General features: G+C 36.8%; 1 protein-coding gene and 2 pseudogenes across 1 annotated transcript; all 3 read left to right on the top strand.

Annotated features, from left to right (window-relative positions):
• Positions 1-2,767: 2,767 nt before the first annotated feature.
• On the top strand, positions 2,768-3,796 carry LOC143440950 (vomeronasal type-1 receptor 4-like; annotated as a pseudogene).
• A 26,104-nt stretch (positions 3,797-29,900) lies between these two features.
• Positions 29,901-30,916, top strand: LOC143440605 (vomeronasal type-1 receptor 4-like; annotated as a pseudogene).
• A 28,203-nt stretch (positions 30,917-59,119) lies between these two features.
• Positions 59,120-60,142, top strand: LOC143440952 (vomeronasal type-1 receptor 4-like). Its single transcript, XM_076927896.1, has one exon. The coding sequence runs from the start codon at positions 59,204-59,206 to the stop codon at positions 60,140-60,142; it is 939 nt and encodes a 312-aa protein (XP_076784011.1). The 5' UTR covers positions 59,120-59,203.
• The last annotated feature ends 11,947 nt before the right edge of the window (positions 60,143-72,089 follow it).

The raw sequence follows: 72,089 nt of genomic DNA, 5'->3' as shown, positions 1-72,089 counted from the left end.
CACACTTATGAATACTTGATCTTTAGCAAAGATGCCAAGAATATACAATGGAAAAAATAAGGCCTTTTCAATAAATGGTGCTGGTCTAACTGGCTTTCTGTATGTAGAAAAATGAAAATTAAACTATATTTGCACCTTGCAAAAAGCTCAAGTCCAAATGGACCAAGGTCCTCAAAATAAAACCAAATGCACTGAATAGAAGAGAAACTGAGAAAGAGCCTTGAACTCATTGGCACAGGGAAAATTTTCCTAAACAAAATTTTAAAGGCTCATGATCTAAGATTAAGAATTCATAAATGGGACTCCATGAGACTAGAAACATTTTGTAAGGCAAAGGTCATAGTCAATAAGACAAATCTGCAACCTACATATTGGGAAAAAAATCTTTACTAGCCCCACATCTGATAGAGGGCTAATATCCAAAATGTATAATGAACACAAGAAGCTAACCACCAAATAACCAAACAACCCTATCAAAAAATGGGGCATAGAACGAAACATAGAATTCACAGCAGAGCAATATCAAATAGCTGGAAAGCACCTAAAAAAAATGTTCAGAGTCCTGAGTGATCAGAGAAATGAAACCAAAATGACCCTGACATTCTACCTTACACCAACCAGAATGCCACACATCAAAAGCTCAGGTGAAAACACATGTTGGCAAGGATTTGGGGAAAGAGGAACACCCCTCGATTGCTGGTGGGGTTGAAAACTGATTTTCTATTCTACATATTGGTACCCACTGAGACAAAGAAGGTAAACTAAGGTTTATGTACAGAACATCTCAGACAACCATCAACTAAAATGGACACACATGGCTCTATTATACTCCTCACATGGGCCACCTTATCTCTAAAATTCTAAAGGTGAGATCCCGCAGCCCCTAGAAAACAGAGCAGATAACAATCTCACTTGACTTCAAAATATTCCCTTAAGAACTGATAGCAAGAGCTGTACATCTTCATTGAGAACTGGCAACAGGGGAGAGAAGTTCAGAGAATATTAACTGCCTGGTCAACCCTACATCTATTGCTATTAGAAGTGAAATGATAATTGCAAGTCTGAGGGGAGATGAGATCACAGAATCACAGATACATATCTCAGGTCCTAGTGTCTCCCTTCAGATGACTTTTTGAATTTTGTGGTTAGGGCACTGATATCAGCATTCCAGGAAGAGAAATGTTGCAGAAAGTGGAACAGACTGCAACCTGAGAGCAGAGAAGATTAAATATATGATTATTGGTAAGTAAACATAAGAGATATTAAGACATGTACTGAATCTGGATGAATAGCAAAGCTACATAGGATACAGAAAAACCCCTCAGGAAGGGAATCAGGTAGAAATGACTGCTGGGGTCCTACAAGCACTGCATTCCAGCTCTAACTTAGACCATTCCTCACTGTCAGTGCCATCTGTGCTGTCACACTTGTTAAGAATCTGGTGCTTATGGGGTCTTGTAATGTCTGACTGATAGAAATCAAAGTTTCCCTAAATGAAAGATTTAACTAGGAAACCTGACAAAGAATGGTCACTGAAATCAGTGACACTGCACATCATTGTGGTAAGTTTGTTAGTTTTAGTTTCCTTTGTGTTGTTACGCACAGTGGTGACTCTGAACAATGACAGATTAGATCATAAGCTCTGGCTGGATGATTCATTGACAGGGTATTTGTGACAGAGATTCCTTCATGATGCACTTGAGTATGTCCAGATTAATTCATGTAATATTTGCAAATAATTTTTATAAATGAAAATGGACTAAAACCTAAGTATTCCTGACAATAAATTGACAGCTTAATTAATAACCTGTGATTCCATGTAATATGCAGTGAACATTTTCAGGAATTCTATGTGTACATCTACTATTACTTCAGGTTTCTAGGTATGAGTGGAATCTGTTCTGGAAATCAATCAGTTCTACCAGGAATTGCATTTAATGATGGCCTCATGTGACCAAAACTTTTTCTCTGTCTCAGAGTGAAAATGAGATTAATGAATATAGGTTTCCTAACACTTTGAAAATAAAAACAAATGAATAAATTCTAGAATTTTTTCTGTGAATGTAGCAAGGGTCTTTTAAATTGAGGCATTTATGAATTTTATTTCTTTCTAACATCAACTACTAGAATTAAATATTTTTGAACATATTCAAAAACATTGTCATCAAATATAGGATTGCTTATCACTTGTATAGGAAATTGAACGAAGAAAATCTGGCCCCATAGATGAGTTCTATGGGATATTGTTTTCTCACTACTAAATTTCCCTCTGAACCTAAAGTATTTCAAGCATTAATGCCTACTGTAATATTAATCTTTTTCTACCTGTGTTAATGATTGAAGCTATCTCTTATTACAATGTGTGTGGGAATTACAGCCTGAATTTACAAAACTCAATTCTTATGTCCTTAATCATAGCATCACTTCACTTGGTGATACAAAGAAAATATGTGATCTTCCCTAAATAATATTTTGGTTACCCTACTACTATATTTTACATGGATTTGTGTTTATTTCCCAGAGTTAAATATATGCCATATGACTATTGGATAGTTGTTTTGATGGAGTCATGCTTTATTTCAAACATGAGCCACGCTTCTTTCAGATTAATTTTGTTCTTTTCCTGTTAATGGGACATTGTTAGTATTTTAAACATTTCACAAATATGAACCTAGAGAAATCCAGATGCTTTGTGGCCCCATTCAATCAGATTTTTGTGTAGAACTTATGCCAAAGTGGTAGATGACCTACATGTTGAATATGCCTTATGGATTCATTTAGGATATAGAATTGTGACTGAGTCTCCAGCTTCACCTTGCCATGAAGGATCCTAAGTTTGAGAGCAAGAACTGACAGCATGGAAACCAGTGAGTTGCTTATCGGAATGATTTTCTTCTCTCTGACTATAATTGGAATTCTAGGAAATTTCACTCTTTTCTACAACTGTATATATTTTTACCTAACAGGGTATAGGTTAAGGTCTACAGACTGGGTTCTGATGCACTTGATTGTAGCCAATATGTTAACTGTACTGTGTAAAGGAGTGCCCCAGACAATATCCTTATTTGGTTTTAAAGATTTTCTCAATGATATTGGATGCAAATTGTTTTTTTCTATGCACAGAGTAGGTAGGGGTGCTTGTATTGGCAGCACCTCATTTCTTAGTGTGTTTCAGGCCATCATCATCAGCCCCAAGAACTCCAGGTATTCAGAACTTAAAGTGAGAATACACAAGTGCATTCATTGCTCTGTGTACCTCAACTGGGTAATTCATTTATTTATAAGCAGTGTTAATCTTGTGTACATGAGGGCAAAATGTGGCAATGAAAGCACAACAAAACTGAAATCTTTTATATACTGCTACTCTGTCCGGCATGATCCAACCAGTGACATCCTTTATGCAACATTACTGTCCATTCCTGATATGCTTTTGCTGGGGCTAATGCTATGGGCCAGTGGCTCCATGGTTCTCACACTGTACAAGCACAATAAGATGATGCAATACATATCCAGGACCAGTGTTTCTTCTAGATCCTCCCCTGAGTCCAGAGCCACTAAAACCATCCTTCTCCTGGTCAGTACTTTTGTCTCCTTTTACACAATTTCTTCCCTTTGTCAATTCTGTGGAGCTCTCGTGTATAATCCCAGCTTGTATTTGGTGAATATGACTGCAGTGTGCTCTCTGCTTTTCCCTGCTATTTGTCCCTTTCTTCTCATGAGCCAAGACTCTTGTGCATCCAGTTACTTGAAAAGGAATAGACATTTCCCCAAAGCCTCTGACCAAGAACACAATTAAGAGCTTCTGGCCAGATTTGCATGGTTATTCAGTAATTCTGACAGAACTGTGAGCATAATTACAGTAATACCATGGCATTGTGGAGGCTTCTGCAGGTAAGTATGCTATCAATGTGCATGCAAATGAATGTGTTCACGGGCACATACACACACAGACAGACACACAAATGTAATTGTGTGTGTCATGTTGTATACAAGTGTAACTTAATTAAATTACAAAGACTAATGAAAAAACTAGGTAGATGTTAGGTTTCAAATCCATTATGCTCTTGGTGATGTGCTTTCTGGCTTTTTGAGTGACACACCCAGAAATAAGCAACATAACCATTACTGGAAATCTATGCTTATATTCTGTTTCCCTGCATTGTTGTATTCTGTCCTCTACCCCATTCTTTAAATGAAAAGTAAAATTACATGCTACATTTAGTGTTCCCCTTGTGAATATGTGACATTGTATCTTCCTTGCTTTGTTATACTCGTAGTTTAAGTGCAGACATACATCTATAACATTTCAATATCAAGTGGTCCATTTCTGGCTCAAATAAATTTTTCAACTTTGGATATAGATCTACATTCATTTTCAAATAGAATATAATGTAATGAGGCTCAAACAGGCCTTCTGAGTTCCCTCCTGTATCAAACAAAAACATGGGGAAAAATTTGACCTTAATGTGCAGATAAATTTAATCCATTTTATTTCACAAAGAGGATGTCATAATTCATATATGACTTTTACAATTTCTCATGCTTCATATAATTTATTTCTGTTTCTACAAATTGCTGATAGAATTCACCTATGTGAATATGAAGGCATCAACGTGGACACTGACCTCTTCAGAGCTAGGAAGATGGATCAGCAGTTAGGAATGTGCACTACTCTCACAGAGACAAGAGTTGAAGTCTAAACACCTCCACATATTAGCTAACCTCTGCCTATAACTCCAGATTCCTGGGTGCAATGTCCTCTTCTGGAATCCCAGGCACTAAGCACATGTGTATAAAAATTTAAAAACAATAAAAATAAGTCATAAGAACACTTTCCTTTCAGTAGATGGAGAGATGGCTCAGTGGTTAAGAGCACTGACTGCTCTTCCAGAGTTTCTGGGTTTAATTCCCAGCAACCATATGGTCGCTCACAAACATCTGTAATGGAATCTGATGCCCTATTCTGGTGTCTCTGAAGATAGCTACAGTGTACAATATTTCATATATACATATATATATACATACACATATATATAATAATATATACAGTGTATAATATATACATATATTACAGTTATAATATATACATGTATTATATATGTATACATATAAAATAAACAATTTTTTTAAAAAGAAGGGAACATCTCATAGAGGTATTTTAATTTGTTTTAAAAAAGAATACGTTATTTTCTTAATCAACATGCTCTATGATATGGAAACATTCTCAGTGTCTCCTCAGACACCATATATTGGAAGCTTGGTGCCATCTAGAGTGATATCTTGGAAGAAACATTACATGTTCCAGTTCCATCTAACTACTTGTCTTTCCATGTGAGTTCTCCTGAACCATGTTCCCATTAACTTTGATCATATCTGCTCTGCTGTCCTCACTGTATGTGTTCAGATTTATCAACATACTCCAACACCTTCAAAACTATAATATAAATTATTTTACTTTCTTTGAGAATGACCCAGGCTTTTTTGTTTTTTGTTGCAAAAATAATTGCATTTTTCCAGGAGAAAAAGGTTGATAAAATCAATATATGTATTTTTCAGTATAAGGCATCAGAGATGGGAAATGACATGTGGGTTTTCAAATATGTTCTAGAATTAGTTAAATAAACACTTTCTGTGTATAAATAAATATAAATACTTTTGCTTTGCACATAATTTAATAATTTCCACTGATGGTTCTGTTAATCCCTATTCAGTAAATATTCTTTTTTTTTAAATTTATCATTTATAGATTTTGTTTTGGTATGAATACATTCTTGTTATAATAGCTCTGCCTTGTTTTTCTACAGTTTATTCAAAACAACAAAGAGAGAGAGAATTAGGATTTCCTAAGGATAAAGCTCTTAATTGGTTTTATAGTGCCAAACTGTAAGCCTTAATTTGTTAACATACTGGCAACAAAAAATTGGCTTACTAGGTTTTACATTTTTATTTTTATGCAAATATGTGTGGAGAAATTGTAATAATAATGAAATGAGGTCATGAATTTGAGATGTGCTTAGTTGGTGGGACATTGAATAGGTTGAAGGAAGAAAGAAAGGAAATATAATTACATTTTAATTAAAAGAAAAATATCATTTTATACATAAAATTGATGGCAGAATAATTCTCACAGTCAGTACACTGAATCTGTCAGTAGCAGTTTAATCTTTTCCTTAACGGAAATTATACAGTCCAATATATTATAAAAGTGTAGTGTTGATCTTGGTATTGAAACTTGTCATTGGCTCTCTTAAACTGCCAGCTCTCACACTCTAAGATATGTTTCAAAGTTCCTCATATTTCTAATACTTATTTCCTCTCAATTACATCAATGACACAGCACATAACATTGAAGATAATTCATAGGATCAAATGTCTCGACTAGGAGAGCATCTTGATAAGAGTGTGCAGTCAAAAGCAGCACTGATCTGTCTTCCCCTATACATGAGCATTCCCAAAATCTGATGCAAAGATTCTGGTGGTGCAGAGTGCACTGAACACTTGGCAACTTTCATTAAAACTCTTTATTGCATTTCAATAATAATTCCAGACTGTAGTGCTTAACACAACCATGTCAGTCTATATTCCAATGAACATTTATGTCATATCAATACATTCATGTGTTTCTTAAGTATCCCATACCCATGTCATAAATGTAATGGTGATATGTATGAAATTTGTATATAATTGTAACAGGCCTAAATGCTACTTGATGTTTTAGTTGTGGATGTGTTAGCACAGACACAGAAAATCATGGCTACAAATTCTCCTACACATGTGTAAATGCCTTCCTCTATTCTCCCCAGATTTAAAGGACTAATATGACCTGTATCTTTATGATCATACAGTTATTTTACACTGACTTGTTCCTACTTGAGCAAGTCAAGTAGTATACTAAAGTCATTAAAAGCATTGAAACTTTTACAGAATCACACTAGGAAAAAATTTGAAAAAAACACTCATATCAGAATAATAATGGTAACAATAATAATAACAATAACAACAACAGTAATAATAATAATAATAATAATAATAATTAAAAACATCTCAGCAGTCTATTTACTGAAGTAAAGGTGTTTGCAGTTAAAAATAGAGAGGACCAAAGAAATAAGCTGTCTGCTCTAATACATGGTTCTGCATCCTTTTATTTACTCCCATGAATAGTGTTTGCTGGTTCATTGTGGACAGATTGGCAATCATCTGTGAAATTTTCTTAACTGTGTGTGTCATACTGTTAATGAGTTGTGAATCGAGATCATCCAACCAGGACTGTATCCTACCCTTAAGCAACCTGTAAATTGAAAGCTTCTGAACAACTCTTACTTCTATATCCATGAAACAATGGTTTATATAAGGAAGCTTTGTATCATTAATGGTTTTGCACACATACCTTTGGAAATGGGCACACACACATGATTATTTTGCATCATGTCATCTCTTGAACACTTTGTGACATATGCCAATTACAAAGGATAAGAAAAGGAAATATATATATGTACATATACACAAATTTTGTATTCCAAACCAATAGAAAGTGCAACAGCAATAAACTGATTTAATAGAAGCAACTTCATTCATAGTTTCTTGTAATTTGTATGTTATTAACTTGTTTTAATTTCAAATTCATTGCTTTACTTTTCTATTTATTGTTGCTGAACCCAAAAAACTCTACTCAAATCATGCTGGTACCAGCAGTCCTTGATACACACCCTAATGTTCTGGGTTCCTGAATGAAAGATACTAACACAGCCTTTATATTTTAATATGCTTTGAACAACTCAATGGCTGGGCCACTTCCTAACATCAACATGTCTGATGTACTTTCCAATAATTCCAATTTATCACGTACTAAAACCTATATTCCATCATGACTGCCCAGGACACAGACATGTAGCCCTCTTGTATTTATTTTCCTAACACCTACATGAAGGCTATGCTCTCTGCTAGACACCTCTCAGGCATGGCATCTATTCTCCTCCCTTTGCATAGCAGCTTTTCTCTTCCTGCTCTTCCTCAGTCCCTTGGTGAGAATTCTAAAGTCACACTTCTGTCTCCCTCCCCAACCATTGGCCAGCGGCAACTTTACATACCAATCAAAATCAACTGCGGACTGAGTCACTATTGTGTTTTGTCCTGTGGATTCTCCTACAATTTTTGTGATCAAATTAACATAATATAAGCAGCATTAGACCAAATCCACAATAATTTAGAGCCATATCTATATTCTCAAAATCAGTATCAAAGTGAATCTAGTCAGAGCATTTTAGGTAGGAACAGATACCAAGGATCATGTTTTGTAAAATAGTGGACACACCTAGAAACCTGACCAACTGATGGCAGCTTTGCCTCACTAGTTATTTTTATATTGTTTGTTTCTTATGTATTACTTGATTGCTGTAATTCCATAATTCAGCTCACCAAAAACATACATTGAATCAAAGAAGAAGAAGAGGAAGAGGAAGAGGAAGAGGAAGAGGAAGAGGAAGAGGAAGAAGAAGAAGAAGAAGAAGAAGAAGAAGAAGAAGAAGAAGAAGAAGAAGAAGAAGAAGAAGAAGAAGAAGAAGAAGAAAACATTGTCCTGACTTCACTGTGTACCTTTACATTTTCATCATTGCATGATGTTTTCCCTTTCTGAAACTGTGGTATGAACTGAAGACCTGTAACTGCAAAAGTACTTTTATGTACATGTCAGACAATACTGTCTCAAACAAATCTCACAAACTAGACACAAGTGTACACATGGACACTGTACAGGAAAATAATATTTTCTGCCTCAAGCATGACTTCTGCAAGTCTCATGTAACATATTTTCTTGCCCGTGCTGACTATATGAGCTCACCAAAACACATAATAATGCATAGTAATAGAAGAAAAGTTTTCAATTAAAAAGGTATTGGTTCTAGGAAAATTGAAACATTCATAAAACAGTTCCTTACAAACATGAGAAAATATGATCCCATCTGTGGCACATGTAGAAAGATTGAAAGTGTGAGAATCACAAAGGAAAAGATTTCAGAATCAGCAATAGGTGAATATCCCAAAGCTCACTGGAATGCAAGTCTACAACCCAAATATATTCTGATCTTGAGGTTGGGTATGGAGATTTCAGTGGGCTAGTGGGGATGAGAAAATGAAAGTCCTGGTCAACAGGCTTAAGTATAAGGAACAGAGAGTGCATCATCAGTGACAGAATCATGGAAAGCAGTATGAAAGTTACTCAGAAAATAGGGAGTCAACATATCTCAATATCCAGCTAACCTACTCTTGGGCATACATGCAAAGGATGCCCTAGCCCACCATAAGGCCACTTTCTCAACTTTGTACATTGCAACTTTAGTCTCTCTCTCTCTCTCTCTCTCTCTCTCTCTCTCTCTCTCTCTCTCTCTCTCTCTCTCTCTCTCTCTCTCTCTCTCCTCTCTCTGTCTTATAATTGACAAAAATTATATTGTAATCAACCCACTGCTGTTCGACCAGGACTGCAGAACAGACTTGTGAGCTGGACTATGACCCTGAAGGGATGTTGTCCATGATATTTATAGTATGAAAACAAAGTTGTCATTGGGATGTTTGGACTCAAACAATTATTTCTTTATAACAGAAGCTGTTCAGCTCTTGGGAAGTCCCTAGCTACCCTTGGGTCTGAGACCTTGAACTTAGGTTTGTTTTTTTTTTTCAATTAAATGAAGTGTGGAAACAAACTAGTAACACTTAGAAAGAGGTTATTTTGCTTATTTCCAGCAATCCCTCTGTTCTATGCCTAACATGGTAGCCCAATTACACCCAGATGCCATCAGAATGTTCGTTATAACATCTCCCAGCTTATAGACAGTAACTTCTCACTTGCTTTAGCCATTGCCTACCACCTATAAAATCTCAAAGGAAGTTTCTTACAAAAGTCTATCCTTATTGCCACCCAAAGAGTTAAATCTGTCTGAAACAGATTCTTCCAGCTTTTCATTGGTGTTGAAGAAGAAACACATTAACCAATTCATAGAAGCTTTATTAATTATAGCCTGAAACTGAACACTACTTAGATGTCCTTCAGTTGAAGAATAGATAAAGAAAATGTGGTATATTTACACAGTACCATATTACTCAGCTATTAAAAATAAAATCATGAAATTTTTAGGCAAATAAATGCAACTAGAAAAAAATCATTCCAAATGAAGTAACCAAGACTCTAAAAGATAAATACTGTGTGTACTCACTTGTAAATGAATGTCAGATGTTAAATAAATAGTAATTAAACTATAATTGACAGCCCACCGAGATCAGTTAAAGCAGAGGGTTCAAGATGGGCTCATGAACCTCCGTAGGAAGGGAAAATAAAATAAATTTTGCAAAGGGACTGAGAATGACTATGGAATTGAACAAGAACAAAGGGGGAAGAGATGAAAAGATAGAATGCTAAAAATGGCTACTAGAATGTGAAATCATGGGGGAATGGAAATCTAGAACAGTAGGAACATTCTAGCATATATGGTGTGATTCTAGAAAAGACTTCTAACAAATGGAGAATATGGACTCTCAAATGCCATCTTTTGTAGCCCTGAAAGGTTAATCTTTTTCTATTGCTGGAACTAGTTTGCATTCAGTTGAGATGTGGTTTGAAGGGATCCCATGGAGATCTGTAAACAACCCAGACTGATGACAATATAGAATATCAGTCTCTGAAAATTCACAGTAGGGAGCCATTGTCAAGAACAAAATCCACACAGCTAGTGGAATGTAGAGAGTTCAAACCGGTATGGGCATGAAACATACACTATATTGTTTTTTTCTTCTTGTCACAAAAAAGGTGTCTGCAGACAAACAGAAAAGGAGCCTAGACACCAGCCTTCCACCTGAAATCTACCATTATTGCAAGATATACTGCTGTAATGATGGTACAGAACTTCTGGGAGAGGCCAATTAGCTTTAAGTTTAACTTGAGACCCACACCATGAGAGATCACCTATTCCCTACAATGTCTCAATGTCCAGGAACAGTAGACTGGATATCTGAGAGACTTAGAGTAAATCTAAATATGAATAGCAAAAAAATCAATAACATAATTATTACTGATTTTCATGATACTTAAAGCAGATACCTTGAAAAGTTGTCATCAGAGAGACTTTCACTAGCAGCAGATTGGAGTGGATGCAAAGAGACTCACATAATGCCAGACAGTAGGCTGAGGAAGTCCAAATTGGAGGCCCCTATTGGGTTTCTTCCATCAGAGATTGGGTAACCCCTAGCATGTGGTAGTGAAAATACTGTAGAAATCAGAGGAGATGGAAGAAATATGGGGTTCATGGAACACTGAACCAAATAATAGGGCTTGGTTTGGCATACAGAGACTGAAGCACCAAGAATTGTCTTGCAACATTCTGCACCAAGTCCTCTTCATTTATGTTATGGCTGTTACCTTGGTAGGTTTGTGATACTCTTAACAGTGGTAGTGGGTGAGTCTCTGGCTTTTGCCTGCTCTTGGGACACTTTTGCTCCTACTGGGTTGTCTTGTCCAGCCTCAACAAGGGGGTCTTGTCTTTGTCTTGTTGTATTATTTTTTGTCTCTTTTGGAAATTTTCTTTTTGAGGTCTTATCTTTTCTGAAAAGGAAACAGAGAATTAGTGGATCTATGAGAGAGAACAGAGCTGGGAAGAGTACCAGTGGAGAATAGAGGGGTAAAAAAATGTGTTTGAAATGTACTGTATGTGAGAAGAATCCATTTTCAGCAAAAATGAAAATACAAATAAAAAAATTGTACAAATGGATATCTCATAAGACTTCTATCTAGAAATATGAATAATGATGGAGGGAGGGTCCAGAAGAGGTATCCTGGAAGGCAAGAAGCAAGAAGCCCAACATACAATACACACAGACACACAGACACAGACACACACACACACACACACACACACACACACACACATATATATATATATATATATAATATTACACAATTATAAATGAATTATATAATTATATAATACATTTATATATAAATATATTAAATAATTATAATTATATAATTATTACAGAGACTGAAGCACCAAGAATTTTCTTGCAACAGTCTGCACCAAGTTCTCTGCATTTATACTATAGCTGTTGCCTTGGTGGTTTTGTGATACTCCTAACAGTGGTAGTAAGGGAGTCTCTGACACTTTTGCCTGCTCTTGGGACTCTTTTGCTCCTATTGGAGCAAAATTATATAACATATTATATAATTAATAGTATTAACACACTGTATTAACATCAATGTTATTATATAATATATATCATCTAAAATTTTTAAGCATGATTTTTTTAGAAAACAAAATAAACCCACTAAAGTACAGATGGGGTGACTTAATTTGCCTTTTTTGCTGTAATAAATATAGCTGGCAAAGAACCTGTAGAGGTTTGGAAAATAAAATCAAGGGAGGAAGACAAGGTGAAAACCTAGACACAGAAATCAAAGAATTCATGGAAGATCTTCACTTACTGTCTTTCAGCACATGACTTCTCAGGTTGCTTTCTTATGAAAACCAATATTCCCTGCCCACACATGTTTGCGAACAACAGAGGACTGAACCTTTCCACATCAGTCTTTAATGTAAAATTTTAATATACAATGACTACAGGTGATCTGTTGGAGATATTTTATGAATGAGTTTGCCTCTACCCAAGTGATTAAAATTGCATAAAATTAGCCCAAAAGAAAGGCTATAGAAGTTGAGTGAAAGTAAACTGAATGACTCAAAAGAAAAGCAGAACATAAAGCCCAAGAATAGAGATACTTTTAAATGTCCCCTTGATGATAAATTAGGTAATAGTGGAATATATTGGATTCTCATATGAACGTATAGAAAAGTACAGCTACCTGAAAAATATGTGCATGCTTTTGCCATAAATACTAGCATTCTCTCAAATCTTATTTGTGACTTTTAAAGGTCGTGACACATAAAACAATGAAAGATTTAAATGTTATACAGGAAAACAATAAGTCCTATATGAGGGCTTCTTGTGAGTATGCAAGAAATCTCAATACACTAGTAGCTGAAGTGCATGGAACTTGGATTTTTTTCCATTCCATACCAACATGGAAAATAAAGAAATTTCAATAGCACACAAGGCATTAAAAGTGTTCTTATAAAGAACAGATGCAGAATATTTTGAAGCTGTCCTTTAATTCAGCTATGTATTCTATGATACATATGGGAATTCTAACTGTATAGCATAGAAGCTGTGATAACACATGAAATCTCCAAGAATTAAAGATTATAAGACTCCCACAAAAAAAGAAGTGCACAGTAATATGCAAGTAATGAAAATATTTATGTTCAGTAATGGCTCCAAGTCTCAGGAACCATTCAAGGACTGTGAAGAGAAACTTAACACATCCTACCCATTCATACTTTTTGCTAATTATCAGCTGCTTTGGGACATCTGAGAGGGATGGTTGCACCAAGGGATTTCTCCAGAGTGTAGATTTTTGAAGTTGACAATGCTGCTATCTTTGTGTCATTTCGGTAGCCATATGTAGCTCTTCATCTATAGTCTTGTAAATAGCTTCTTCTATTTACATCTCATGGAAATCATTTTTGTTTCATCAACATGGACTTCAGTGTTCTCCAACTATTATCTTTCATCAATTTCCTGAATGATGTAAATAGAACTTTGTTCACATTTCCTGCATAATCCCATCTCATGACATCTAGAATTGAAACACTATGTATCAAGGAAGGTATTGCCAATAATTTGTCATAAAAATTATACCATTTGATGCTGCATTTTTACATGTAGAACACAAATATTTTCATGATACAATTGAGAATATAATTTAAAATTCAGTGGCAGCCTGTTATAGAAGCCACAATTCCCACTCCAACTCCACTCATTGGAACCTTTGTTTCCTGTTGAGGACCCAAGATCTCCATAAAAATTTATGCCTATTTTTTTCAGACATAACGTCCTACTGGAAGTTTCTTGAAGTAGCCTCACCTAAACCTACACCATTACACCCCGGGGACTCCAACGCTTATTGCAGATGTTAGTCCCACTAGGTCTTTTCAATATCATAATTATCCTTTTCTCCCAGCTCACATCCATTTGTTTGTGCCACCAAGCAATGTGAAGAAGCCATCTCTACCAGAAACTCTTTAGCCACTACATTTGCCTAAGATATAAAAAAACAAAAATGCAATATCAACCATACAATGATAATACCAGAAATAATCTCCAAAAATATATCAAACCTCATAATTCCACATGCTAAAAAATACAAACATGAATATACAAGAAAATATGCTTCCACCAGATCATAGTAAAACCTGTTAGAGTTTGTGTTGAGAAATGCAATATGACTAGAGCACAAAAGGACATCAGCACATCAATCGTTGATAAGTTACAGGTCAGTAAAAAGCACATAATTAAATTTGTTAAGGAATACAGAGAAAACAAAAGAAAATCACTGAATGAAATAGTGAAGAGTTCAAGACAGGAAAGTTGAATTGCAGTTGTTATGTAAAGTGATCTTCTTGTGGAACTCCTAATGGTGACCTGTTTCTGAGTCTGTGGCCTTCCTTCCTCTTTGAGAACCTTTCTTCCTACTGAATTGCCTCTTCCAGTCTTAATAGGAGATGCAGTGCATAGTCTTACTGCAAATTCATATGATGTTGCTGGTTGATATTCATGGGAAGCCTCCACTTATCTGAAAAGAGATGAAGGACAAATAAGTGTGGGTTTTATGGAATAGGAGGAGAGGGAGTTGGAAACTGTGGTCAGTATGTAAAACAATGAAAATTTAAAAATAGAAAATGGAAGCTTAAAGTGAATTAAAACCAAAAAAAGATTATGATATCAAGAAATAAAACTCAGATATCAGGCTTACCAACACTGTACAAGTCATGAAAGAGAGTTTTGGGTTCATTAGAAGACAAGATGTAAGTAATTACTACCCTAGTCAATAAAAATTATGTCTAAAACATACAAATAACAAAGCATTCAGGAAATCTAGAACACTATGTAAAGACCAAATTTATAAAGAACACTTTAGAAGTAGAAGGAACCCAAATTAAAAAGCAGAAAATAAATTTGACAAAACCATAAAAATCACAATATTAAGAAGAAAGTTCTTCGCAACATAAACCAGGGGGATATTCTTTTCTTCAAGTGTGCACAACAGGTAGGTATATGAACAAATACTAACAATATATCAGAATGCCAGTTTGGAGATTAATGATAATCACTATAATAATGGATCACAATTTTGAATCTGTATGAGATTTTATTGGACATATTGTCTCAATTGACTTCTTTGAACAAAGTTTATATCTACTCAAACTTGGGAATAATTTGCAAACAGTTTCCAAAATGGTTACTGGACAACCAAATATCCTCATTTTGTCAATTTATCCATGAATAATTTCTTTTTCTTTTAGAGGTCCTTTTTAAGGAGAGGACCTTTTAAAGTGTTCTTAGTTAGATTTGCTGCAATAAAATACCATGAGCAAAAGAAACTTGGAAGCAAACCTATTTATTAAATCTTAGACCTCTCATATTAGTTTCAGTCAGGGAATTCAGAGCAGGAACTCAAGCTGGAATGGATCCTGGAGTCAGGATTGATGCAGAAGTCAACGCTCTCACTGGTGTTTTCATCATTTCTTATGCAGTAGTCCTTCTTATACACAAAAAGTCTCACTCCCCAGGAGTGGCATTGTCCAAAATATGAGTGTTCCAACTTACATTATCAATCAAAAATATTTGCTACAAACTTATCCACAGGCACATGCATCATGGGTAGTTTCTCAGATTGCCCTTTACAAAATGAACCTAGCATGTGTCAAATTAGCATAAAATTAATGAGCCCAATTGACACATGGACAATGTGACACATGGACATATCACTGTTAACCAAAATATTTCCTTTCTTGAACCTCCACAAGATCTCATATTAATATTAACGTTGATAAAACAATATCACACATTCCAGGTTTTTAATTTTCTTTGGCCTTTAAAAATGTATATATTTTGAAAGTTCAGTCCATTTAAAACATCCGAAGTTGCTTTCATGTTTCTAGTCTCTTTAAATCACCAACAGTCTCTAACTTATTCAGAAATCATTCTATAATAACCATAATTTCTCTCAAACTGTTATTTGTAGAATTCTATAGTGACATTAAAAGCTCAAAGACTTTCATCTATGCAAGCTATTAACATCTGGACAAAGTTGAATATTTTTGTACTTCAACAAGGGAAATTCCGTGGAAAAATCACAAACTTAACAGAGAAAATCCAAATTACAGGCAGCATAAGAAACTGGTGGTTCAACGCAAGAAATTCACACATGATCTGTACTTCTCCTATAAGAAACTGGTGGTTCAATGCAAGAAATTCACACATGATCTGTACTTCTCCTATAAGAAACTGGTGGTTCAATGCAAGAAATTCACACATGATCTGTACTTCTCCTAATGGCTAGATTATCTTTTTTGGCACTGTTTGCTACAGTAAACACAGATTATCTCCTGGGGACAGGCAGCCCCATTCTACAGTTGCTGCTGCTTTTGGTTGTAGACCCATCATACTGACATCTGCAAAATACTAAAGTTTCCTACTGCACCTTTACTTCATTTTCACCATTACCCTATTTTGGGCTTTCTTCAAGAACTATGACAGTGTTGCAAGTTGCCAACACTCAAATGATTCACATTGCACCTTAAAACTTTCTTCTTCAACTACAACTGGGCTGTACCTTAAGCAACAATCTCTCAGTCTTCTTTTAGGTATCTGAACCCTGCCAAACAGTGCCAAGTTTCACTTGCTCTCTATGAATCCCTTTATTAGTTCCAAACCTGTAACACCTAAGTGACTCTTGAACAATACAATGTTTGGCTGCCAGGAAGAAATGTGAGCTTTTCTCTGCTCTCCCTCAACCTCTAATGTGCTAACTAGTGTTGAAGAAGCAGTTCAAAATGTTTTCACCTCAGAGATGCTGCCGGCCTCTTCTTAGTCTTGCTTGCTTCTATAGCCCCAGCTAATGTGTATCATTTGTACTAGAAAAACAAGGATTTTTGCTCCACTGGTTCTGGTCTCTTCTTACCAAAGTTAATTCTGCGGATTCAGGTGACCAAACCTCATAGATTATTAACATATAACATTACTTTAATGGCCTTTGTAGACTACAAAGTAGTAGTAGACTACATTTCCTACCTTCTGAGACTTCAGAAGCCTTTTTATAATATCGGCACTGCTCTCTCATAAGTTCCCATGATATCTCAGTCACCTCTGTAGCACAAAATTTAAAAAGTCCTTTTGTAATTCTCTTCATGAAAGGGTTACAAAAAATATCACAGAAAATCTATAGTGACTGATACCAGTTTCTGCTTACATAGATTTTCTTAGCTTTGGTAAAACCATATGAACAAAATGAACTTAATGAAGATAGTTTTCTTGAAGTTCTTGTCATGCAGATCTTTCACTTGCTTCGTTAGATTCACTACAAGATATTTTATATTACTTGTGGCTATTGTGAAGGGTGTCATTTCCCTAACTTCTTTTTCAGCCTGTTTATCTTTTGGGTAGAGGAAGGCTACTGATTTGTTTGAGTTGATTTTATATCCAGCCTCTTTACTGAAGTTGTTTATCAAGTTTAGGAGTTTTCTGGTGGAAGTTTTAGGGTCACTTAAGTATACTATCATATCATTTGCAAATAGTGAAATTTTGACTTCTTCCTTTCCTATCTGTATCCCTTTGACTTACTTTTGTTGTCTAATTGCTCTGGCTAGGACTTCCAGTACTATATTGAATAGATAGGGTGAGAGTGGCAGCCTTGTCTAGTCCCTGATCTTGGTGGGATTGCTTCAAGGTTCTCTCCATTTAGTTTGATGTTGGTTACTGGCTTGCAGTATATTGCTTTTACTATGTTTAGATGTGGGCCTTGAATTCCTGATATTTCCAATATTTTTATTAGGAACAGATGTTGAATTTTGTCAAATGCTTTCTCGGCATCTAGTGAGATGATGATAGTTTTTGTTGTTGTTCTTGTTTTGTTTATTTACGTAGTGGATTACATTGATGAATTTTCGAATATTGAACCATCCCTGCATTCTTGGGATAAAGCCTACTTGATCATGATGGATGATTGTTTTGATGTGTTCTTGGATTCGATTTGCAAGAATTTTAATGAGTATTTTTGCATCAATATTCATAAGTGAGATTGGTTTATAGTTCTCTTTCTTTGCTGGGTCATTGTGGGGTTTAGGTATAAGCGTAATTGTAGCTTCATAGAATGAATTGGGTAGTGTTCTTTCTGTTTCTATTCTGTGGAATAGTTTGAAGAGAATTGGTATTAGGTCTTCCTTGAAGGTCTGATAGAATTCTGCACTAAAACTGTCCAGTCCCGGATTGTTTTTGGTAGGGAGGCTTTTAATGACTGCTTCTATTTCTTTAGGAGTTATGGGACTGTTTAGATGGTTTATCCCCTTCTCGTTTAACTTTAGTACCTGGTATCTCTCTAGAAAATTGTCCGTTTCATCCAGATTTTCCAATTTTGTTGAATATAGGCCTTTGTAGTAGGGACTGATTTTTTAATTTCCTCAGTTTCTGTTGTTATGTCTCCCTCTTCTGTTCTGATTTTATTAATTTGGATACTGTCTCTGTGCCCTTTGATTAGTCTGGCTAAGGGTTTATCTATCTTGTTGATTTTCTCAAAGAACCGGCTCTTGGTTTTGTTGATATTTTGTATAGTTCTTTCTATTTCTACCTAGTTGATTTCAGCTCTGAGTTTGATAATTTCTTCCTGTTTACTCCTGTTGGGAATATTAGCTTCTTTTTGTTCTAAAGCTTTCAGGTGTGCTGTAAAATGTTTAGTGTATGCTCTCTCCAGTTTTTTTTTTTTTTTTTTTTTTTTTTTTTTTTTTTTTTTTTTTTTTTTTGTAAGCACTTAGAGTTATGAGTTTTCTTCTTAGTACTGCTTTCATGAAGTCCCACAAGTTTTGGTATGATGTGTCCTCCTTCTTATTAAATTCTAAAAAGTCTTTAATTTCATTCTTTACTTCTTCCTTGACCAAGACTTCATTGAGTAGAGCATTGTTCACTTTCCATGTGTATGTGGGCTTTTTGATGTTTTTGTTGTTATTAAAGACCAGCCTTAGTCCATGGTGGTCTGATAGGGTACACGGGTTTATTTCAATCTTTCTTTATCTGTTGAGACCTGTTTTGTGACCAATTATAACATCTATTTTGGAGAAGGTACCATGAGGTGCTGAGAAAAAAGTATATTCTTTTGTTTTAGGATGAAATGTTCTATAGATATCAGTTAAATCCATTTGGTTCATAACTTCTGTTAGTTTCATTGTGTCTCCGTTTAGTTGTTGTTTCCATGATCTGTCCATTGCTGAGAGTGGGGTGTTGAAATTTCCCACTATTATTGTGTGAGATGCAATGTATGCTTTGGGCTTTAGTAAAGTTTCTTTTATGTATGTGGGTGCCTTTGCATTTGGGGCATAGATGTTCAGAATTGAGTGTTCTTCTTGGTACATTTTTCCTTTGATGAGTATGAAGTGTCCTTCCTTATCTTTTTTGATTACTTCTGGTTGAAAATCAATTTTATTTGATATTAGAATGGCTACTCCAGCTTGTTTCTTGGGACCATTTGCTTGGAAGTTTGTTTTCCATCCTTTTACTTTGAGTTAGTGTCTGTCTTTGTCACAGAGGTGTGTTTCCTGTATGCAGCAAAATGCTGGGTTGTGTTTATGTATCCAGTCTGATAGTCTATGTCTTTTTATTGGAGAATTGAGTCCATTGATATTAAGAGATATTAAGGAAAAATGATTGTTGCTTCCTGTTATTTTTGTTATTAGATGTGTAACTATGTTTGTGTAGCTATCTTCTTTTGGGGTTTTTGCAAGTCTTCTTTCTTGCTTTTTCTTGGTTGTAGTTTCCCTCCTTGTTTTTGGAGTTTTCCATCTATTATCCTTTGAAGTGCTGGATTTGTGGTAAGATATTATGTAAATTTGGTTTTGTCATGGAATATCTTGGTTTCTCCTTCAATAGTGATTGAGAGTTTTGCTGGGTATAGTAGTCTTGGCTTGCATTTCTGTTCTCTTAGGGTCTGTATAATATCAGTCCAGGATCTTTTGAATTTTATAGTCTCTGGTGAGAAGTCTGGTGTAATTCTTATAGGTCTGACTTTATATGTTACTTTGGCTTTTCCCTTACTGCTTTTAGTATCTTCTCTTTGTTTTGTATATTTAATGTTTTCATTATTATGTGATGGGAGGTATTTCTGTTTTGGTCTAGTCTATTTGGGGTTCTGTAGGCTTCTTTTATTTTTAAGGACATCTTTTTCTTTAGGTTAGGGAAGCTTTCCTCTGTAATTTTGTTGAAGATATTTACTGGTCCTTTAAGTTGGGAGTCTTCACCCTTGTCTATACCTATTATCCTTTAGGTGTTGTCTTCTCATTGTGTCCTTGATTTCCTGGATGTTTTGTGTTAAGAGCTTTTTGCATTTTGCATTTTGCATTTTTTGTTCTTTGTGTCTATGTTTTCCATGGAATCTTCTGCGCATGAGATTGTCTCTTCTATCTTTTATTCTGTTGGTAATGCTTGCGTCTATGACTCCTGATCTTTTTCCTAGGTTTTCTATTTCCAGGGTAGTCTCCCTTTGAGATTTTTTATTGTTTCTACTTTCATTTTTAGATCCTGGATGGTTTTGTGTAATTCCTTCACCTGTTTGGTTGTGTTTTCTTGCATTTCTTTAAGGGCTTCCTATTTACCTGTGTTCTTCTCAAATTCTTTGAGAGTGTTGTTCATGTCCTTTTTAAAGTCCTCTATCATCATCATGAGAAGTGATTTTAATTCTGAGTCCTGCTTTTCTGGTGTGATGTGGTTTCAGGACTTGCTATGGTGGGAGAACTGGGTTCTGGTGATGCCAAGTAACTTTGATTTCTGTTGTTTACATTCTTTCCCTTGCCTTTTGCCATTTGGTTAGCTCTAGTGCTATCGTCACTCACTGGTTCTGACTGGAGCCTGCCTTTCCAGTTATCTTGGTTGTGTCAGATCTCCTTGGGGGCCGGATGTCTCTGTGATCCTGAGCTCTAGCTGTTCTGGGTACAGTGGTTCCTCTAGGATATCTCAGGATATGGTGTCTCCATGGTAGTAAAACAGCTATGTGTTTGCTGCTTTGAGTGTAGTTGTTCCTCTAGGATGCCTCAGGATATGGTGTCCCCTGCTCTGAGGTCAGTGGCCTCTCTAGGATGTCCTTGTACATGGTTTCTGTTGCTCTGACGGCAGTGGCCTCTCAAGGATGTCTGCAGCTCTGAGGGCAGTGGCCACTCTGGAATGCCTCTGTATGTGGCTTCCACAGGGAAGCAGATCAGCTGGGTGTCTGCTCCAGTCACTGCAGCTCTGTGAGTTGTGGCCTCCCTATGGTACCTCCAGACTCAGCTTCCACAGAGGATCAGATCAGCTGGGTGTGTGCTCTAGTCACTGGGATCCAGCGAGGGGCAGAAGGGGAGAGGTATTCCAAAGGGGCGGGATCTGGATGCCAGGTGGGCTCTGGGGGTTCCCTACTGCCAGTTCAGCCTCTGGGGTCTAGGGCGGTGTGCTGTTGCACCTACCTGCAGCTCCATGGGCCATGGCCTCTCTAGGATGCCTCTGGATGCAGTTTCCAGAGGGAAGCAGATCAGCTGGGTGTCTGCTCCAATCACTGGGATCTGAGCAAGGGCCTTTAATTTCTTTATTTATTTCTTCCTTGACCAAGTCATCACTGAGTAGGGCATTGTTCAGTTTCCATGTGTATGTGGGCTTTCTGTTGTTTTTGTCAATATTAAAGACAAGCCTTAATCCATGGTGGTCTGATAGGCTAAAAGGGATAATTTCAATATCTTTGTATCTGTTGAGGCCTGTTTTGTGACCAATTATATGGTCTATTTTGGAGAAGGTACCATGAGGTGCTGAGAAAAAGGTATATTCTTTTGTTTTAGGATGAAATGTTTTACAGATATCAGTTAAGTCCAATTGGTTCATAACTTCTGTTAGCTTTATTGTGTCTTGGTTTAGTTTTTGTTTCCATGATCTATCCATTGCTGAGAGTGGGGTGTTGAAATTCCCTACTATTATTGTGTGAGGTGCAATGTATGCTTTAAGCTTTAGTAAAGTTTCTTTTATGTATGTGGGTGCCTTTGCATTTGGGGCATAGATGTTCAGAATTGACAGTTCATCTTGGCACATTTTTCCTTTGATAAATATGAAGTGTCCTTCCTTATCTTTTTTGATTACTTCTGGTTGAAAATCAATTTTATCTGATATTAGAATGGCTACTCCAGCTTGTTTCTTGAGACCATTTGCTTGGAAGATTGTTTTCCATCCTTTTACTCTGAGGTAGTGTCTGTCTTTGTCACAGAGGTGTGTTTTCTGTATGCAGCAAAATGCTGAGTTGTGTTTATGTATTCAGTCTGATAGTCTATGTCTTTTTATTGGAGAATTGAGTCCATTGATATTAAGAGATATTAAGGAAAAATGAATGTTTCTTCCTATTATTTTTGTTATTGGAGGTGAAGTTATGTTTGTGTAGCTATCTTCTTTTGGGGTTGTTGGAAGATTACTTTCTCCCTTTTTCTAGGTTGTAGTTTCCCTCCTTGTGTTGGAGTTTTCCACCAATTATCCTTTGAAGTGCTGCATTTGTGGTAAAATATTGTATAAATTTGGTTTTGTCATGGAATATCTTGGTTTCTCCATCAATAGTGATTGAGAATTTTGCTGGGTATAGTAGTCTGGGCTGGCATTTGTGTTCTCTTAGGGTCTTTATGATATCAGTCCAAGATCTTCTGGCTTTTATAGTCTCTGGTGAGAAGTCTTGTATAATTCTGATAGGTCTGCCTTTATATGTTACTTTTCCTTTTTCTCTTACTGCTTTTAGTATCTTCTCTTTGTTTTGTATATTTGATGTTTTGATTATTATGTGACAGGAGATATTTCTTTTTTGGTCTAGTCTATTTGGGGTTCTGTAGGCTTCTTGTATATTTAAGGACATCTCTTTCTGTAGGTTAGGAAAGTTTTCCTCTATAATTTTGTTGAAGATATTTACTGGTCCTTTAAGTTTGGAGTCTTCCCTTTCATCTATACCTGTTATCCTTAGATTTGTCCTTCTCATTGTGTCCTTAATTTCCTGGATGTTTTGTGTTAAGAGCCTTTTGCATTTTGCATTTTTTGACAGTTGTGTCAATTTTTTCCATGGTATCGACTGCACATGAGATTCTTTCTTCTATCTCTTGTATTCTGTTGGTAATACTTGTGTCTATGATTTCTGATCTTTTTCCTAAGTTTTCTATCTCCAGGGTATTGTCCCTTTGTGATTTCTTTATTGTGTGTACTTCCATTTTTAGATCCTGGATAGTTTTGTTTAATTTCTTCACCTGTTTGGTTGTGTTTTCTTGCAATTTTTTTAAGGGATTTTTGTGTTTCCTCTTTAAGGGATTCTATCTGTCTACCTGTGTTCTCCTTAAATTATTTGAGAGTGTTATTTATGTCCTTCTTAAAGTCCTGTATCATCATCATGAGAAGTGATTTTAATTCTGAATCCTGCTTTTCCAGTGTGATGGGGTGTTCAGGGTTTGCTATGATGGGGGAACTGGGTGGTGATGATGCCATGTAACTTTGGATTCTGTTGCTTACGTTCTTGTGCTTGCCTTTCAGCATCTGGCTAACTCTAGTCCTACCTGTACTTGCTGTCTCTGACTGGAGCCTGCCTTTCCAGTTATCTTGCTTGTGTCTGAACTCCTCAGGGTCCAGATGTCTCTGTGATCTTTTAATTCTGAGCTCCAGCTGCACTGAGTACAGTGGTTCCTCTAGGATGTCTCAGGCTATGGTGTCTCCAAGGTAGCAGACCAGCTAGGTGTCTGCTGTTCTGGGTGCAGTGTCTCCTCTAGGATGTCTCAGGATATGTTGTCTGCCACTCTGGGTTCAGTTGTCGCTCTGCCACTCTGGGTTCCATAGTCCCTCTAGGATGTCTCAGGATCCATTGTCCACACAGGAGCAGACCAGGAGGGTGTCTGCTCCAGGCCTCAGATCCAGGAGAGGGGCTGGTGCTAGCGATTTATTCAATTAAAACTGCTATACCAGCAATAAAACCCACTAACCTCTTGCTTATGTTTATAGCCTGACTCATCCGTACTTTCAAGCTATTTTTAGAATACCAAGGTTCTCTGATACTCAAGGCACTAAAACAAAAGCTGGTTAATAGACCTCTATAAGTGACATGCCAGATTTCAAAATGCAAACAAAATTAGAAGGGGTACAGTCAGTATAACTTACATTAAATACTGTAGATGAAAAAAAGTATTTTTAACTTGACAATTAAAAGAACCTTAACACATGTGCTGCCACCTGTTTTGAAATCCAGATCTTGCCCCAATTTTATCTCTTACTAACATAACATCATAGAGAACTGCAGCTAATTTCCTTATATATCTCTGAAAATGTCCAGAACCAGACTTCCAAATAAACACTGTTATTTCCAATATTGGATTGACTCCTAGACCAATCCATGATTGAGTCTTAATAACTGCTCACATTTAATAACAATACAAGGAGCATTATAACTTCTCTTTTTGATTCTCTGTTCCACAAAGTCTAAGAACTTGAGACGATGTAGCTTATCCCATCAAGGGTATAGGTAAGCAATGGTGCATCAGGAACTTATGTCCAATATAGCTTCCCAGGCACCATTTTTAGGGTACTCAGCAAGCTCACAGGTCAGCATCATTCTTTGTCCTGGAATCAGCATGTCTCATCCATCCCTCTGGTGGCCACCATGCTCCTTCAGCATCCTGCAAAAAACCCACAAACATGCCCTTTTCGCCATATTTAATACCTGATCAGGATCATAACATAAGCCATTAAGTTGATCCTTCCCTTTCACCTATGCATAATTATGCCTAATTTTAGAGTGTCATAGACACACAGTAGAAAGTTCCTTGGCATCCATTTTTTAAAAAAAAAATTAAAATAAAAAATACCTAAATTTCTGGTGTACAGGGATATATTTCTCCTTTTTTATTTTATAAAGATATTGTTTAAAGTTCCATGGGCCTGTTCCACAATCTCTTGCCCTTGACAATTATAAAGAATCTCCATAATATGGGTAACGTTAAACTGCTGCTAATAAGTTTCTGATGTTCAATTGCCATGGCCAGTTGCATTATCTGTTTTTGTTTTGTTTTGTTTTACTTTTACTTTTTAAAATTATTTTGGGTACTTTATTTATCCACATTTCAGATGTTATCCCCTTTTCCCATTCCCCACTCCCAGAAACCCCTTAACCCTTCCTTCTTTCTCTTATTTCTATGAGGGTGTGCCTCCACCCATCCACCCACTCCCACCTCCCCACTCAAACTTCTCACTGGGGCATCCAGCCTTCAAGGGACTAAGGCCCTCCTCTTCCACTGATGTTGGACAAGACATGGGTTCCTTTATGTCTGTTCCCAGGATAGCTGTTTAGACCCAAGGAGCTCTGGTTGGTTATTGCTCTCTCCATGGGGCCACAAGCCCCTTCAACACCTTGAGTCTTTTTTCTAATTGCTCCACTGGGAACCCTGTGATCAGTTTGATGGGTAGCTGTGAGCATCGGCCTCTGCATATGTCAGGCTTTGGCAGTACTTCTCAGGAGGCAGATATATCAGGCTCCTGTCACTCTGCACTTCCAGACATCCACAACAGTGTTTACATATGGAGATTGCATCTGGGAGGGATCTCCAGGTGGGGCAGTCTCTGGATAGTCTCTCCTAAAGTTTTTGCACCACACATTGTCTCATATTTGCTTCTGTATCCATTCCTCTGTTGAAGGACAGCTAAGTTTTTTCCAACTTCTGGTTATTAAAAATAAGGCTGCTATGAACATAGTGGAGTGTGTGTCCTTGTTATATGTTGGAGCATCTTTTGGGCATCTGCCCTGGAGTGGTATCGCTGGATCCAAAGGTAATACTGTGTCCAATTTTCTGAGAAACCACCAGACTGATTTCCACAGTGGTTGTAGCAGCTTACAATCTCACAAACAATGCAGGAGTGTTCCTCTTTCTCCACATCCTCACTGGCATCTACTATCATCTGGGGTTTTAATCTTAGCCATTCTGACAGGTGAGAGTTTGGAATCTCAGGGTTGTTTCGATTTGCATTTCCCCGATGAGTAAAGATGTTGAACATTTCTAGGTGCTTCTTGGCCATTCAATATTCCTCAGTTGAAAATTCTTTGTTGAGCTCTGTACCCCATTTTTATTAGGGTTATTTGATTGTCTGGAGTCTAGTTTTTTAGTTGTTTGTAAATTTTAGATATTAGACCTCTATCAGATGTAGGATTGGTAAAGAATTTTCCCAATCAGTGGGTGGCCATTTTGTCTTATTGACAGTGTCCTTTGCCTTACAGAAGCTTTGCAATTTTATGAGGTCCCATTTGTCAATTCTTGATCTTGAAGCATAAGCCATTGGTGTCCTGTTCAGAAATGTTTCTCCTGTGCCCATGTGTTTGAGGTTCTTCCCCCATTTTCTCTTCTAATAGTTTCAGTGTGACCCATTTTAAATGGAGGTCCTTGATACACTTGGACTTGAGTTTTGTACAATGAGATAAGAATGGATTGGTTTGCATTTTCCTACATGCTGACCTCCAGTTCAACCAGCACCACCTGTTGGAAATGCTGTCTTTTTTTCCACTAAATAGTTTTAGCTACTTTGTCAAAGATCAAGTGACCCTAGGTATGTCAGTTCATTTCTGGGTCTTCAATTCTATTCCATTGGTCTTCTTGCCTATCACTGTACCAATACCATGTAGTTTTTTTTTTTTATCAGTACTGCTCTATAGTACAGCTTGAAGTCAGGGATGGTGATTTACCAAGATATTCTTTTGTTGTTGAGAATAATTTTCGATATCCTGGGGTTTTTGTGTTTCCAAATGTCTTTGAGAATTGCTCTTTCTATCTCTGCAAAGAATTGAGTGAGAATTTTGATGGGGATTACACTGAATCTGTAGATTGCTCTTGGCAACATGGCCATTTTTACTCTATTGATCCTGCCAATCCATGAGCATGGGAGATATTTTCATCTTCTGAGATCTTTGATTTCTTTCTTGAGGGACTTGAAGTTCTTGTCATACAGATCTCTCAATTGCTTGGTTTGATTCACACTGAGGTATTTTATATAATTTATGACTATTATGAAGAGTGTCATTTCCCTAATTTCTTTCTCAGCCTGCTTATCCTTTAAGTAGCAAAAGGCTACTGATTTGTTTGAGTTAATTTTATATTCAGCCACTTTGCTGAAGTTGTTAATCTGATTTAGATGTTCTCTGGTAGAGACTTTGGGTCACTTAAGTATACTCTCATATCATCTGCAAATAGTGATATTTTGACTTTTTCCTTGCCAACTTTTATCCCTTTGATCTCCTTTTGTTGTCTAATTGCTCTGGCTAGGACATCAATTACTATATTGTATAGATAGGGAGACAGTGGGTAGCCTTGTCTAGTCCTTTATTTTAGTGAGATTGCTTCAAGTTTCTCTCCATTTAGTTTGATGTTGGCTACTGGTTTGCTGTATGCTGCTTTTACTATGTTTAGGAATGGGTCTTGGATTTCTATTCTTTCCAAAACTTTTACAGTGAAGAGGTGTTGAATTTTGTGAAATGCTTTCTCATCATCCGGGATAAAGCCTACTTGATCATGTTGGATGATTGTTTTGATGTGTTCTTGGATTCGGTCTATGAGAATTTTATTGAGTGTTTTTGCATCAGTATTCATAAGGAAGATTGGTCTGAAGTTCTCTTTTATTGTTGGGTCCTTTTGTGGTTTAGGTATGAGCATAGTTGTGGTTTCATAAAATGAATTTGGTAGTTTTCCTTCTGTTTCAATTTAATGGAATAGTCTATAGAGAATTGGAAGTAGGTCTTCTTGAACGGTTTGATAAAATTCTGCACTAAAAACCATCTGTTCCTGGCCTTTTTTTGGTAGGGAGACTTTTAATGACTGCTGCTATTTCTTACTGGTTACAGGACTATTTAGATGGTTTATCTGATCATGATTTAACTTTGGTGTCTGGTATCTATCTAGGAAATTGTCCATTTCATCCCGATTTTCCAGTTTTGTTGAAAGTAGGCTTTGGTAGTATGATCTGATGATTTTTTGAATTTCCTCCATTTCTGTTGTTAGGTCCTGATTTTCAGCTCTGGTTTTATTAATTTGGATACTGTCTTTGTGCCCTCTAGTTAGTATGGCTAAGGGTTTATTTATCTTGTTGATTTTCTTACAGAACCAGCTCTTGGTTTTATTGATTTTTTGTATAGTTCTTTTTGTTTTTACTTGGTCAATTTTAGCCCTGAGTTTGATTATTTCCTCCTGTCTATTCCTCTTGGATGCATTTTCTTCCTTCTGTTCTAGAGCTTTAGGTGTGCTGTCGAGCTGCTAGTGTGTGCTCTCTCCAGTTTCTTTTTGTGGGCACTTAGAACTATGAGTTTTCCTCTTAGCACTGCTTTTATGGTCTCCCACAAGTTTTTGTATGATGTGTCCTCATTTTCGTTAAATTCTAAAAAGTCTTTAATTTCTTTCTTTATTTCTTTCCTGACCAAGTTCTCATTGTGTAGAGCATTGTTCACTTTCCACATCCAATAAAAAAAAAGAATCTGGTGCTTATGGGGTCTTGTAATGTCTGTCTGAAAGAAATCAGTTTACCTAATGAAAGTTTTCACTAGGACACCCGATAAAGGATGGTTGCTTAGGTCAGTGACATTGCACATCCTTATGGTAAGTTTATGAGTTTTAATTTTCTTTGTTCTGTTATGCACAGTGGTGACTCTGGACAATGACAGATTAGATCATAAACTCTGGATAGATGATTCATTCACAGGGTATTTGTGACAGAGATTCTTTCATTATGCACTTGGGCATGTACAGATTAATTTATGAAATATTTGTAACTAATTTTTATAAACAAGAACAGATGAAAAACTATGTACTCCTGACAACAAATTGACAGCTTTAATAACCTTTGATTCCATATAATATGCATAGTACACTTTCAGGACTTCTACAGGTATTACTACTATAGTAATACTACTATTACTTCAGGATTGTAGTGGAATATGTTCCAGAAACCAATAAATTCTACCAGGAATTGCATATAAATGATGGCATCATGTGAACAGAACTTTTTCTGTCTCAGAGTGAGAATGTGAAAATATATTTCCTACTTGTTTGAAAATACAAAAAAATTAATAAATTCTACTAATTTTTTCTGTGCATGTAACAAGGTTCTTTTAAATTAAGGCATTCATAAATTTTATTTCTTTTTTACTTTAACTACTAGAATTAAGTATTTTTTGCACATATTTGAAAATATTGTCATCAAATATGGGATTACTTATTACTTGTATAGGAAATTGAAAGTAGAAAAACTGTCCCCATAGGTGAGTGCTATGAAGTACTGTTTTCAACTACTAAATTTTCCTCTGAACCTAAATTATTATAAACATTACTGTGTATTGTCAGAAAAATCTTTTTCCAACTGTGTTAATAGAGCCTGATATTACAAAATCCATCTCATATCCTTAATCATAGCATCACTTTATTTGGCAATACAAAGATAATGTGTGTTCTTCCCTTAATAATAATTTTGTTTCCCTATTACTATATTTTACATTGTTTTGTGTTTTTTTCACATATTTAAATGCATGCCATGTAACTATTGGCTAGTTGTTTTGAAGAGGTCATTGCTTTATTTGAAATATGAGCCAGGCCCCTAGAGATATTTTTGTGTTTGACCTGTTAACGAGACAATTTTACTTTTTAACAGATTTCACAGTGTATGAACCTAGAGATACTGGAATGCTTTGTAGACCCATTCAATCACTTTATGTGTAGAAATTATGCCACAGTGGTAGATGCCCTACATGTTGAATATATCTTGTGAATTCATTGAGAAGAGAGAATGGTGATTGTGTCTTCAGCTTCACCTTGCCGAGCAGGATCCTCAGTTTGAGAACAAGAATTGACAGCATGGAAACCAGTGAGTTGCTTGTGGGAACGATTTTCTTCTCTCTGACTATAATTGGAATTCTAGAGAATTTCACTCTTCTCTATCACTATATACATTTTTACTTAACAAGGTATAGGTTAAGGTCTACAGATTGGGTTCTGATGCACTTGATTGTATCCAATATCTTAACTTGTACTGTGTAACGGAATGCCCCAAACAATATCCTCTTTTGGGTTTAAAAAAACTTTCCCAATGATATTGAATGCAACTTGGTTTCTTCTATACACAAAGTAGGTAAGAGTGTTTGTATTGGCAGCACCTCCTTTCTTAGTGTGTTTCAGGCCATCATCATCATCTCTAGAAACTCAAGGTATTCAAAGTTAAAGTAGGAACACACAAGAGTATTTGTTGCTCTATGTACTTCAACTGGGTAATTCACTTACTTATAAACAGCGGGTATTTTTTCTGTACTTGAGGGCAAAACATGGCAATGAAAGCACAACAAACTTGAAATCTTTTATATACTGATATGCTGTCCGGTATGATCCAACCAGTGACATTCTTTATGCAACATTACTGTCAGTTCCTGATATGCTTTTGCTGGGGGTAATGCTATGGGCCAGTGGCTCCATGGTTTTCACACTGTACAGGCACAAACAGATGATGCAATACATGTCCCAGAGGAGTGTTTTTTCTTGATCTTTCCCTGAGTCCTGGGCCACTAAAACCATCCTTCTGGTTAGTTCTTTTGTCTCATTTTTACACAATTTCTTCTATTCGTCAATTCTTTGTATCTCTCATTCATAATCCCAGCTAGTCTCTGGTGAATATGACTGCAATGTACTCTCTGCTTTTCTCCATTTCTTGTTTCTCTTGGGAATCCAGTAACTTAAAAAGAAATAGACATTTCCCCAAATCCTATGACCAAGAACAGAATTGAGAATTTCTGGCCAGATTTGCATGTTTATCCAGTCATTATGACAGAACTCTGAGCATAATTATGATAATATCATAGCATTGTGGAGGCTTCTGCAGGTAAGCATAATATCAATGTACATGCAGGTGAATGTGTTCACACACACAAACACACAAACACGGATTGATAAATATAATTGTGTGTGTCATTTTATATACAAGTATAACTGAATAAACTTATAAACACTAATGAAAAACTAGGTAAATTTTAGGTTTCAAGTCCAGTATGCCATTGATGATGTGCTTTCTGGTTTTAGGGGGGAGATACACCCAGAAATAAGCAACATAACCATTTACTGAAAATCTGTGCTTATATTTTGTGACCTTGCATTGTTGCATTGCATGCTCTACCCCATTTTATTTTAATTTGAAGGTAAATTTGACTCTACATTTTTTCTTCCCCTTATGGATATGTGACATTTTATCTTCCTTTCTTTGTAATACTTATAGTTTAAATGGAGACATATATCTACAACACATTTCAATATACAAGTGGCCAACTTATGGCTCAAATAAATTTCTCATCTTTGGATTTAAATCTGCATACATTTTCAAAAGAGAAAGCAATGTAATAAGGCTCAAACATTACCTCTGGATCCCCTCCTGTACCAAACAAAAACATGGGGGAAAGTTTGACCCTAATGTTCAGATCATTTTCAACCATTTCATTTTACAAAGAGGATGTGTTTCTGAGTATATAATTTATATTTAACTTTTATAATTTTTCATGCTTCATTTGATTCAGTGTTTCTACACATTGCTGATAATATTCACCTCTGTGAATATGACGGAATCAACATGGACACTGCTCTTTTCAGAGCTAGAAAGATGGATCAGCAGTTAGAAATGTGCACTCCTCTCACGTACACAAGAATTGAAGTCTAAACACCTCTACACATCAGCGAACCTCTGCCTAACACTTCAGATTGTGGGGTGCAATATCCTCTTCTGATATCCACAGGCAATGAACACATGTGGACAAAATTTAAAAACAATGAAAATGAGTCTTAAGAATACATTAGTTTTTGGAGCTGGAGAGATGGCTCAGTGGTTAAGAGCACTGACTGCTCTTTCAGAAGTCCTGAGTTCAATTCCCAACAACGACATAGCAGATCCTGACCATCTGTAATTGAATCCCATGTCCCCTTTTGGTGTGTCTGAAAACAGCTACAGTGTACTCACATATATAAAATAAATATTTTTTTTAAAAAAGCAAAAGGTAGAAAACATCTCTGAGAGATGTTTTAATTTGTTTAAAAAAGAGAATACATTCCTTTCTTAATTAACATACCCTGTGATATGGAAACATTCTCAGTGTCTCTCAAGACACCATATATTGGAAGTTTGGTGCAATTTAGGAGGTTATACCAGAGGAAACATTACACATTCCCATTCCATCTAACTGCTTGTCTTTCCATGTGAGCTCTACTGAACCATGTTCCCACTAACTTTGATCACATTTGCTCTGTGGTCCTCACTGTTCTTATGCAGATTAATCAACATACTCCTATATCTTCAAACCTATGATATAAATTGTTTTACTTCCTTTGAGAATGACTCAGGCTTATGAAATTTTCCTCGAGAGACAGTTTGATATAATCAATATGTGTATTTTTTCAGTATAAAGTATCAGAGATGGAACGTGACATCTGGGTTTTCAAATATGTGCTACTGGTAGCTAAATAAATACTTTCTGTGTATAAATGAATGTGAATACTTTTTGATTCACATATATATTATCAATTTTTCCTGATGTTTATATTAATCCCTATTCAGTAGATATTCTTTTATATAAAAAAATCTATCATTTATAGATTTTGTTTAGTTAGGAATATATTCTTGTTATAATAGCTCTGCCTTGTTTTTCTAAAGTTTCTTCAAAGCAATTACAAGAGCGTGAGAATTGGAATTTCCCAAAGATAAAGCTTTTAATTGTTTTTAATGTATTTTTATTGAATATTCTACTTATTTACATTTTGGATGTTATCCCTTTCCCTATTTCCCTCACCCAGGAGCTCCCAATCCCATCTCCCCTCCAGGTGCTAATATGAGGCTGTGCCCCCACCCAACCTCCCACACCCGTTCTCTGTCCTCGACTTCCCCACACTGGGGAATCCCACCGTTATAGGACCAAGGACCTCCTCTCCCACCAATACCTGACAAGGCATTCCTCTATTGCTTATATAGCTGGAGCCATGAATCCATCCATGCATGATCCCAGCCTGGTGGTTTAGACCCTGGGAGCTCTGGTTGGTTGGCGTTGTCACTCTTCCCATGGGGACACAAGCCCCTTCAGTTCCTTGAGTCTTCTCTTTGGTGTAATTCTGATAGCTCTGCCATTATATGATACTTGACCTTTTTCCCTTACTGCTTTTAATATTCTTTCTTTGTTTTTGCCTTTGGTGTTTTGATTATTATGTAATAAGAGGAATTTCTTTTCTGGTCCAGTCTATTTGGAATTCTAAAGGCTTCCTGTATGTTCATGGGCATCTCTTTCTTTAGGTTAGAGAAGTTTTCTTCTATAATTTTGTTGAAGATATTTATTGGCCCTTTAAGTTGGGAATCTTTGCTCTTTTCTATACCTATAATGCTTAGGTTTGGTCTTCTCATTGTGTCCTGGATTTCCTGTATGTTTTGGGTTAGAAGCTTTTTGCATTTTTCATTTTCTTTGGCCATTGTGTCAATGTCTTCTATGGCATATTCTGCACCTGAGATTCTCTCATTTCTTGTATTCTGTTGGTGATGCTTGCATCTATGACCCCTGATCTTTTTCCTAGGTTTCCTATATTCATTGTTGTCTAGCTTTCTTTTTTTTATTTTATTTTATTTTATTTTGTTGTTGTTGTCTAGCTTTCTGATTTCTTTGTTTCTCCTTACATTTTTAGATCCTGGATGTTTTTCTTCAATTCCTTGACCTGTTTGGTTTTGCATTCCTGTAATTCTTTAAGGGATTTTTGTGATTCCTGATTAATGGCTTCTAACTGTTTACCTGTGTTTTCCTGTATTTTTTAAGAGAATTATTTATGTCCTTCTTAAAGTCCTCTATTATTATCATGAGATTTGATTTTAAATATGAAGATTGTTTTCTGGTTTGATGGGGTATCCAGGACTTGCTATGTTTTGTGAACTGGGTTCTGATGATGCCAAGTAACTTTGGTTTCTGTTGCTTATATTCTTGCACTTGCCTTTTACCATCTGGTTATCTTTAGTACACCCTGCTCTCACTGACTCTGACTAGAGCCTGTATCTGCTGTTTTCTTGGTTGTGTCAATGATCCTCAAAGTATAGGTCTCTCTGTGATACTGTGATCCAGTGTGGCTGAGCTCCTGGGCATCAGGCTGCATCTGGAAGTCTGTAATTCTATGATCCTGGGTTTGTTCAAGCTCCTGGGAGTTCAGCTTCTTCTATGATCCTGGGTGTGTTAGAGCTTCTGGGAGTCTAGCTTCCTCTATGATCTTGGGTCTGTTAGAGCTCCTGGGAGTCCAGTTTCTTCTGGGTGTTGTTGGATTGGTTGAAGAGGTAGCAACAAATGTCTACTCAGTGCACTGGCTCAAATCATAAGAAATCTGTGCCAATGGGTATGACGTCTTCTCTGAAGCAAATCAGCTAGGAGTTAATTGCTCTAGGTGCAGTGGATCCTCAACTGCTCTGAGTGCAGAAAATCCTCTGGGATGGGTCTGAATATGGTGTCTTCCTTGGAGCAGACCAGCTATGAGTCTGCCCAAGCAGAAAGGACCAGAGGAAGGGGGCAGAAGGGTAGTGGTTTCAGGAAGGCAGGGTTTTGGTGGGTGATGGGTCCCTAGTGTGCCACAGCTAGTCTACCAACTGCAGCTCTGGGACTTTGGGTTAGGAACAGGGAAGAGTTCTTGCCAACTGCTCTGAGCATAACAGATCCTCTGGGATGGGTCTGAATATTCCTAGGAGCAGACCAGCTATGAGTCTACCCAAGCAGGAAGGACCAGGGGAAGAGAGAGGAAGGGGAGTGGTGTTCCAGAGGGTGGAATTTTGGTGAGTGATGGGTCCCTAGTGTGCCACCACTGGTCTCCCAGCTTCAGCTTTGGGACTTAGGATCGTGGGGGAGAATTCTTACCAACTGCTCTGAATGCAGCAGGTCCTCTGGGACAGGTCTGGATATGCCCTTAATTGGTTTTATAATACCAATTTGTAACCCTTGAAATTACCTACATACTGGCAACACAAAATAGGTTTACTAGGTTTTACTTTTAAATTTTTTATGCAAATGTGTATGGAGAGGTTGGAGTAATAATAAAAAGAGGTCTTCAATTTGAGACCAGCTAAGTTGGTAAGACATTGGATGGATTGAAGGAAGAAAGAAGAGAAATATAATTAGATTTGGATTAAAATAAATATATAATCTTATACATAAAGTAGATGGCAGAATGATGCTCACAGTCAGTACAATGAATCTGTCAGCAATTTAATACTTTTCTTTAAAGGAAATCATATGCTCCAATATATTACAAAAGTGTAGTGTTGATCTTGGTATTGAAACCTGTCATGGGTTTTCTCAGGTAGCCAGACCTCACACTGTAAGATATGTTTCAACTTTCCTGCTATTTCTGTTACTTGTTTCCTCTAAATTACATCCATGACATAGCATATAACACTGAAGATTAGACATAGGATCAAATGCCTTGACTAGAAAAGCATCTTGATAAAAGTGTGTAGTCAAAAGCAGCAGTGATCTGTCTTCCCCTATATATGAGTATTCCCAAAATCTGATGCAATGATTCTGGTAGTATACAGTGCTCTGAAAACTTGGCACCTTTCATTAAAACCCTGTATTGCATGTCACTACTAATCCAGACTGTGGTGCTTATACAGGTATGTCAATCTATATTACAAAAAAAAAAACTTATGTCAAGTCATTACATTCATGTGTCTCTGAAGTATCCCATACCCATGTCATAAAAGTAATGGTCAGATTATGAAATCTGTATTTAATTGTAACAGGCCTAAATGCTAATTGATGTTTTAGTTGTACATGTGTTAACACAGACACAGGAAACCATGGCTACAAATTCTCCTACACATTTGTAAATGCCTTCCTCTACTTCCCCCAGATTTAAAGAACTAACATGACCTGTATCCTTATGATCATCCAGGTATTTTACTCTGACTTGTTCATATTTGAGCAAGTCAAATAGTGTACTGAAGTCATTAAAAGCATGGAAGATTTTAGGGAACTCACTGTGAAAGAATTATGAAAGAAAAACTCATATCAAATAATACTAATACTAACACCTCAAACGTCTATTTGTAGAACTAAAGGTGTTTGCAGTGAAAAATAGAGAGCACCAAAGAAAGAAGTTGACTGCTCTAATACAAGTTCCTGAATCCTTTTACTTATTCTCATGAATAATCTCTGCTGCTTCATGGTGACAGATTGGTAATCCAACTGTGAGTCTTAAGGTGGAAACCTAGACTCAGAAATTAAAGAAACCGTGGAGGAACACCACTTACTGTCTTTCAGGAGATGGCCTCTAAGATGGCTTTCATTTAAAATCCAGTATTCCCTATCCATATATGTGTGCTAACCACAAAAAACTGAACCTTTTCACATGAATCTTTAATTTAAGAAAATCCAGTATACAATAACTCCAGATGATCTAATGGAGATATTTTATAAATGAACTTGACTCTTCCCAAGTGATCAAGATTGTATGAAGTTAACCCCCAAGAAAGGTTATAGAAGATGTGTGGAAGTCAAGTGGATGATGCAAGAGGAAAGTAGAAGATAGAGCATAAGAATGGAGATACTTTTATGTGTTCCCCCAATGATAAATCAGATGATAGTAGATGCCAGCAAGTGCATGCTGACAGGAGCCTGATATAGCTGTCTCCTTAGAGGTATACCAGAGCCTGACATATACAGAGGTGGATGCTCACAACTAACCATTGAACTGATCATGGTGTTCCCAATGGAAGAGTTAAAGAGAAGACTGAAGGAGATGAAAGGGTTTGCAGCCCCATGGGGAGAGAAAAAAATACTACCAACCAGAGCTCTCAGGGTCTAAACCACCAGCCTGGGAACACATAGGGAGAAACCCATGGCTTCATCTGTATATGTAGGGAATGGTGGCCTTGTTGGGCATAGGTGGGAGAGGAGATCCTCGGTACCATAAAGACTGGATGCCCCAGTGTGGGAGAATTTGAGGGTGGGAAGGTGGGAGTGAGTGGGTGGGTACACATCCTCATAGAAGTAGGAGGAGGGGAATGGGATAGGGGTTTTCTGGGTGGGGAGGAATGGGAAAAGGAAATAGCCTCTGAAATGTAAATAAAATATCTAATAAAAAAGAGATTTAAAAACTAGCATTCTCACATATCTCATTTGTGATTTTTCAGAGGCCAACACATAAACCAATGAAAGATTTAATATTTATTTAGGAAAACAGTAAGTTCTATATCAGGGCAGCTTGGGAGTATGCACAAAATCTCAATGCATTAGTAGCTGAGGTACATGGAACTTGGTTTTTTTTTTCCATCCATAACAACTTGGAAAACAAAAATATTTAATAACACTCAAGGAATTAAATGTGTTAACAATAAATTATTAATACTACGGTATTAATAATAAAATATTCTATTAAATATAAGTATTAAGAACAGATGGAGCATATCCTGAAGCTGCACTCTAATTCAGCTATGTATTATGTGGTACACATGGGCATTCTAACTGTGTAGCATAGAAACTGTGATAACACATGAAATCTCCAAGAGCTCAGGATTTTCAGACTCCCGCAAGGAAAAAGTGGACAGTAATATGCTAGCTCCAAGTCTCATGAGCCATTCAAGGACCATGATGAGACACTTGACACATCCTTCTCATTCATACTTTACTGCTAATTATCAGCTGCTTTCAGACATCTGAGAGGGATGGTTGCACCAAAGGATTTCTCTAGAGTGTAGATTTTTGGTATTGTCAATGCTCCTATCTTTGTGTCATTTCTGTTCACATATGTAGCTCTTCATCCATAATCTTGTAAATAGCTTTTTATAACATTTTTAAAAAATAATTTTTGTTTCATAAACATGGACTTCAGTTTTCTGCAGTAATTACCTTTCCTCAGTTTCCAAGCTGATGTAAATAAAAACTTGTTCAAAATGTCCTGCAGAATCCTGTCTCACACATATGTGATTAAAAAGCTATGTAACAAGGAAGGTATTGCCAATGATACGTCATAAGAATTATAGCATTCGATACTGCATTTTTCATGTAGAACAAGAATATTTTATGAAACAATTGAGAAGATAATTTACAGTTCAGTGGTAGCCTACATATAGGAGCCACACTTCCCACACTAACTCCACTCATTGGAACCTTTGTCTTCTGTTGTGGACCCCTGATTCCCATAACTTTTATACCTGTCTCTCCAGACATACTGTCCTACTGTAAGCTTCTTGAAGTAATCTCACCTGGACCTACACCATCACACCCTAGGAACTCCAATACTTATTGCAGATTTTAGTCCCACTAGGTCTGTTCCATAGCATAGTCATCCTTTTCTCCCAGCTGACATCCATTTCTTTCTGCCACCAAGCAATGTGAATGAACCATCTCTACCTGTGGGGCAGTGGGCTGTGAGAGGCAGCTGGGTACCTGGTTGAGCACAAGCCTAAAACCCCAGATACCCTAAAAGGAGGGTAGGAGTTTGGCCTTGCTCCTGGGCCCTGGTTCCTTTCACTTAGCATCAGCCATCCACAGCCATCCACAGCCCTCCCAAAGAAAATAAGTGTGGTAGGTAAGGACTGGGAGGAGAGGGAGTTGGAAACTGTGGTCAGGATGTAAAACAAAGAAAATTTAAAAATAGAGAAGGGAATCTTAAAGTGAATTAAAACCATAAAATGTTATGATATGAAGAAAAATATCTCAGATATCAGGCTTATCAACAGAGTACAAGACATAAAAGAGAGAGTTTCAAGTTCAATTGAAGACAAGAGATAATAGAGATTGCTACCCTAGTTAATGAAAATTATGTTTAAAACATACAAGGAAAAAACATTCAGGAAATTTAGAACACTATACAAAGAACAAATATATAAAGAACAGATTATAAGTAGAAGGAATCCAAATTAAAAATCAGAAAATATTTTTGACAAAATCATAAAAACCACAATATTAAGAAGAAAGGGCCAGAAAGGTATAAGATTTATAAAAATATGAATAGAAAGAATAAGAGAAGCCAATTCCTATGACACATAATAATAATAATAATAATAATAATAATAATAATAATAATAATAACTCTATACAAAAAAACAAGAAAAGAATATTAAAAGCTAAAATGGAAAAAGATTAAGTCATGTATTATGGCAAACCTATTAAAATAATACCCAACTCTCAATGGATACTCTAGAAGTCTGAAGAGCCTGAAAATTGCTCTACACACTGTGAGGGACCACAGATGCAAGCCCAGAACACTAGACTGAGCAAAATTGTCCATCACATGGATAAAGGAAAACATACCATAGTAAAACCAAATTTAAGCAAATTTCTTTTTTGTTGGTTATTTTTTATTTACATTTCAAATGTTATCTTCATTTCTGGTTTCCCCTCTGAGAAGCTCCATCTTGTCCCTCCCGCGCCCCCCCCCCCGGCTTCTATGAGGATGCTACCCCACCCACCAACTCACTTGTGCCTCAATACCCTACAATTTCCCTGTGCTGGGGTATTGAGCCTTCACAAGACAAAGCACCTCCCCTCCTATTGATGCCAGATAAGGCCATCTTCTGCTAAATATGCAGCTAGAACCATGGGTCTCTCCATGTGTTCTCTTTAGATGGAGGGTTATACTTTTCAAGTTGGTATTGAAATCCCTCCCTTATGACATCAAATCCTCAGTTTAAGCTCTGGTCTCTCGATGCATGTGTCCTGTGGTTTTAAGAGTTTTTGTTCTGTTAAGAAGATAACTTCTGTACTGAAAGCTTTGTTCCAAGTGTAACAGTATAAGGAAGATGGAACCAATGTGATGTTTAATGATGGAGAAGGTTTCTAAGGGTTGGAGCAATTACCATTTCAGGAGATCTGTCCTCATCCTGTACACTGTGTTTTTTCTCACATGTTTGAGTTTTCAAAAAGTATGGTGACATGATTCAGCTTGCATTGGTTGTTATCTAGTCCTTTAAAATCTTCTGAATGTATATCCTTCTAACATCATTATAAGTCCTCTGCATCCATGATAATTAAAGTTATAGCATATGTTAATATGATTCTCTTGAAACATAAACCAGGAAGATACTTCTCTTCAAGTGTGCACAACATGTGAGTATATGAATAGATACTACGAATACATCAGAATGCCAGTTTGGAGATTAATGATAATCAATATAAAAAGGGATCACAATTTTGAATCTAAACATAGTAAAAGCAATATACAGCAAGCCAGTAGCCAACATCAAACTAAATGGAGAGAAACTTGAAGCAATCCCACTAAGATCAGGGACCAGACAAGGCTGGTCTGGTCCACTCTCACCCTACCTATTCAATATAGTACTGGAAGTCCTAGCTAGAGCGATTAGACAACAAAAGGAAGTTGAAGGGATACAAATAGGAAAGGAAGAAGTCAAAATTTCACTATTTGCAGATGATATGATAGTATACTTAAGTGACCCTAAAACTTCCACCAGAGAACTCCTAAACCTGATAAACAACTTCAGTAAAGTGGCTGGATAAAAAATCAATTCAAACAAATCAGTAGCCTTCCTCTACTCAAAAGATAAACAGGCTGAGAAAGAAATTAGGGAAATGCCACCATTCACAATTGTCACAAATAATATAAAATACTTTGGTGTGAATCTAACCAACCAAGTGAAAAATCTGTATGACAAGAACTTCAAGTCTCTCAAGAAAGAAATAAAAAATCTCAGAAGATGAAAAGATCTCCCATGCTCCAGGATTGGCAGAATTAATTTAGTAAAAGTAGCCATCTTGCCAAAAGCAATCTACAGATTCAATGCAATCCACATCAAAATTGCAACTCAATTATTCATAGAGTTACAAAAAGCAATTTGCAAATTCATTTGGATTAACAAAAAAAACCAGGATAGAGAGAACTATTCTCAATAATAAAAGAACTTCTGGAGGAATCACCATCCCTGATCTCAAACTGTACTACAGAGCAATAGTGATAAAAATGTCATGATATTGGTACAGAGATAGGCAATAAGATTAATGGAATAGAATTGAAGACCAAGACATGAACCCACACAACTATGATCACGTGATCTTTGACCAAAAAAAAGCTATAACTGTCTATTGGAAAAAAAAAAACAGCATTTTCAACAAATGGTACCAGTTCAATTATAGGTCAGCATGTAAAAGAATGCAGATTGATCCATTCTTATCTCATTGTACGAAGCTCAAGTCCAAGTGGATAAAGGACCTTCACATAAAAACAGATACACTGAAACTAATAGAAGAGAAGGTGGGGAGGACACTAGAATACCTAGGCACAGGAGAAAAGTTCCTGAACACAACACCAATGGCTTATGCTCTAACAGCAAGAAGTGACAAATAAGACCTCATAAAATTGGAAAGCTTCTGTAAGGCAAAGGACACTGTCAATAGGACAAAATGACAACCAACAGATTGGGAAAAGATCTTTACCAATCCTATATTCAGTAGAGGGCTAATATTCAATATATACAAAGAACTCAAGAAATTAGACTCCAGACAACCAAATAACCCTATTAAAAATGGGGTACAGAGCTAAACAATGAATTCTCAACTGAGGAAACTCAAACAGCCAAGAAGCATCTAGAGAAAGGTTCAACATCCTTAGCCATGAGGGATATGCAAATCAAAACAACCCTGAGATTTTACCTCACACCAGTCAGAATGGCTAATATCAAACACTCAGGTGATAGTAGATGCTGGCAAGGATGTGGAGAAAGAGGAACATTCCTCCATTGTTGGTGGGATTGCAAGATGAGACAACAACTCTGGAAATCAGTCTGGCAGTTCCTCAAATAATTGGACATAGTATTACCTGAGGACCCAGCTATCTCACTCCTGGACACATACCCAGAAGATGTTCCAACATATAACAAGGACATATGCTCCACTATATTCATAGCAGCCTTATTTATAATAGCCAGAAGCTGGAAAAAACCCAGATGTCCTTCATCAGAGGAATGGATACAAAAAATGTAGTACATTTACACAATGGATTATTATTCAGCTTTTAAAAACAATCAATTCAAGAAATTCTTAGGTAAATGTATGGAACTAGAAAATATCATCCTGAAGGAGGTAACCCAATCACAAAGGAACACACATAGTATTCACTCACTGGTAATTGGACATTAGCCCAGAAGCTTGAAATACCCAAGATTCAACTCACAGACCACATGAAGCTCATGAAGAAGGAAGACCAAGTGTGAGTGCTTTGGTTCTTCTTAGAAGGAGTAATAAAATACTCAAGGGAGCAAATACAGAGAAACAGTGTGGGAAGAAACTGAAAGAGGGGCTGTCTGGAGATTGTTCCACCTGGGTGTCCATCCCATGTACAGTCACCATAGGTGGACAGTGATGTGGATGTCAATAAGTGCATGCTGATAGGAGCCTGATATAGCTGTCTCATTAGAGGTCTGCCATAGCCTGACATATACAGAGGCTGATGGTCACACGTAACCATTGAAGTGATCATGGGGTTCCAAATGGAGGAGTGATAGTGAAGACTGAAGTAGCTGAAAGTGTTTACAGCCCCATGGGGAGAGAGGTAATACCAACCATCCAGAGCTCCTGGTGTCTAAACCTTCAGCCTGGGAGCACATAGGGAGGAACCTATGCCTCCAGCTGTATATGAAAGGGAGCATGGCCTTGTTGGGCATAAGTGAGAAAGAAGGCCCTTGGTCCCATGAAGGCTGGATGTGATAGGATGGGGGAATTCCAGAGTGGGGAGGTGGGAGTGGGTGGGTTAATGGTGGCACATCCACATAGATACAGTAGGAGGGGTAATGGGATAGGAGGTTCCTTGATGGAGGGGGGAAATGGGGTAAGGGGTAACATCTGAAATGTAAATAAAAAACCCATTATAAAAAATAAGAGATAAAAAGATAACCCGGTGGTGAGTGGTAAGTAAATGGACATTAGCAATTGGAATCAAGGTTACTTGCATCATGAGAACCCAGTTCTCCCACCAGAACAAGTTTTAGATACACCATCACACCAGAAAACCATGAATAAGACCTAAACTCACTTCTCATAATGATGATATACAACTTTAAGAAGGACATATATATTTCCCTTAAAGAAATACAGGAAAACAGGTAGAAGCCCTTAAAGAGGAAACACAAAAATCCCTTAAAGAATTGCAAGAAAACATAACCAAACAAGTGAAGGAATTAAATAAAACCATCCAGGATCTAAAAATGGACATAGAAACAACAAATCTCAAAGGGAAACTACCCTGGAGATAGAAAACCTAGGAAAGAGATCAGGAGTCAAAGATGCAAGCATCACCAACAGAATACAAGAGATAGAAGAGAGAGTATCATATGCAGAAGATATTATGGAAAACATTGACACAACTGTCAAAGAAAATGCAAAACGTAAAAAGCTCCTAACCCAAAACATCCAGGAAATCCAGAACCGAGTGAAAAGACCAACCCTAAAGATAATAGGTTTGGATGAGAGTGAAGATTTCCAATGTAAAGGGTCAGTAAATATCTTCAACAAAATTACAGAGGAAAACTTTCCTAACCTAAAAAGAGAGATGCCCATGAACATACAAGAAGCCTACAGAACTCCAATAGACTATACCAGAAAAGAAATTCCTCTCGTCACATAATAATCAAAACATCAAATGCACAAAACAAAGAGAAAATACTAAAAGCAGTAAGGGGAAAAAGTCAAGTAACATGAAGGCAGATCTATCAGAATTACACCAGACATCTCACCAGAGATTATAAAAGCCAGAAGATCCTGGGCAGATAACATAAAGACCCTAAGAGAACACAAATGCCAGCCCAGGTTACTATACACAGAAAAATTCTCAATTATAACAGATGGAGAAACCAAGATATTCCATGACAAAACCAAATTTACAAAATATCTATCCACAAATCCAGCTCTACAAAGGATAATAGATGAAAAACTTCAACACAAGTAGGGGAACTATACCATAGAAAAATCAAGAAAGTAATCTTTCAACAAACCAAAAAGAAGATGGCCACACAAACATAATTCCACATCTAATAACAAAAATAACATGAACCAACAATCACTTTTCCTCAATATCTCTTAACACTAATGGACTCGATTCCCCAATAAAAAGACAAAGACCAATTGACTAGGTGCTTAGATACGAGCCAGCATTTGCTGCACACAGGAAACATACTTCTCAGTGACAAAGACAAACACTACCTCAAAGGAAGAGCCTGGAAAAATTTTTCCAAGAAAATGGTCCTAAGAAACAAGCTGGAGTAACCAAACTAATGTCAAATAAAATTGACTTTCAACCAATAGTTCTCAAAAGGTAAGGAAAAACACTTCATACCCATCAATGGAAAAATCTACAAAAATGAACTCACAATTCTGAACATCTATGCCTCAAATACAAGTGCACTCACATTCATAAAAGAAAAATTACTAAAGCTCAAAGCACACACTGCACCTCACACAATAATAATAGGAGATTCAAGACCCAATTCGCATCAATGGACAGATGAGAAAACAGATATTAAACAGAGACATGGTGAAATTAACAGAAATTATGAACCAAATTAATTTAACAGATGTCTATACAATATTTCATCCTAAAACTAAAGAATAGACCTCCTTCTCAGCACTTCATGGTAACTTCTTCAAAATTGACCATATAATTGATATAAAACAGGCCTGAATAGATACAAGAAGATGGAAATAATTTCATGCATTATGTCAGATCACCACAGACTAAATCTGGTCTTTAGTAACAACAAAACCAACAGAAATCCCTCATAAACATGGAAGCTGAACAACACTCTGCACAATGATAACTTAGACAAGGAACAAAGAAAGAAATTAAAGAATTTATAGACTTTAATAAAAATGAAGAGACAACATACCCAAATTTATGTGACACAATGAAAGCAGTGCTAAGAGGAAAACTCATAGATCTTAGTGCCTAAAAAAGGAAATTGGAGAGAGCATCCACGAGCAACTTGACAGTATACCTGAAATCTCTAGAACACATAAAAGCAAATACACCCAAGAGGAGTAGATGGCAGGAAAAGATCAAGCTCTGAGCTGATATCAAACAAGTAGAAACAAAAAGAACTATACAAAGTATCAATGAAAACAAGAACTTGGTTTTTTTTAGAAAATAAACAATATAGGTAAACCCTTAGCCAGACTAACCAGAAGGCACAGAGACAGTATCCAAATTAATAAAGTTGGAAATGAAAAGGTAGACATAACAAGGTTAAAATGAATAAATTAAAAAATCATCAGATCCTACTACAAAAGCCTATACTCAACAAAACTGGGAAACCTGGATGTAATGAACAAATATTCTAGGCAGATATCAGGTACCAAAGTTAAATCAGAATTAGATAAAACATATAAAACTCCACATAACACCTAAAGAAATAGGAGCAGGCAGTCATTAAAACTCTCCCAATAAAATAAATGCATAACCACGTGATTTTAGTGCAGAATTCTATCGGAACTTCAATGAAGGACTAATACCAATACTTTTCAAACTATGCCACAAAATAGAAACAGAAGGAACACTACTTAATTCATTCTATAAAGACAAATTACGCTTATATCTAAACCACAAAAAGACCCAACAAAGAAAGAGAACTTCAGATCAAATTCCCTTATGAATATTGATAAGAAAATACTGAAAAAATTTCTTGTGAACCTAATCAAAGAATACATCAAAACAATAATTCATCATGATCAAGTAGGCTTCATCCCAGGGATGCATGGATAGTCCAATATATGGTAATCCATCAATGTAACCCACTATGTAAAAAGACTCAAAGAAAAAGACCACATGATCATCTCATTAGATGCTTAGAAACCATTTGACAAAATTCAAAACCCCTTCATGATAAAAGTCTTGATAAGATAAGGAATTCAAGGGTCACAGCTAAACCTAATAAAAGAAATACACAGCAAACCAATAGCCAACATCAAATGAAATGGAGAGAAACTTGAAGCAATACCACCAAAATAAGGGACTAGACATGGCTGCTGATTCTCTCTGTACCTATTCAGTATAGTACTTGAAGTCCTAGCCAGACCAAATTAGACAAGACAAGAAGGTCACACAGATACAAATAGGAAAGAAATAAGTCAAATTATCACTATCTTAGATGATATGATAGTATTCTTAAGTGACCCCAAAACCTCCACCAGATAAACCTGATAAACAACTTCAGCAAAGTGTCTGGATATAAAATTAACTCAAACAAATCTGTAGCCTTTCTCCTCCCAAAGGATAAACAGTCTGAGAAAGAAAGTAGGAAAACTACACTCTTCACAATAGTCACAAATAATATAAAACACCTTAGTGTGACTCAAACAAAGCAAATAAAAGATCTGTATGACAAGAACTTCAAGTCTCTGAAGAATGAAATCAAAGATCTCAGAAGACTGAAAGAACCCCCATGAGCATTTATTGGCAGGATTAATATAGTAAAAATGGCATTTTCTAGGGTGGTCCATGTGCATATCTTTAACCCTCCTCTTTATCTAATCTGTCTGGGTTTGTGAATTATAGCTTTATTACTATATATTTAACATCTGACGTTCACTTCTAAGTGAGCACACACAGTATTTGTCTTATAGAGACTTGGTGTCTGTACTTGGAATGACTTTTTTCTGGTTGTATATATTTGCCTAAAAAATTCCATGATGTCATTTTTAATAACTGAGGAATATTCTGTTGTATAACTATACCATATTTTGTTTATCTATTCTTCAATTGAAGGTCATATAAGTAGTTTCCAATTTCTGGGTATAAAGCTCAAATGAGTTGGGTAATGTGTTTTTTCATCAATGCCAATGGAAAGTTAGAAGAATCTCTTTCACACAGATTTAACTCTTTGGGTGTCAATGAGAATGGACATTTGCAAGAAACTTTCTTTGAGGTTTCATAGGTGGCAGCAGGCAAGGGTTAAAGCAAGTGGGAAGTCTCAGTTCATAAGCTGAGAGATCCTATAAAGCACATGATGGTGGCACTGGGAATTTTTCTTTTTTTAAATTTTTATTGGGTATTTTATTTACATTTCAGATGTCATACCTTTACCCCATTTCTCCCCATCCCCACACCCAGGAAGCCCCTATGGAATCACCCCTCCTCCTGCTTATTTGAGGATGTGCCTCCACCTACCCTCCTCTCATCTCCCCACCCTTGAATTCCCCCACACTCGGTGGTGTCCAGCATACTTTGGACCAAGGATCTGCAATCCCACCTATGCCTGACAAATCCATCATCCACTACATATACAACTGGAGCCATGGGTCCCTCCCTATGTGCTCCCAGGCTGGTGGTTTAGACCCTGGGAGATCTGGTTGGTTGGTATTGTTGCTCTCCTCATGGGGCTGCAAACCCTTTCAGCTCCTTCAGTCTTCTCCCTAACTCCTCCACTGGGAACCCAGGAGTTTTTCTTTTGACTTGGCCACCAAGATAGAACATCGATTTTTAGTAAGTAATGAGTTGGGATTATTGGAAAGTACATCTGACATATTGAGGTTAAGAAGTGTATCAGCCATTGGGTTGTTTAAGGCACATTAAAATGTAAAGATTGTGTTTGTGTCTTTCACTCAAGAACCCAGAACATTAGTGTAGGGATCAAGGAGTGCTCCTACCAGGATGATCTGAGTAGAGATTTTTGGGTTCATCAACAATAAATTAAAAAGTAAAGTAATTAATTTAAAATTGGAGTAAACAAGACACATACAAATTACAAGAAAGTATGAATGAAGTATCCTCTATTAAATCAGTTCAATACTGTTGCATTTTGTATTATTTTGAAATGCAATATATATATTATATATTTTCTTTTCTTTATCCTTTGAAGTTTGCAAATGTCAGAAACAATGTTCCAGAGACCACTTGATGCAAAATAATCATGTGTGTGTGCCCACTACAAAAGTTATGTCTTGAAAAGCACTGATGATACAAATCTTTCCTATATAAATTTTTGTTTTATTAGATGTGACAATTTACAATGTATTTGTAATTCAGTAGACTTGATTGAATATCGAAGTAAGGGCTTCTTCAGAAGCTTTCAATTTACATGTTGGTAAAAGGGTAGTGTACAATCCTCTTGAGCAAATTCTGATAGCTATTTCGTAATAGCCAGAAGGTGGAAACAACCTATATGTCCCTCAATCAAAAAGTGAATACAGAAAATGTTGTTCATTGCAGTAACTAAAGATAGACACTGAAGTAGATGCCAGAAAGTATGTGCTGACAGGAGCCTGATATAGCTGTCTCCTTAGAGGTCTGCCAGAGCCTGACTCATACAAAGGTGGATTCTCACAGCTAAGCATTGAACTGATCATGGGGTTCCCAATGGAGGAGTAAGAAAGAAGACTGAAGGAGCTGAAAGGGTTTGTAACCCAATCAGGAGAGCAACAATACCAACCAACCAGAGCTCCCAGGGCGTAACCACCAGCCTGGGGGCACATAAAAAGGGACTCATGGCTCCAACAGTATATGTAGGGGAGGATGGCCTTGTTTGGCATAGGTGGGAAATGAGGTCATTGGTCCCAGGAAGGCTGGATGCCCTAGTGTGGGAGAATTTGAGGGAAAGGAAATGGGAAAGGGTGTGTGGGTGTGGGCACATCCTCATAGAAGCAGAAGAATGGGGGATGGGATAGGGAGTTCCTAGTAAGGCAGAAATGGGGAAAGTCAATCACATCTGAGATATAAATAAAATATCTAATAAAAAAAGAAAATGTTGTTCAGTTACACAGTGGAATACTATTCAGTTATTTAAAACAAGAACATTATGAATTTTGCAGGCAAATAGATAGAAGTAAAAGATATCATCCTGAGCTAGGTAAACAAAATGCAGAAGGACAGGCATAATATGTACTCATTGATAAGTGGTTACTAGCCAAAAAAAAAGTACAGAATAGTCATGAAACACCCCAGATATAATAAGAGGTAAAATAGCAAGAGAGACCCAAGTGAAGACTCTTTAATCCCACTTTAAAAAGAGAACACAATAGTCATGGGAGTAAGAGGTAATGAATGACATGGGTAGGAGTGAGATCAGGTGAGGGAAGAGACAGAAGTTAGTCCCAGAGGGCCAAGAGAATGAATGGAATTATGAGTTGCCAGGGGTCTGGGATGGGAAATCATTGAAATAAGTCCCAGAGGCTCAGGATGAGGAATTAGGGAAACTCCCAGGAGTCAATGCAGCAGATGACCTTAGCAGAAATGTTGACCAGTGGAGATATGGAACCTAAAGAGACCACCTCCAATAATTAGACAGGACTAACATGTAGAGATGGGGACAAAAACACCCATACAAAACTTTTGACCCAAAATTTTTCTTGTTTAAAATAAATACAAGGACCAAGATAGAGCAGAGACTGAAAGAATGGCTGACCATTTTGAGATCCATCCCATGGTCAGGTACTAACCCTCACACTATTACTGATGCTAGCATAACTATCCTCTGAGAGAGGCTCTACGCAGTACCTCACTGAGACAGATGCAGATATTCACAGCCAAGTATTGGTAAAGGTCAGAGACACATGAGGAAGACTTAAGGGAAGGATTGAAAGGGATGGCTACCCCATAATAAGCCAACAGTGTCAACTAACCTGGATCCCTGGGAGCTCCCAGAGACTGAAACAGCAACCAAATAGAATACACAGGCTGTTCCTTAGCTTGAGGAACATATGCAGGGGAGTGTTGCCTTGCCTGGCCTCACTGGGTAAGGGAATACATAGGGGGCCACACTCTCAGAAGCAAAGAGTAGGAGGCATAGGTGTAAGAACTGTGCAAAGGCTAACAGAAATGGTGTAAGCAACATTTGTGGTATAAATAAATAAAATAATTAATTAATCTTTCAAAAAGATCCAGAATGGTAAGGCTCAGATCTCTTTTACCCATTCCACATCCTCAGCCTCCTGCTTTATAGGTCTGTGCTTAAGAACCTGACATCTCTGCCAACCATAGGAGAGCTATGAGACTATTCCAAATTTGTGTGTCAATGATTTGATGGCTCTATTTTATTTTGTTTCTAAATTTAGTTTTTCAGGTGTCCACAGAGAGACATTTGGCCACCAATACACATTTACCCACATAAGCACAACCATACTGGTCTCCTATTGAATGTAAATGATCACTACTCATAAAATGGCTTTATAAGTAGTCCTAAAGAGCTAAATCACTAAAACATCCTACATAGGTGTTAACTAGATAGCTCAACAGGTAAAGGTGATTGATTCCAAGCCTGATGCCTTAAAGTCAATCCCTAAGACCTGATTCTCTTTCAGTTTGTCCTCTGGCTTCAAGCATGTTATGACTCTCCTTCATGCTACACTATAAATCCTTCCACTTGGATTTTCTTTTTGTGTGTCATCATAACAACCAAAAACAAAATAGGACAAAAGCCCAACCAACTTCTTTTGAGACAGTCTTACATGTTTAGGAGATGCAATTTATGTTTGAGTCCATCAGTAATTCTTTCGAATTCATGTACTCCTGGGATAGATCCAATTTCTTATCCCTCAAATTTTAAATAGAGATTCCTTTATGAGTTTTCCACTAATGATGTTCTTGTTTAAGCTTTCTCCGGTTAGTTCAATGTTTTCTTATTCTTTACAGGAAATCCTAATTGTCAGTACAGCAAGAGATATACCATCCAATATCACATGAAATACTTCACCCTAACATAAAATATGACAACTTTGACTACAACGGTCTTACACAGATCACTCACAGACATATGTAACCATCAATTATGATAGTCATTCAACTGTTCCTTCAAAGCTATTCTTGGATTCTTTTTGTCCCTGTCATGAGGTCACTTGTACTATATGACTTTTTCTGGGAGTATGTGAAAACATAGCTATTCACCCCAGATATAAACTTTGATGAAAAAGGAAAAAAAAATAAGAGTTATACTAACCCAGCTCTACCATGAAGACTGCAAAAATAAGCTTAAGTGGAAAAGTTGAGTGAGTTATCCTGTGGTCATTAGTTATATTTACAAGGAGGTTTGAAAGGATAACTGTCCATTGAGATTTACACTAGGGCCTATTATACCATACTCTCTGATTTTTAGCAGACTTAACTGTATCATATATGAAATTCTAAATCAGAAACAGGCCTTACATTCAGTGATCTAAAAAATAATTAGTTATTTTATAACAGCCATTATACTGCTGTACCAGTCATCACCAGTTTCCTGGTAGATCAGCCCTATACAATGCAAAATACAGTACTAGGCTAAATTACTGTTGTATTTTTATCTGAGAATACTTTAATTAAGGTGTTTCCTGGACAGTTTATAATGATTTCTTAAACTGCATCGTTACTGCATGGTCTCCATAGCAATAGACTATCACCAACTAGTTATAACCGGCATGTAAAAATAGTGGCAAACTCCTGTGGTGTTCAATTGCCTCCAAGTCCTCTCAGACCAATAACTCACAGGGAAAAGCCTGAAAGTGAGATTTTATTTAAAATTTTGCATTAATTAAATTTCAACTAATAATTCATACCTCTGGTAGAAAAATTGTTCATCCATGCAGGGTAACACTCATCAGAGCCCATTTGCCTGGCAAGCCAAGAACAGGTAAGATTCTGCAAAGTACCTTACCAACCAAAGACAAAAGTGCATTGTTTTGATAATGCATGTTCCATGATGAGTAAGGGAGGCATTCTTGTCAGAACCACCTAAGACAGGCTCAGTCTTATGTGACTGAGTTAGGTTTATGCAATAAAAAGGGGGAGATGTGGAAAGCTTTTGGGGCTACCTGACAGGAATCAGACATTGACCAAGGACAAGGAAGTAGGCTTCAGGCAGAAATCAGACATTAGACTAGAACAAAGAAGTAATTTTAGGCAGGAATCTAAATCTTATGCTAGAACAAGAAGTAGGCTTCAGACATGAAAATGACTTTGGGCTAGGACAGAAAAACAGGACCAGATATTTTGGACATCCTGATAATCCCTTAGAAATAGTGATCACGGGAGTGATCAGAGGACTCTATTGTGCTGCATGTTCTTTGACTATTTGGATTTATTGTCTTACTTGTTCCTTGACTATTTACATCTGTTGTATTGCCAGTTCCTCAACCTAGAACTGCCCTTAATACTTGTATGTAATTTAAATGACATAAAAGCAAAAAAGGAGGAGGAGGAGGTATGGGATAGGTGGTTAACAGTGGGGGTAGGAAATGAGTAAATAGGATAACAACTGAAATGTAAATAAATAAAATATCGAATAAAAGAAAAAATTAAATTCAGCTTTAAAATGCTCCACTATGTTCATAGCAGCCTTATTTATAATAGCCAGAAGCTGGAAAGAACCAAGATGTCCCTCAACAGAGGAATGGATACAAAAAAATGTGGTAAATCTACACAATGGAGTATTACTCAGCTATGAAAAATAATGAATTCGAGAAATTTTTAGGTAAATGGATGGATCTAGAAATTATCATCTTGAGTGACTTAACCCAATCCCAAAAGAACACACAGGGTATTTACTCACTGTTAAGCGGATGTTAGCCCCAAAGCTAGGATTAGTAAAGACCCAACCAGCAGACCACATGAATCTCATGAAGAAGGAAGACCAAGAGGGGATGCCTCAGTACTACTTAGAATGAGAACAAAAATGCTCAAGGGAGCAAATACGGAAACAAAACATGGGACAGAAACTGAAGGAGGGGCTATCAGGAGACCACTCCACCTCGGTATTCATCCCATGTACAGCCACCTAAGCTAAACACTGTTGTGGATGGCTGGAAGTGCATAATCTGAGGAACATGATATAGCTGTCTCCTTAGAGGTCTGCCAAAGACTAACACACTCAGAGGACGATGCTCACAGTTAACCACTGATATGATCAGGGGTTTCCCAATAGAGAACTTAGAGAGAGGACTGAAGGAGCGGAAAGGGTTCGAGATCCCAGGAGGAAAGCAACAATACCAAAAACCAGAGCCCCCCAGGGTCTAAACCACCAGCCAGGGAACACATAGGGAGGGACCCAAGACTCCAGAGAATACACAGCCTTGGTGTATCTACTCATCAAGTATACAGAGCAGACCTGCCCAAACCTCCGATGTCCTGGAATTCCATCTGGATTCAGTGAAGACACAGCATCAGAGGATTATCAACTTACTCTTCCCCCCACCCCTCTTCTAATATCTCAACGCCCGTAATCAGCCTGAAGAAGTTACAGAAGAGTCAGCGCCCCTATTCCCTGGGCTTGGGGACTAATGTGGTTAATAATGGTCTGTCTTTCTAGGGAAAAGTAGTGGTTTTGTTGGAACAGGGAGGATTAGCTAGGACTTATTGCACAGCCATAACCTATTGGTAGAAATCTGTATAATTATTATCAAGATGAAGTTATAATTTCTAAAAAAAAAAAAAAAAACAAGCAAGAAAAAACACATGAATGAATGAATGAATGAATAAATAAACAAATAAATAGATAGATAAAATAATAGCAAGAGTAAATTACTTTGGGAAACACATTTATTCAATAAACATTACTTTTAACTTGTTTTTATTTTGTTTTATTTTATGTTTTTTTTAATTTTTATTCACTTTACATCCATATCACAAAGACTCTTCCTCTTCTATTTCTACTCTCATGTTTAAAGTCAATAACTTCATTACCTCAACTCCTCCTCAAAGAAAGGGAAATGCCCTTGGGTACCCCTTTACCCTGGGGCATCTAGTCCCAGCAGGACAAGGCATAGCATCACCCACTGAAGACTAACCATGAAGTCTAGGTAGGGGTAAGGGGCCCAATGGTCAGAAAGTGAGACAAAAACATCTACACCACTTGTTATGGGATCCACTTGAAGACCAATCTTCACATTTGCACTACATATATAGAGGGTCTGGCTTCTGCCTATTCCATTATTTAGATTTATGAATTTCATGGTGCTTCTTGAGAATATCAAACATATCTATTTTTCCATTGAATTTCTTTTTTATCATTTACTTATTTATTTTTACTCTCCAGATTTTATTCCACTCCCGGTCCACTCTCCAACTCTTCTACATAACATACCTCCTCCAAGCTCCCCACTCGCCATCTCCTCAAGGTTGTCACCAGCCCCAAGCCCCCACCCCACTAGACCTCTAAACTCCATGGAACCTTCAGTCTCTTTAGGGTTAGGTGCATCTTCACTGACTGAACCTAAACTTGGGTGTCCTCTGCTATATATGTGTTGGGGACTTCATATCAGCTGATGTATGCTGCTTGGTTGGTGGTCCAGTGTCTGAGAGATCTTGGGAATACAGGTTAATTGAGACTGCTGATCCTCCTACAGGGTTGCCCTACCCCTCAGCTTCTTACACCTTTTTCCAACCTGTATGACAATAAATTCAAGTCTCTCATAAAAAAAATTAAAGATCTCAGAAAAAGAAGAGATCTCACAAACTTATGGATTGGCAGAATTAACATAGTAAAAATGGGCATCCTTCCAAAGCCAATCTACAGATTCAATGCAATCCCCATCAAAACCACAATACAATTCTATAAAGACATGGAAAGAACAATTGTCAAATTCATCTGGAAGGAAAAAAAAACAGACAAGAATAGGAAAAACAATCTTAACAATAAAACAAAAGCTGTCAAAATTGTCATCCATTACCTCAAGCTTTACTACAGAGCAATTGTGATTTTTTTAAAAATCCTTCATGGAATTGGTACAGAGACAGACACGTCGATCGATGGAATAGAACTGAAGACCCAGAAATAAACCCACATACTTATGGACACTTGATCTTTGACAAAGACACCAAGAATATACAAAGGAATAAAAAGCATCTTCAATAAATGGTCTTGGTCTAACTGGCTGTCTATATGTAGAAAAATGAAAATAGAACCATATTTGTCACCTTGAACAAAGTTCAGGGATGTCAAAATTAAACCAAATACACTAAACAGAAGAGAAAGTGGGAAAGATCCTTGAACTCACTGGCACAGGGTGACATTTCTTAAACAGAACTCCAGTGGCTCACTATCTAAGATCAAGAATTGATAAATGGGACCTCATTAAACTGGATAGTTTCTGTAAGGCAAAAAACATAGTCAATAAGACAAATTGGCAACCTGCAGATTTGGGGAAACAATCTTCACTAACCCCACATCTGATAGAGAGCTAATATCCAAAATATATAAAGAACACAAGAAGCTAACAACCAAAAAACCAAGAAACCCAATCAAAACATGGGGTATTGGGTTAAACTAAGAATTCACAACAGAGAAATCTCAAATGGCTGAGGAACACCTAAAGAAATGTTCAAAGCCCTGAGTGATCAGAGAAATGCAAATCAAAATGACCAAGAGATTACAACTTTCAACAGTCAGGATGGTTAAAATCAAAAGCCCAGGTGACAAAACACATTGGTAAGGATGTGGAGAAAGAGCACTCATTCATTACTGGTGGGATTGAAAACTGAATTATTTTTTTCTCATGACAATTTTTTTATTGGATATTATATTACATTTCAGATCTTATCCCCTTACCCCATTCCCCCCTGCCTAGGAACACCCCATTCCATCCCCCCTCCTCCTGGTTCTATGAGGATGTGACCCCACCTACTCCTTACTCCCACCTCGCCACACTAAAATTCCCCCACACTGGGGAATCCAGCCTTCATGGGACCAAGGACCTCTTCTCCCACCTATGCCCAACAAGGCCATCCTCCTCTACATATACAACTGGAGTCATGGGTCCCCTTCTATGTGCCCCCAGGCTGGTGGTTTAGACCCTGGGAGCTCTGGTGCTTTGGTATTGTTGCTCTCCCCATGGGGTTGCAAACCCTTTCAGCTCCATCAGTCTTCTCTCTCACTCCTCCATTGGGAACCCCATGATCAGTTCAATGTTTAGCTGTGAGCATCCACCTCTGCATGTGTCAGGCTCTGACAGACCTCTAAGGAGACAGTTATATCAGGCTCTTGTCAGCATGCACTTCTTGACATCCACATCAGCATCTACCTTTGGTGACTGCACATAAGGTGGATTCCTAGGAAGAATGGTCTCCAGATGGCCCCTCCTTCAGGTTCTGTCCCACACTTTGTCTCCATATTTGCTCCCTTGGGTATTTTGTTATTCTTTCTAAGAAGGACCGAGGCAACCACACTTGGTCTTCCTTCTTCATGAGCTTCATGTGGTCAGTTAGTTGAATCTTGGCTATTTCAAGCTTTTGGGCTAATATCCGCTTATCAGTGAATAAATACCATGTGTGTTCTTTTGTGATTGGGTTACCTCACTCAGGATTATATTTTCTAGTTCCATCCATTTACCTAAGAATTTCTCCAATTCATTATTTTTAATAGCTGAGTAATACTCCATTGTGTAAATGTACCACATTTTTTGTATCCATTCCTCTGTTGAAGGACATCTGGGTTCTTTCCAGCTTCTGACTATTATAAATAAGGCTGCTATGAACATAGTGGACCATATGTCTTTGTTATATGTTGGAGCATCTTCTGGGTATATGCCCAGGAGTGGTATAGCTGGGTCCTCAGGTAATGCTATGTCCAATTTTCTGAGGAACCGCCAGACTGATTTCCAGAGTGGTTGTACCAGCTTGCAATCCCACCAACAATGGAGGACTGTTCCTCTTTCTCCACATCCTTGCCAGCATCTACTATCACCTGAGATTTTGATCTTAGCCATTCTGACTGGTGTGAGGTGGAATCTCAGGCTTGTTTGAATTTGCATTTCTCTGATGACTAAGGATGTTGAACATTCCTTAAGAACACTCCTCCATTGCTGGTCAGACAGCAAACTGAATTTCTGTTCTACATATTGGTTTCCACTGAGATAAGGAGAGTAAACTAAGATTTGTGTACAGAACATCTCAAACAACCATCACCTACACGTAGCTCAATTATACTCATCACATGAGATACATTATCTCCTGAATCATAAAGTTGAGAAGATCCCATGGCCTCTAGAAAACAGAGGAAATAACAACCCCTCTTAACTTCAAAATATTCCCTTAAGAGCAGATGGCAAGAGTTGTAGTTCTTTTTTGAGAACTGTCAACAGGGGAGAAAATTTTGGAGCATTTTTTGCCTGGACAAGACTACATAGAATACCCACTACTACTACAAGTGAAATAATTTCAAGTCTGAGGGGAGATGAGGTCACAGAATCACAGATACATATCTCAGATCCTTGTACCTCCCTTCAGATGACTTTTTGAATTATGTGGCCAGGGTACTCATATCAGCATCCCAGGAAGAGAAATGTTGCAGAAAGTGGAACAGACTGCAACCTGAGAGCAGAGAAGATTAAATATATGACTAGTGGTAAGTAATCATAAGAGATATTCAGACATGTACTGAATCTGGATGAATAGCAAAGCTACATAGGATACAGAAAAACTCCTCAGGAAGGGAATCAGGTAGAAATGAATGCTGGAGTCCTACAAGCACTGCATTCCAGCTCTAACTTAGACCATTCCTCACTGTCAGTGCCATCTGTGCTGTCACACTTGTTAAGAATCTGGTGCTTATGGGGTCTTGTAATGTCTGACTGATAGAAATCAAAGTTTTCCTAAATGAAAGATTTCACTAGGAGACCTGACAAAGAATGATCGTTGAGATCAGCGACACTGAACATCTTTATGGTAAGTTTGTTAGTTTCCTTTGTGTTGTTATGCAGTGGCGACTCTGGACAATGACAGATTAGATCATAAGCTCTGGGTGGATGATTCATCGACAGGGTATTTGTGGCAAAGATTCTTTCATTATGCTCTTGGGTATGTACAGATTAATTAATGAAATATTGGTAAACAATCTTTATAAACAAAAATGGACTAAAATATAAGTACACCTTATAATAAATTGATAGGTTTAATAACCTGTGCTTCAGTGGTATACATAGTACGTTTTCAGGACTTCTTTGGGTACATATACTATTACCTCAGGTTTATAGGAATGAGTAGAACATGTTCCAAAATCCAATCAATTCTACTGGGAATTGCATATAAATGATGGCGTCATGTGAACAAACCTTTTTCTCTGTCTTAGAGAATGTGATTAATGAAAATAAGTTTCCTACCAGTATGAAAATACAAAAATTGAATAAATTCTAGTATTCTTTTTCTGTGCATGTAGCAAGAGTCTTTTAAATTGAGGCATTTATAAATTTTACTTCTTTCTGACATCAACTACTAGAATTAAATATTTTTGAACATATTTTAAAACATTGTTATTAAATATATGATTACTTTTTACTTGTATAGGAAATTGAAAGTAGAAAATCTGGCCCCATAGATGAGTTCTATGGGATATTGTTTTCTCACTACTAAATTTCCCTCTGAGGCAAAAATATTTAAAACATTAATGTCTACTGTCATACTAATATTTTTCCACCTGTATTAATGATTGAAGATATGGCTTATCACTATGCATGTGGGAGTTATAGCCTGAATTTACAAAACTCAACTCTTATGTCCTTAATCATAGCATCACTTCACTTGGTTATACAAAGATAATATGTGATCTTCCCTTGATAATAATTTTGTTGCCCTGCTAGTGTATCTTACAAAGATTTGTTTATTTCCCAGAGTTAAATGTATGCCATATGACTATTGGCTAGTCATTTAGATGGTTTCATGCTTTATTTCAAACATGAGCCGCCCTCTTACAGATAGTTTTGTGCTTGTTCTGTTAATGAGACATTGTTAGTATTTTACACATTTCATAAAGTATGAACCAAGAGCTATCCAAATATCTTTATTTCCTTAAGAGCTGATAGCAAGAGGTGTAGTTCTTTGTTGAGAACTGTCAACATGGGGAAACTGTTCCACTTTCTGCATAATTTTTCTTCCTGGATGCTGATATCAGTGCCCTGGCCACAAAATTCAACAAGTCATCTGAAGGGAGGTACCAGGACCTATGGGGATTTGAGCCCTCATTCAAACCTTATTATGTGTAGAAATTATACCACAGTGGTAGATGCCCTGCATGTTGATTATATCTTGTGAATTCATTTGGAAGAGAGAATGGTGACTGTGTCTCCAGCTTCACTTTGCCATGCAGGATCCTCAGTTTGAAAACAAGATCTGACAGCATGGAAACCAGTGAGTTGCTCATAGGATTGATTTTCTTCTCTCTGACTATAATAGGAGTTCTAGGAAATATCACTCTTCTATACCACTATATATATTTTTATCTAACAAAGTATAGGTTCAGGTCTACAGGCTGGGTTCTGAGGCACTTGATTGTAGCCAATATCTTAACTGTACTGTGTGAAGGAGTGCCCCAGACAATATCTTCTTTTGGATTTAAAGACTTTCTCAACGATATTGGATGCAAATTGCTTTTTTCTATGCACAGAGTAGGTAGGGGTTCTTGTATTGGCAGCACCTCATTTCTTAGTGTGTTTCAGGCCAAAATCATCAGCTCCAGGAATTCCAAATGTTTGGAACTTAAACTGAGAACACACAGGTGTGTTTGTTACTCTGTGTACCTCAACTGGGTAATTCATTTATTTATAAGCAGCGTTAATTTTGTGCACATAAGGGCAAAATGTGGCAATGAAAGCACAACAAAACTGAAATCTTTTATATATTGTTATTCTGCCCGGCATGATCCAACCAGTGACATCCTTTATGCAACATTACTGTCCACTCCTGATATGCTTTTGCTGGGGCTAATGCTATGGGCCAGTGGCTCCATGGTTCTCACACTGTACAAGCACAATAAGATGATGCAATACATATCCAGGACCAGTGTTTCTTCTAGATTCTCTCCAGAGACCAGAGCCATTAAAACCATCCTTCTCCTGGTCAGTATTTTTGTCTCCTTTTACACAATTTCTTCAACTTGTCAGTTCTTGGGAGCTCTTTTGTATAATCCCAGCTTGTCTCTGGTTAATATGAATGCAATGTCCTCTCTGCTTTTTCCAACTGTTTGTCCCTTTCTTCTCATGAGCCAAGATTATCAGGCATCCAGTTACTTGAAAAGGAATAGAAATTTCCCCAAAGCCTCTGACCAAGAACAGAATTGACAGCTTCTGGCCAGATTTACATGGTTATTCAGTCATCTCAACAGAACTGTGAGCATAATTACAGTAATATGATGGCATTGTGGAGGCTTCTGCAGGTAAGCATAATAACAATATACATCCAGATGAATGTGTTTACACACACATACATACACACACATATACACGAATACACAAATGTAATTGTGAGTGTCATTTTCTGTAGAAGTGTAACTGAATTAAATTACAAAGACTATTGAAAAACTAGAAAAATTTTAGGTTTCAAGTCCAGTATGCACTTGTTGTTGTGCTTCCTGGGTGTTTTTTGGGGGGTGGGGGGCAGTACACACCCAGAAATATGCACAGTAACCATTTATCAAAAATCTAGGCTTACATTTTGTTTCCCTGCATTGTTGCACTCTATACTCTAACACAGTTTTTTAAATGGAAAGTAAAATTACAAGCTGCATTTACTGTTCCCCTTGTGGATATGTGACATTGTATCTCCCTTCCTTTGTTTCATTTATAGTTTAAATATAGACATGTATCTATAACACATTTCAATATACAAGTGGCCTGTTCATCCATGGCTCGAGTAAATTTTTCAACTTTCTATATAGATCTGCATACATTTTCAAAATAGAAAGTAATGTAATGAGGCCCAAACATGCCTTCTGAACACCCTCCTGTATCAAACAAAAACATGGGGAAAAACTGGCCTTAATATGCAGATCATTTTAAACCATTTTATTTCACAAAGAGAATATCTTTATGAGTGTATAATTTATATTTGACTTATGATTTCTCATGCCTCATATAATTTATTTCTATGTTTCTACACATTGCTGATAGAATTCACCTCTGTGAATGTGAAAGAATCAACATGGGCACTGATCTCTTCAGAGCTAGGAAGAAGATCAGCAGTTAGGAATGTACACTACTCTCACGGAGGCAAGAGTTGAAGTCTAAATACCTTCACACATGAGGTAACCTCTGCCTATAACTCTAGATTCTGGGGTGCAATGTCCTCTTCTGGAATCCCCAGGCACTAAACACATGTATACAAAATTTTAAAAACAATGAAAATAAGACTTAAGAATACTTTGCTTTCAGGAGCTGGAGAGATGGCTCAGTGGTTTAGAGCAGTGACAGCTCTTCTAGAGGTCCTGAGTTCAATTGCCAGCAACCACATGGGGGCTCACAACCATCTGTAATGGAATTTGATGACCTCTTATGGTGTCTCTGAAGATAGCTACAATATATATGTATTGTATATATGTATGTATATATATATATGTATATTATATATATAATTTTTTTAAATCAGGGAACATTTCTTAAAGATATTTTCATTTGTTAAAAGAGAAGAATATATTACTTTCTTAATCAACATGCTCTGTGACATGGAATCATTCTTAGTGTATCCCCAGACACCATATATTGGAAGCTTGATGTCACCTAGGCTGTTATCCTGGAGGAAACATTACATGCTCCAGTTCGATCTAACTACTTATCTTTCAGTGTGAGTTCCTGAACCAGGTTCCCACTAACTTTGATCACATCTGCTCTGCTGTCCTCACTGTATGTGTGCAGATTTCTCAACATACTTCTACACCTTCAAACCTATGATACAAATTATATTACTTTTTTAGAGAATAACTCAGGCTTATGCATTTTTCCTGGAGACAAAGGTTGATAAAATCAATGTGTGTATTTTTCAGTATAAAGTATGAGAAATGGGAAGTGACATGTGGGTTTTCAGGTATGTTCTAGAATTAGCTAAATAAACACTTTCTGTGAATACATGAATATGAATACATTTTGCTTCACACATACATAAACTATTTGCCCCTGATGGTTCTGTTAATCCCTATTCATTAAATATTCTTTTTTAAAAAAACATCTATCATCCATAGATTTTGGTTTGTTATGAATACATTCTTGTTATTATAGCTCTGCCTTGTTTTTCTACAGTTTATTCAAAACAAAAAGTGAAAATTAGTATTTCTCAAGGATAAAGACCTTAATTGTTTTTATAATATCAAATTGTAAGCCTTAAATTACTAACATACTGGCAACAAAAGATTAGGATTACTAGATTTTACTTTTATATTTTTATGCAAACATGTGTGGAAAAATACTAATAATAATGAAATGAGGTCATGAATTTGAAATGTGCTGAGTTGGTGGCACACGGAATGGGTTGAAGGAAGAAAGAAGAGAAATATAATTAGATTTTAATTAAAATAAAAATATCATTTTATATATAAGGTAGATGGCAGAATAATGCTCACAGTCAGTACACTGAATCTGTCAGTAGCAATTCAATTTTTTCTTTGAAGGAAGTTATACAGTCCAATATATTATAAAAGTGTAGTGTAGAGTTAGGTACTGAAACCTGTCATTGACTCAATCAGATTGTCAGTCCTCACACTCTAAGATATGTTTCAACTTTTCTGCTATTTCTATGACTCATTTTCTCTCTATTACATGCATGACACAGCACATAACACTGAAGATTAGTCATAGTATCAAATGTCTCTACAAGGAGAGCATCTTGATAAGGGTGTGAAGTCAAAAGCAGCACTGATCTGCCTTCTCCTATACATAAGCATTCCCAAAATCTGATGCAAAGATTCTGGTGGTGTAGAGTGCACTGAACACTTGGCAACTTTCATTAAAACTCTGTATTGCATGTCACTACTAATTCTAGACTGTAGTGCTTAACACAACCATGTCAATCTATACTTCAATGAACACTTATGTTAAGTCTTTACATTCATGTATTTCTGAAGTATCCCATACCCATGTCATAAAAGTAATGGTGAGATGTATGAAATCTGTATGTAATTGTAACAGGCCTAAATGCTGATTGATGTTTTAGTTGTGGATGTGTTAAAACAGACACAGGAAACCATGGCTACAAATTCTCCTACACATTTGTAAATGCCTTTCTCTACTTCCCCCAGATTTAAAGAACTAGCATGACCTGTATCCTTATGATCTTCCAGTTATTTTACACTGAATTGTATATATTTGATTAAGTCAAGTAGTGTATTGAAGACACTAAAAGAATAGAAACTTTTAGGGAAACACACTGGGAAAAAATTATTTAAAAACTCATATAATAATAATGATGATAATAATAATAAACATATCAGCACTCTACTGAAGTAAAGGTGTTTGCAGTGAATAATAGAAAGGACCAGAGAAATAAGCTGCCTGCTCTAATATATGGTCCTGCATCCTTTTATTTATTCTCATGAATAATCTCTGCTGGTTCATGGTGAACAGATTGGCAATCATCTGTGAGATTTTTCCAATTGTGAGTGTCATACTGTTAATGAGTTGTGAATCAAGATCATAAAGCCAGCATGTATGCTCAACAAGGACTGTATCCTACCCTTTTACCAACATGTAAATTGAAACCTTCTGAACAACCCTTACTTCTATATTCATTCAAGCCTACTGAATTAAAAACACATTGTAAACTGTCACATCTTATGAAACAATGTTTTATATAAGGAAGGTTTGTATCATCAGTGCTTTTGCACACATACCTTTAGAAATGGGCACATACACATGATTATTTTGCATCATGTCATCTCTGGAACATTGTTTGTGACATATGCAACTTATAAAGGGTAAAGAAAAGGAAATATATGTAAATTTTACATTTCAAAGCAATACAAAAGGCAACAACATTGAACTGATTTAATAGAAGCTACTTCATTCATAGTTTCTTGTAATCTGTGTGTTGTTAACTTGTTTACTCCAATTTCAAATTAATTGCTTTATTTTCTATTTATTTTTGTTGAATGCAAAAAAAAACTCTACTCAAATCATCCTTGTAAGCAGCAGTCCTCAATACCCACCCTAATGTTCTGGGATACTGAATGAAAGACACAAACACAGTCTTTATATTTTAATATGCCTTAAACAACTCAATGGCTGGGCCACTTCCCAACCTCAACATATCTGATGTATGTACATAATAATCTCAATATTATCACTTACTAAAACCTATATTTCATTGTGGATGTCCAGGACACAGACCTACAGCTCACTTAGACTGATTTTCCCAGCACCTACGCAAAGGCTATATTCTCTGCTGGGCACCTCACAGGCATGGCATCTACTCTCCTTCATCCACATAGCAGCTGTCCTCTTCCTGCTTTTCCTCAGTCCCTTGGTGAGAATCCTAAATTCACACCTCTGCCTCCCTCCCCAACCACTGGCCAGTGGCAACTTTACTTACCAATCAAAACCAACCGGGAACTGGGTCACTCAGCATCTTGTGTTCAGTCCTGTGGATTCTCCTGCAATTTGGGGGACCAGATTAACATAATATAAGCATCATTAGACCAAATCTACAACAATTTAGAGGCATATCTATATTCCCCAAAGCAATATCCAAGTGAATACAGTCAGAGCATATTGGATAGGAACAGATAGCAAGAACCATGTTCTATAAAATAGTGGACACACCCACAAACCTGACCAACTGATGGTGGCTTTGCTGCACTAGATCTTTTTATATTGTTTGTTTCTTATGTATAACTGGATTTCTGTAATTCCATCATTAAGCTCACCAAAAGCATAATGTGAAAAGAATAAGAAGAAAAAAAAAACATTGTCCTGATTTCACTGTGGACCTTTACATTTTTGTCATTGCATGATGTTTTCCCTTTCTGAGAAACTGTGGTATGAACTTATGATCTGTAACTGCAAAAGTACTTTTATGTACATGTCAGGCAATTCTTTCTCAAACAAATCTCATAAACTAGACACAAGTTTACACATAGAAATTGTATAAGAAAATAATATTTTTTTTCTGCCCCAAGTATGATCTCTGGGGGCGTCATGTTATGTTTTTTTTTTGCCACTGCTGACTATATGAATGCACCAAAACACATAATATTCCATAGTAGTGGAACCAAAGTTTTCAGTTAAAAAGGTATTGGTCGGGGCTACTAGGAAAATTGAGCCATATGTAAAGCAGTTTCTTACAAACATGAGAAAATGTTTCCATCCCTGATACATGTGGGAAAATTGGGAATGTGAGAATCACACAACATAGTGTTTCAGAATCAGCAATAAGTGAATATCCCAAAGCTACCCGGAATGCAAATCTAAAACCCAGAAAAATATTCTGATCTTGAGATTGCCTATGGAGATTTCAATGGGCTAGTGGACATGAGAAAATGAAAGTCTTGGTCAACAGTCTCTGTGTAAGTAACACAAAGTGCATCATCAGTGACATAATTGTGGAAAGCAGTATGAAAGTTACTCAGAAAATAGGGAATCAACCTACCTCAATATCCAGCTAACCCACTCTTGGGCAGACATGAAAAAAATGCCCTAGCCCACCAGAAGGTGACTCAACAATGTACATTTCACCTTTATTTTCTCTCTCTCTTTCTCTCTCATTCTGTAGTTGACAAAATTATATTGTAATCAACTCACTTCTGTTCAACCAGGACTGCAGAACAGACTTGTGAGCTGAACTATGATCCTGAAGGGATGAACCACAGAGGAATGATCCTTTCCACATCAATCTTTGATCAAAAAACTCCAATATACAATGACTACAGGTGATCTGAAGGAGATATTTTATGAATGAGGTTGCCTCTTCCCAAGTGATCAAAATTGTATGCAATTAGCCCAAATAAAAGGCTGTAGAAGGTATATGGAAGTCAAGTGGATGATGCAAGAAAAAAGTGGAAGATAGAGCCTAAGAATCGAGATACTTTTAAATGTTCCCCAAATGATACATCAGGTAATACTTTAATATACTGGGTTCTCATATGAACATATACAAAAGTACAATTACCTGAAACATATGTGCCTGGTTTTGCCATAAAAACTAGCATTCTCTGAAATCTTATTTGTGATTTTCAAAGGCCATGGCACGTAATACAATGAAAGATTTAAATTTTATGCAGAAAAACAGTAAGTGCTGTATCAAGACTTCTTGTGGGTATGCAAGAAATCTCAATAAAATAATAGTTGAAGTATATGGAACTTGGCTTTTTTTTTCTATTCCACACCAACTTGGAAAACAAAGAAATTTCAATAGCATACAAGTCAGTAAAAGTGTTCTTATAAAGAACAGATGCAGCATATTCTGAAGCTGTCCTCTAATTCAGCTATGTATTCTATGATACATATGGAAATTCTAACTGTGTAGAATAGAAGCTGATAACACATGAAATCTCCAAGAGTTCAAGTTTATAAGATTCCCACAGGGAAGAAGTGGACAGTAATATGTGAGCTCCAAGTCTCATGAGCCATTCAAGGACCATGACCAGACACTTCACACATCCTTCCCATCTATATTTTACTGCTAATTATCAGCTGCTTTGGGACATCTGAGAGGGATGGTTGCACCAAGGGATTTCTCCAGAGTGTAGTTGTCAATGCTGCTATCTTTGAGTCATTTCTATAACCATATGTAGCCCTTCATCCATAGTCTTGTAAATAGCTTCTTTTATTTACATTTCATAAAAATAATTTTTCTTTCATCAACCTGAACTTTAATGTTCTCCAACTATAATCTTTCATCAATTTTCTAGCTGACATAAGTAGAAATTTGTTCACATGTCCTTCAGAATCCTGTCTCACAATATCTATGATTGAAAAACTATGTAATACCCCCAAATCCCAGTGGAGGCTGAACTCTCAGGAGTTCTAACACACCCAAAAGTGTAGGTAAGTATGCTGCAACAACCCCTCCAAACAGGGAGTAATTTGGAACCCATAGGGCCCCAGCAACTCACTCAAGGCCAGTGGCACTGAACCCTTCCCGTCTGTGCCTGGGCCTGGAGCAGTCCTAAGGCACCAGCTCTGCACCCAATCCCCCAAAACCCAGAGGAGGCTGGCCTCTCAGGAGCTCTAACACTCCCAGGAATAGAGGATAATAAGATCACAGTATCTCAGGAGCTTGGGCACACCAGTATTTCAGGATCCAAGAAAGAGCCTGGCTCACAGAAGCTGTCACAACCAGAATCTCAGAATCACTGGATCACAGGATCACAGAGACAGCTGGAATCTGAGAAATTCTGACAAAATCAAGATAACAGGAGAGATAGGCTCCTGTCAGAGACAGTGAGTGAAGGTAGCACTAGAAATAGTCAGATGGTAAAAGGAAAGTGCAAGAACATAAGCAACAGAAACCAAGGTTACTTAGCATCATCAGAACCTAGTTCTCCAACCATAGCAAACCCCATGACACCAAAAAAGCAACATTCAGATTTAAAATCACTTTTTATAATGATGAGAGAAGACTTTAACAAGGACATAAATAACTCCCTAAAATAAATAAAAGAGAACACATGTAAACAGGTAGAAGTCCTTAAAGAGGAAATACAAAAATCACTTAAAGAATTACAAGAAAACACAACCAAACAGGAGAAGGAATTGAAGAAAATGATTCAGGACATAAAATAAAATGGAAGTAGAAAAAAATGAAGAAAAAAATCTCAGAGGGAGGCCTACTGAGGAGTTAGAAAACCTAGGAAAGATATCAGGAGTCATGGATGCAAGCATCACCAACAGAATACAAGAGATAGAAGAGAGAATCTCAGGTGCAGAAGATGCCATAGAAAACATTGACACAACTGTCAAAGAAAATACAAAAACTCCTAACCCAAAACATCCAGGAATTCTAGGACACAATGAGAAGTCCAAACCTAAGGAAAATAGAGAAGAAAGCAAAGAGTCCCAACTTAAACAGCCAGTAAATATCTTCAACAAAATTATAAATGAAAACTTCCCTAACCTAAAGAAAGAGATGCCTGTGAATATACAAGAAGCCTACAGAACTCCAAATAGACTAGATCAGAAAAGAAAATCCTCCTGTCACATAATAATCAAAACAAAAAATGCACAAAAAATATTAAAAGCAGTAAGGGGAAAAGGTCAAGTAACATATAAAGGCAGACCTATCAGAATTACACCAGGCTTCTCACCAGACACTATAAAAGTCAGAAGATGCTGGACAGATGTCACAGACCCTAAGAAAACACAAGTGCCAGCCCAGGCAACTATACCCAGCAAAACTCTCAATTACCATAGATGAAGAAACCAAGATATTCCATGGCAAAACCAAATTTACACAATATTTTTCTAAAAATTCACCCCTGCAATGGATAATAGAGGGAAACCACCAACACAGAGAGAAATGTTACTCTAGAAAAAGTAAGAAAGTAATCTTCTTCCAACAAATCCAAAAGAATATAGCTACACAAACATAACCTCACCTCTAAAAACAAAAATAACAGGAAGTAACAATCACTTTTCCTTAACATTTCTTAACATCAATGGACTCAATTCCCCAATAAAAAGACATAGACTAATGGAGTAAATATATAAACAGGATCCAACATTTTGCTGCATACAAGAAATGCACCTTAATAACAAAAAGAGACATTATCTCAGAATAAAAGGATGGAAAACAATTTTCCAAGCAAATGGTCCCAAGAAACAAGCCAAAGTAGCCATTCTTATATATAATAAAATTGACTTTGAACCAGAAATTATCAAGAAAGATAGAAACAGACAGTCCATACTCGTCAAAGGAAAAATCAACCACAATGAAATCTCAATTCTGAACATTTGTATACCAAAAGCAAGGGCACTCACATTCAAAAAAGAAAAAAAAACTTTACTAAACCTAATAGCACACACTGCACCTCAAAAAATAATAATGGGAGACTTCAACATCCCACTCTCATCAATGGACAGATCACAGACAGAAACTAAACAGAGACACAGTGAAACTAAGAGAAGTTGTAAACCAAATGGATTTAGCAGATATTTATAGAACATTTCATCCAAAAACAAAAGAATATACCTTCTTCTCAGCACCTCATGGTACCTTTCCAAAATTGACCATATAATTGATCATAAAACAGACCTCAAGAAATGCAAAAAAAAAAAACTCAAAATAATCCCATGCATACTATCAGATCACCACAGACTAAGGCTGGTCTTCAATAACATTAAAATCAATGGAAAACCCACATACATGTGGAAACTGAACAATGCTCTACTCAATAATAACTTGGTCAGAGAAGAAATAAAGAAAGAAATGAAAGACTTCTTAGAACTTAATCAAAATGATGACACATCATACCAAAACTTGTAGGACACAATGAAACAGTGCTAAGAAGAAAACTCATAGCTCTAACTGTCTACAAAAAGAAACTGGAGAGGGTAAAAACTAGCAACTTGGAAGCACATTTGAAAGCTCTAGAATGAAAAAAAGAAAATACACCCAAGAGGAGGAAATGGCAGGAAATAATCAAACTCAGGGCTGAAGTCAACCAAGTAAAAACAAAAAATACTATAAAAAGAATCAACAAAACCAGAAGCTCTTTCTTTGAGAAAATCAAAAAGATAGATATACCCTTAGCCAGACTAACCAAAGGGCACAGAGATTGTATCCAAATAAATAAAATTAGAACTTAAAAAAGAAACATAACAACAGAAACTGAAGAAATTCAAAAAATTATCAGATTCTACTACAAAATCTTATCCTCAACAACATTGGAAAATCTGGATGAAATGGACAATTTCCAAGACAGATACCAGGTATCAAAGTTAAATCAGGATCAGATAAACCATCTAAATAGTTCTATGACTCCTAAAGAAATAGCAGCAGTCATTAAAAAAAATAGCAGCAGTCATTAAAAGACTCCCCACCAAAAAAAAAAAAAAAAACAGGGCAAGGTGGTTTTAGTGCAAAATTCTAAGAAGACCTAATACCAATTCGCATCAAACTATTCTACAAAATAGAAACAAAAGAAACACTACCCAATTTATTCTATGAAGCCACAATTATGGTCATGACAAAGCCATATAAAAACACAACAAAGAAACAGGAATTCAGACCAAACTCCCTTATGAATATCAATTTTAAAATATTCAATAAAATTCTCACGAACTGAATCCAAGAACACATCAAAGCAATCATCCATCATAGTCAAGTAGGCTTTATTCTAGGAAACCAGGGATGCTTCAATAAATGGAAATCCATCAATGCAATCCACTATATAAACAAATTCAAAGAAAAAACACATAATCATCTCACTAGATGCTGAGAAAGCATTTGGCAAAATTCAACATCCCTTCATGGTAAGAAAGTCTTGTAAAGATTAGGGGTTCAAGGCCCATACCTAAACATCGTAGAAGCAATATACAGCAAGCCAGTAGCCAACATCAAACTAAATGGAGAGAAAGTTGAAGCAATCCCACTAAGATCAGGGACTAGACAAGGCTGCCCTCTCTCTCCATACATATTCAATACAGTACTGTAAGTCCTATACAGAACAATTAGATGACAAAAGAAAGTCAAAGGGATACAAATAGAAAAGATATAAGTAAAAATATCACTTTTGCAGATGATATAATAGTATACTTAAGTGACCCTAAAACTTCCACCAGAGAACTCCTAAACCTGATAAACAACTTCAGTAAAGTGGCTGGATATAAAATCAACTCAAACAAATCAGTAACCTTCCTCTACTCAAAAGATAAACAGGCTGAAAAAGAACTTAGGGAAATGACATCCTTCACAATAGTCACAAATAATATAAAATAGCTTGGAGTGAATCTAACCAAGCAAGTGAAAGATCTGTATGACAAGAACTTCAAGTCTCTGAAGAAAGAAATTGAAGATGATCTCAGAAGATGGAAAGATCTCCCATGCTCATGGATTGGCAGGATTAACTTAGTAAAAATGGCCATCATGCCAAAAGCAATCTACAGGTTCAATGCAATACCCATCAAAATTACAAATCAATTCTTCATAGAGATAGAAAGAACAATTTGCAAATTCATTTGGAATAACAAAAATAACCCAGGATAGCGAGAACCATTCTCAACAATAAAAGAACTTCTGAGGGAATCACCATCCCTGACCTCAAACTGTACTACAGAGCAATAGTGATAAAACCTGCATGGTATTGGTACAGAGACAGGCAGGAAGATCAATGAAATAGAATTGAAGATCCAGAAATGAACCCACACACCTATGGTCACTTGATCTTTGACAAAGGAGCTAAAACCATCCAGTGGAAAAAGAACAGCATTTTCAACAATGGTGCTGAATTAACTGGAGGTCAGCATGTAGAAGAATGAAAATCGATCTACTCTTATCTCCTTGAATTTTCAACTGAAGAAACTCAAATGTCCAAAAAGCACCTAAAGAAAGGCTCAACATCCTTAGTCACCAGGGAAATGAAAATCAAAACAACCCTGAAATTCCACCTCATACCAGTCTGAATGAGTAAGATCAAAAATTCAGGTGATGTCAGATGCTGGTGAGGATGTGGAGAAAGTGGAACACTCCTCTATTGTTGGAGAGATTGCAAGCTGTTACAAATACTCTGTAAATCAGTCTGGTGGTTCCTCAGAAAATTAAACATAGGATTACCTGAGCTATACCACTCCTGGGCATATACTCAGAAGATGCTCCAACATATAACAAAAACACATGCTCCCATATGTTCATAGCAGCCTTATTTATAATAATAACATTCAACAGAAGAATGAATACAGAAAATGTGGTACATTTACACAATGGAGCTATTACTCAGCTATTATAAACAATGAATTCATGAAATTCTTAGGTAAATGGATAAAACTAGAAAATATCATCCTGGGTAAGGTAAAAGTGTGAGTGCTTCATTCCTTCATAAAAGGACTAACAAAATACTCACAGGAGCAAATATGAGACAATGTGTGGGGCAAAAACTGGAGGAGGGACTGTCCAGAGACCACCTCAGAATCCATCCTAGGTGCAATCACCATATGCAAACACTACTGTGGATATCAGGAAGTGCATGCTGGATATGGTCTCTACAGGTTCCCTATCCTTGTGGGGGGGGGGGTTCTTTTGGGGTTTTGAGGGGTTTGTTTGTTTGTTTGTTTGTAGTGGGTTTTTTGTTTGGTTGGTTTTTTAGCTAAT

Source organism: Arvicanthis niloticus, chromosome 30, assembly GCF_011762505.2.
Source record: "Arvicanthis niloticus isolate mArvNil1 chromosome 30, mArvNil1.pat.X, whole genome shotgun sequence".
NCBI classification, from domain to species: Eukaryota; Metazoa; Chordata; class Mammalia; order Rodentia; family Muridae; genus Arvicanthis; species Arvicanthis niloticus.
This window is presented reverse-complemented; position numbering and strand designations above follow the sequence as displayed.

Bases quoted from the DNA above. Each gene is read 5' to 3' on its own strand.
- LOC143440952 (XM_076927896.1), top strand. From the start codon at position 59,204: ATGGAAACCAGTGAGTTGCTCATAGGATTGATTTTCTTCTCTCTGACT.